The sequence below is a fragment of the Copadichromis virginalis genome, linkage group LG20, assembly GCF_057382275.1.
Source record: "Copadichromis virginalis isolate Kocher_CV1m ecotype Utaka linkage group LG20, C_Virginalis_male_GT1.1, whole genome shotgun sequence".
NCBI classification, from domain to species: domain Eukaryota; kingdom Metazoa; phylum Chordata; class Actinopteri; order Cichliformes; family Cichlidae; genus Copadichromis; species Copadichromis virginalis.
Genome location: NC_140637.1, coordinates 9,047,092 through 9,119,180, shown reverse-complemented (window position 1 = coordinate 9,119,180; position 72,089 = coordinate 9,047,092). Strand labels below are relative to the sequence as shown.

General features: G+C 41.4%; 2 protein-coding genes across 3 annotated transcripts; both read left to right on the top strand.

Annotated features, from left to right (window-relative positions):
• Positions 1-38,872: 38,872 nt before the first annotated feature.
• Positions 38,873-49,415, top strand: xpc (xeroderma pigmentosum, complementation group C). Of its 2 annotated transcripts, XM_085444024.1 has the most exons (14): positions 38,873-39,186; positions 40,333-40,632; positions 40,754-40,850; positions 41,389-41,473; positions 41,563-41,717; positions 41,902-42,022; positions 42,125-42,214; positions 43,442-44,308; positions 44,601-44,761; positions 44,980-45,061; positions 46,392-46,523; positions 46,648-46,817; positions 47,385-47,478; positions 47,648-49,415. In XM_085444024.1, exons 1-14 carry the CDS (start codon positions 39,075-39,077, stop codon positions 47,978-47,980), a joined length of 2,799 nt encoding a protein of 932 aa, XP_085300150.1. In that variant the 5' UTR covers positions 38,873-39,074; the 3' UTR covers positions 47,981-49,415. The 2 variants fall into 2 exon arrangements, with proteins under 2 accessions (XP_085300150.1, XP_085300151.1); XM_085444025.1 differs by lacking the exon at positions 43,442-44,308.
• A 1,780-nt stretch (positions 49,416-51,195) lies between these two features.
• On the top strand, positions 51,196-71,738 carry arih2 (ariadne homolog 2 (Drosophila)). Its single transcript, XM_085443323.1, has 15 exons — positions 51,196-51,343; positions 57,279-57,823; positions 60,008-60,075; positions 60,545-60,617; positions 60,985-61,126; positions 62,413-62,534; positions 66,387-66,496; positions 67,158-67,275; positions 67,477-67,527; positions 67,847-67,868; positions 68,291-68,442; positions 68,734-68,877; positions 69,388-69,456; positions 69,643-69,759; positions 70,176-71,738. Exons 2-15 carry the CDS (start codon positions 57,560-57,562, stop codon positions 70,245-70,247), a joined length of 1,524 nt encoding a protein of 507 aa, XP_085299449.1. The 5' UTR covers positions 51,196-51,343; positions 57,279-57,559; the 3' UTR covers positions 70,248-71,738.
• Positions 71,739-72,089: the final 351 nt, after the last annotated feature.

The following is a 72,089-nucleotide window of genomic DNA, read 5'->3' as shown; positions in this document are numbered from 1 at the left end:
CGGCGCCCCTGTCTCATTTTAGCACACACTGAAAACACACACCTCCTCTCCTACCCCCTGAAGTGTAGACATTCACACCCCTCTGTGACTCTGACAACAGGACTCATCTGTCATCACACACACACACACACACACACACATACACACACACACACACACACATACACACACACACACACACACGCACTAATGCACACACACATGAACACACGCAAACATATAAGTCACACAGAAGACATAAGGGGAGAAAATAATGGTGTGTGTGTGTGTGTGTGTGTGTGTGTGTGTGTGTGTGTGTGTGTGTGTGTGTGTGTGTGTGTGTGTGTGCAAACAGCATGCACATTCCTGGAGCCGCTGACCCGGGCTCTGTGGGTAACCATGGTGACCAGTACTTCACCATGGAGACGACCGTTACTCCCTTTACTCGCCCTCCTCTCTTGCTTCCCCCCCTCCACCCTCGGTCCCTACACCCCCACCCCACCGTGCTGTCCATCCTCATTTTTTTTCTGTTCCCACACACCAATGATACGAGTCGATCACCAAAACACAAGCCAGGTGTGCTCTTTAACACTGTGCAGCACTCACTTTCCCTCACTTCTCCTCCTTTCTTCTCCCCTTCCCCTGTCTCTCTTCCATTCTGCTTCCTATCTGTGTCCCTTCACTTTTTTTCTTTGAGTCTTGTGTGCTCAGTTCACTCTGAGACTATAATAGTTTGTTTTCAGGGATCCGACTTCCAGCTAAAATTAATTCATCCACCTAGCAAAAGGTAAATTGCTAAAAATGCACAGCGGAAATAGGTGCTGTGTTTTGTCATTACAGGGAACGATGATCTATCTTAGTCCCACCCACACCACCAGGTTTCTCACTGTTATCGAAAAAACTGGCAAACTTTAATGAGTGGAAGTGGTCTGCATAGTTTGTTCAAATTTAAAGTGGGTTCTGTGCATTGGCAGCGCCAAAGGGCAGCATTAGATAACAGCTGGAGGTGACATTTTTAAGCCACAACAACACCTTGATGTTAATCTGTGTGGCTGGTCTGCGGTTCTTTGCAATAAAGAAAACAAAGGGACTCCCTTTAAGGAAAGAGACTGACATGAGTGCAGCTTCCTTTTTCATTAAGAACACTGCTTTGTCACTTTATGTGAGTCAACACATTTCGCCGCTACCGATCATAGACGGCATTTAGATTACAGCTTCTTAATGACAATTAATGTGAGCAGGCTGTTCTGTTTTGCAGCTGCAGTTCTTGATACAAGCAGTGAAATGCGTGTACTGTTGCAATGTGGAGGAGGCACAAACTGATCAGGAGCATGCTCATCAGGTTTTTATTTTTTTGTGAGACATTTACTGGGCTTTACATGACAAGGTTTTTCTCCAGAATAAGTCGAATTCATGCTTATGTATTTTTTTCTGGTCCTGTTGCTCTTTGGCTATGCTGAAGGATTATAGGCATTCAAACAGTGTGGAAGTTACAGAGAATCCTTCACGTACAATAAGCTGATTGGCTTAAAAGTTGGCTTGAATGGGAAACTGAACCACTTTGGAGTTCATCGCAAAGTAGAAGAAGTGTAAAAAAAAAATACCAAAGAAAGATTTTTAAAAAAAAGTCATGGCTTGCAAGTAGCGGCACCGGCTGCAGTAGACTGCAGAAACAATTTTCTCTACAGAGTGGGCTAAACTGACTGAATAATAAGACGACAGCATTAAAGGCTGGGTTACATATTTTAATACCACCTCCCCCAAGTAACGCAATCTTCAGATATCTGAGGAAAGGTATCTTGCACAAATAACAACTATGGCACATGCTACTGTGCACACTATCAAAGCACACTGACAACATAGAAAGGGTTTCTGTTTTTTTGTCCACACTAACATAAACGTTGCTCATTGTCTCGTGACTTTGTTGTCGTCCATAAAAATGTAGCTCAAGTTGAAGGAAAGGATCGGAGATCCACTGGGAGTGATCCAAACATAGCAGGAGCCACAAAGCGTTATAGCACACAGGTGTAGAGATCAGCTGGTGACCACCTGGAAACCCTTGGTCACCAGGGAAAAATGTATACTACCCTGCGGGTTGCAGACAGTTGCTGACTGTCGCTAGGTAAGGAGGGTGTTGCCGGGTGCGGCGGTAGTTTGCATGGAAGATGCCAAGTTGCGTGCAAACACTCACTAGCTAACCACAGAGTCATCTGAATGTTGAAAACATGCAACACAAACAATGAAAACCATTTACCTTTGAAGTAAAAGCCTTTACCACTGAAAGCAGTGCGATTCAAACTATGGGGCTTTCACTTCAGAGGCAACCAGTCTCTATTTGCAGTTTAAACAGTTTCTCCACCACTTAGCAACTGTTTGTAGACTAGCTGGGTCTTACAACTATGAGCAACCAAAGCATGAGCATCATCTCATGGAAGATTTTGGTGCTGCTTTATCCTCATCTTTGCAACCACCTTCAGCAAGAGACAGCAAACAACCTACTGCAACTGCTGGCCAACCAGGTGGGAAAGACATTTTTCCCTAGTGACTGGTGGTTACTAGCAGCTCACAGACCCATCTCGAGGCCTGTGTGATTGGGGCTTTAATAACTGATTTAACAGCTGCCAACAACCACTAAAAACTGCTTGACATTGATTTGGGAAAGCTCATTTTTCTGCCATGACTGCTGGTTGCCAGGCACTCACCAATTGGTCTATAGGCCCCTGTGACCGAGATCTATGGATATAATCTCAATAGGGGGCACATTTAAATCAGTTTTTCATTTTAAAGGCACAATAACAGACCTGTTTTGTACTTCACCTTGTACGTGGGACTTGAAGCTAGACGAGGCAGTGAGGATGTTTGAGAAATAGTAGATAAACTGTTGCAGCGGATGAAGCGATTAGCAGTAGTTAAAAAATAGTTACTGGATGTTATAATAGATTTGAAAGCTAACCCGAACCACTTCCAAGAGTGCTTAATGAGCTTAATCTGCTACTTAAAGTAACACATGACTAATTTTACAATATTTAGGGCCCGAGCACTGAGAGTGCGAAGGCCCTATTGTATCGGCTCCGTTTCTTCTTCTTTTCCTTCTTCTTCCTCTTCTTCTTCTTCTTCCTCTTCATCATCATCATCATTCAGGCAAAACAAGGGCCTTTTTGAAGGCCTAAACATGCTCAAAAACTTATGAAATTATGCACACATGCCAGGTCTGGTGAAAAATTTTGTATTTTAATAGTTTTACATATGAGCACTGGGAAATGGCTCTAGAGCGCCACCTATGCGTTGTTAAATGCAGCCCTACGAACACATCGTGTGAGCTACATGTATGAAATCTGGCACAAATGTGTACCATGCCAAGACGAACAAAAAAGTCATTCAATTTAGAAGAGAAGGTTACATTTTGGCTCCAATTTTGCCATTTCATTGCCTCGAACTTTTGCGAACTCCTCCTTGGGTTTTGATTTCATAACCTTCATATTTGGTCAGTGTCAGCTAGTGTCAACTACACACTTGGGCCATGTTAAATTGCGGAACTTTTGAGTTTTTGGGATACGGTGAGGCTGTGGGGCCAAGACGAATTTCAAAAAAAAAATGTATTGCCTCTCATTCTGTCATACATTGTCCGACCTGAACCAAAGACCACACGTATGATCAGGCTTCAGCCCTGAACAAATTTCAACTGCCACAATTGACATCAGGGAGAGTGCCACCTAGTGGGAACAGGAAATGTCATGTTTTACACTTTGGGGTACAGTATTGTGATGGGTGACATCTGCAACCTCAAATTTCTCCAGGAAAGCCTTAAGGAGTTGGTCTTGTTTTACAGTGAAAATTGTGACTTTTCGCGAAAGGGTGTGACCCCAGCAACATGGCGAACATTGATGTCTCGCCATGAAGAAACAAATTAGTATAACTCAAAGAAATCCAGACTGATCAGTACGAAACTTTACAGGCATGATGACAGACCCGCCCTGAACAGATTGATATGCCCATTGTCAGGAATAAGCACAGCGCCACCTAGTGGGAACAGGAAATGCCATGTCTTTCACTTTGATATACTGATTTTCACAGGTTCATCATGGCCACCTCAAAAGCGATGAATATCACCATCAGTCCCTCATGATGCTTCCGTGCGAAAATTTGTGACTTTAAACTGAACGGCGCACCCTGGTGGCAACGCGGTTCACCATGAAAGATGAAGTAGCTTTTGAGGGGCCTGGAAAGTTTAAAATGTCTTGAAATTTGGCCCACACCTCCAATGTGATGAAGACTTTCTTGTTATGTGATTATTTTCATTGAATAGAGCAAAATGACTCCACAGCGCCCCCTAAAAAATTTCAAAACATCAGCCCCTGCTCTGTGTTTTATCTATGAGTCTGAAACCTGGTAAGCTTATAGAAGATATCAAGATGTACAAAAAAGTCTCTTGGAGCAATATCCCAAATCCAACAGGAAGTCAGCCATTTTAAAATTAATATGTAATTTTGACGACATTTTCCCCTCTTTTCAGGCACCGTACTTTGACGAACTCCTCCAAAGGATTTCATCAGATTGACACGATCTCCAGTGCAGGGAATCTAAAGACCTTTGTGATGTTAAATTGCGAAGCTTTTTACGTTCAGGGAAACAGGGTGATCATGGCGGCACGTGGAGTTTCAATCACTCGCCAAAAAGCAGTAATCTGCTGTCACTCAAAAACACAACGTTCAATCTCTCCCAAAGGTCGCAGGCGCGATGAGACTCGAGCTCGGAAATGTTATTTATGCCATTTGTCAGTAATGGTTAGAGCGCCACCTAGTGGGACGACTATAATCATGATTGAATGAGATGAAATGTTGGCTGGTGGTTAAATGCATGAATTCCATCAATGTGACATCAGATCGGACGTGCTGGTTTTAGGTGTTGGGCGTGGCTCGACGCGCCGGGGGTGCGAGGGCCCTCATAACGCTGCTTGCAGCTTTAATTATTTTTATTATTCAGGAACAGGCTCATTTTTGTGTAATCCAGCTGTTCGTGAGATAATGAGAAAACTCAACGAAATCCCTTCAACTATTCCTTCATCTTAGCAAACTGTTGTGCGGCACATTCCCAGAGTTCCCAGCAGTAATCTATAAACAAGTTTTTGAGATGTCCTTATAACTGACAGGCAAACAACACTGTAAACATTAACTCGATGTCAGCGGCAAATATCAGGCACGCTGCTAAAGGGCATTTGGGGGATTTATGTTACTATTTTGCCTGAGCTCGTACACAGCTCTTCCGCCCACACAGCTGTCAGCACTTCTTGAGTCACTACTTCCTGGCTTCAACACATTAACGTGACTGAGCCGAGTTTTGTGGGTTGTAATATGTGACCTTCACTCAGTACCTTCAGACAGGATGTCCTGGAGGTCTGTTACTGCGCAGACAGGCCAGACTGTCAGGAGTGGCTCATAATCATATAGTTATCAGCAGAAATCGTCCTCAGCAAATGTTAAATAAATGGGAAGTAAGAGAAGTCTTTCCTCAGCTGTCCTCTAAATTTAATCTGCAAGAAAAGTGATGAACCACTCCTTTGTGTGTCTGCAGAGGTGAACACCTTCTCTCTTCACCTGCTGTTCGCTGCACTTTCAAAAAGTCAATTTTTCTAAAATTTATAAAGGCAGGCTCATTTTAAGATTGATGACCATAGATCTTTGAAATCTTATTAAGGATACTGAATGGATTTTGCAGGCCTCCGGGTCAGAAAACTTGCCTCCTATAAAACACCACATAAAAAAGAAAAACCTCTGGATCGAAGAAAATCCGGAAAAATCTCAAATTGTACATTTTATAACAGGAAACCCTTTTTTCCTCTAAAGGCAGACAAACTAATCAGCACTAAACTTCCTGTTGGTTATTTATGTATAAAATGCTGCCATTAACAGAAGCCAGATATGAACCACAGAGGATTTATGCTCCCTAATAAATATGAATATCCATTTTGCCTGGGCTTTTCAGCTTTTGCAAACATGTGTTGATATCTGCTGGTATTGGCATATTCTTCACACCTTCACGATGGTGTGAAAGGAATGTGTCAAAGACACGGCCACTGCCATGTCAACGCAGCATATGTAATTCCAGCTGACTTACTTTGTTACATTTTTTTCTTCTCCTAAAAATCAAAATTATGCAAAGAGTACATGCATTCCTAAGTCAAGTTACTATATGTTAAAGAGTATGGGACGCTAAATAGTGTAAAACTAATTGTTATCCAGTATCTACAGGACCAAATAAACATTAGATTTCTGACAAAATAGGCAGTAATAGCAGATATTTGTCACATTTTGTAATCATTGTGCCAAAATGTTACTTCCAATTTTATTTATTTGTATCTATTCCATTTAAGCAAACATCCCTGCTGTAGATCCTCAGTCATCAGATCATGGTCTGGATCCGGACTCAGACCACAGGAAACACACATTGCGTTGTAATTCATCCCATGTGACTGTACTTTGCCAATCAAATCATTTTTTCAGAGCACGTGTGAAAACAGAAGACTCAGCAAGCAGTCGAGATGTAGGGCTTCAAAGAAGTCAGGGAAAAGGCAGAGAGAAAAGAGGCGTACACGTGATAGGTAGTTAAGAAGGTTGCTGCTGTGATGCAGTGTTTAGCACTGTCACCTCACAGTAAGGTTCTGGGTTTGAATCCTGAGGCTGCACCGCCCTCTCCGCGTGGGCCTTTCTGTGGAGTTTGCCCATGTCTGTGTGGGTTCTCCGGTTTCCTGCCACAGTCCATACACATGAATGAGGTTTACTTTAATTGGTGATTCTAAATGAAGCGTAATTGTGAATGCAAATGGTTTTCTGTCTCTGTGTTACTGCTTCGACAGACCTGTCCAGGGTGCACTATGTCTCTCTCACCCTATGACAGCTATGATGGGCTCCAGCCTGCACAAGGACATTCCAGACCTTTCTTTTAGGACATTTTCTCTAACTAGACCTCCTTAAATTTTAATTGAACAGCCGTGTTGTAGATTGAGTGAGGTGCCTCAGCCATACTCTCTGTGGTAGCTGCTTGATTCTTTCTCTTCAGTTTTGCCAAGTCTTACTCTGTAGTACCCAGAATGCAGATGCTCTGCCTCCAAACATTTGATATGGTAATCCAAACTTCACACAAAAAATGTCCTGTCGGTTGAAACGGATGTTCTCCCTGTGCCTGCATGGGCTCCCTCCAGGCACTCTGGCTTCCTCCCACGGCCCAAAGACACAAAACGTTAGTTTAATTTAATTGGCGACCCTGAACTGGCCGCAAGAGTGAGGATGTGAGCAAGGATGGTTGTCTGTCTCTGAGAAGATTTCGACTGAGTTGTTTAAAGTTTTATCACAGATTTATGGCCCATAAATTTGTTATATAAGGTGAAAAATTTTGCCTCCGCTCAGTCCTGAGTAGTGTAAGCTTTCTTGCGCATCTCACTTTGTGTCCTGCACGGCATAGCTGAGCTTTTAATGAAGCTGAAATGCTGTTAAAAACAAAACATCGTGCAGCTATATATAGTACAGGTGAAATCTGGGGATTTGAATCAGCCTGCTCTGTCTCCAATCATATTATTGCAGAGAGGTGGCGTCATGCACGAACAAAGGTGACACCACAGGTACTTAAGTCTTCCATCGCTGCCCCCCCATCCCGTCTTTCTTTTATCTCATCATCTTTACTTCTCGCCTGCAGTCATCTTCCCCGTCTGTTCATCTGCGCCGTTTCGCTCCTCATCACCTACTTTTTTGATCTCCCGTCAAATGATCTCTGAGACCGGTTTTATCCCCAGACCATCTTCCCTCCCGTCGATCTGTCAGTCTCGCCTTATTCCTGATTGTCTGCCTAGTATTTCACTCCCTCTCTCTCTCTATCTACCTCCTGTTCTTGTGCTCATCTGGCTGCCTTTTCTCACACCGTCTTTCTGTTTTGTCCTCTTGTCACCTTCCCACACGTTTCTCTTCTTTTTTTGACCCTCCTCGTGTTTTCCTCGCCTTTCACCATCCTCTCCCTTTTCTCCCTCATCGTTTCTCCATTAAGCGACCGGTTTTGCTTTCGTCCGCTCCATTTAGCTGTGGCTCATCCTCTTCATCTGATGCAATTATATCAGATTTGATCTCCATTATGCCGTTTTACATTTTACATTTCTATTCAGAGATGACAGAAACTTGACTTCTTAACATAACCAGTGTGAAAGAAAGGCTACAAAGGCCGTTTATGGTCAATCTATTTTTAGGATTTCTGCCCAAACAACCAGCACTGTTGGAGAACATCATTGCTAATTTAATAAGTTGTTTTGAGGTGTATTAATCATTCCGTCTATTTTTTTAGCGTCTAATTCTTTCTCCTAATTCTCCCTTCTCTTTAATGTCACTCTTTCTTTACTTCTTATCTATAATTTCCTTATTGTCTTCTGTGATTAGCTTAGCAGTCTCTCCCGACTTCCATCAGGATGTTTTTTTCCTTTCAGGCTCTTTACCTCTTCGTCCTCTTTTTTCCCCCCTCACCATGTTTTTTTTCTCCTCGCTCTCTTACTCACTGACATTTCTCTCTCAGCGTCTCCTCCTTTCACTCTCTGAGTCTCTCTACCACCACTGGCTCTGCTTGCCTCCCCGCTCCTCGCACACACTTACGTGCGCACACCTTTACACACAGTCGCTCATTCATATTCCACCTGTGTCAGTCTCCTTGGAGTTGTCTGAGGGAATCAAATCCACCTTCAAAATTCATCTTTTTATTCTTTCTTATTCTCTCTCTGACTCAAGGTCTTATTCTTTCCTCTATTCTTCTCCTATGCCGCGCCTGCCGTGTGAGTAAATGTAATGATCTGTGCATATATATACACTTGAGATTTTTGTTGATTGCACACACGCGCACACACACACAAAAGCGCAACATAAATAGTGTTTATAGAGCACCGTCATTTGCATTCACAATCACACTGAGCTGCTTATGTGACCATCTCACCAAACTAAAGGCAAGGACAGTGAAAAATCAAAGACAAAAGCAGGATGGAAAAAAATCTGTCTTGTCGCTGTCGAGGACAGTCAAGGATGCTTTGAGCTTTAAAAGATAACAGCAGTGTTTTTTGATTGTTTGTGTCCTATTAAAAGGCGCTGTCACATATTACTTCTAGAAGCAAGAAAACAAAACTTAAAGTGGAGATAATATATGACTTGGAAAATGTTTTTTAACCTCACGGTGATAGTGAAGCATAACAACTGTCTCGGTCCATGGGTGATGCTTTTTGGTGCCATTATTCTTTTATAGGCCTCTTTTTCCTTTTACCCCCTGCAGTTACAAAAACGCATTTCCACGTTCAAAGCAGTAGTTAAGAGAAGTGTAATGAAAATGTCTCATTTTGTTTCATATCAACAACTTTTTGGTTATTGGTTGATTGATTTGTCACAATAAACCAAAACAGCTAAAAAGAATGAGCTGAGAATTATGATGCTTGATAAAGCTGCGGGTTTCTTAAATATGCAGATGTCAATTCTCTGTATGAGCCTTTGATTGTACTCTACACGGAGGAGGAAAATGTAGTTACTGTAGCCGATAACTACGGTTTTCTGTAGAGAAAGTTTGCTATTTGACACTTTTTTAAAGTGTTTTCAAGCAAAACTATGGTGCCACATGTCTCGCTTTCATTTAACTTGTTTTGCATAAAATTAGTGGGTGTATCACTGCTTTCTCCTGCTTTGTTTTCTTTGGTGCTTACCAGTTACAGCGTGACACCCAGCAGATTGTCTCAGATTTTAAAATGGAGCTGGGAAAGTGCCACATATGAGTCACCCCTTAAATCAGTGAGGACCAGAGATGGGCAGTAACGCGTTACTTGTAACGCGTTACTGTAATCTGATTACTTTGTTCAAGTAACGAGTAAAGTAAGGGATTACTATTGCAAAATCGGTAATTAGATTACCGTTACTTTCCCGTAGGAACGCTGCGTTACTGCGTTACTAAAACCGTGATTTTTTTTGCGAGAATGTCTCATGACAGTGACCTAAGCAAGTGCGACGTTGGTGACAGCAGCTGTGTGCAGATCAACAATGGATAATATATCGAGTGCGGGAGAGAGTATGAGCGTGCAGCGTTTAAAGTGTGGAAGTACTGACCTTACTTTGAGTTTGATTCCATAAAAAGTGACAAAAACATTAGCGTCCATCGTGCGTGGGAAGAAAACTTCTTTTTACAGCGAAAAAAACCCCTAAACTTCCAAGCAAGCACCGAGTAGCTACGACGTGATGGGAAACTCACAGAGACACTCGCGCGGATTCTTCAACTGACCGCAGCACACCTGCACCAGGGTAACCCTCCGCCTACCCTGCTCCTGCTTTACAGGTGAAAATAGAGCAAAAGGACCGCTGAGTCTTTGACTTTATTTATTTTCTGCTGTGTTTTACTTGCATCTGTTTGAAAGAGTGAGTGAAAACACAAAAAATATTTTATTTTATGTGCTGGAATGTGTAGAAAATAGGTTTAAATGTTAAACTAATTTATTCAAGTCAGAGAATGTTGCATATAATTAAATGTTTTGCTTGATGCATAAAGTTAAAAGATTAAAACTGATAAAACAAGTTAAAAAAAGAGACTTTTCCATTTGATTACATTTTGTATGATGGATTATGTAGAAAAAGTAGAATTGGGCTGAAAGATCTATCACTTTATCACCTCTTCAGGTTGTAAATCGTGTTTTTAAAAAGTAACTAAGTAACTAAGTAACTAAGTAATTAATTACTTTTGAAAATAAGTAATCAGTAAAGTAATGGGATTACTTTTTGGGGGGAGTAATCAGTAATTAGTTACTGATTACTTTTTTCAAGTAACTTGACCAACACTGGTGAGGACTAACACGCATCAAAGTTTTTGCATGCGGTAAGTATGAAAATTGTTAAAAATGCTTTAACAGTGTTAAGCATGGGACATAATGAACCTTTGGTTTGAGTGGATTAGCCTGAATAGCAAAGGCGCAACATCGCAGCAAACATGGTTGACCCTGACATCACTTCCTGGTAATGGCAAAACAGCAAAAAGTGACTCGTAGATGGACAAACATTGGCTTTGGTCCCTTGCAGAATATCAACTACATTATTGCAACGAAGGAACCTAATGAGTCTGTCGTTGTTCTTTTAAAAAATAACTAATTGGGTTAGCAGGTGGTCGTTATGTATACATTTGTGGTCGGATCTTTAACTCTTCTTTTTTCAGGGTGCACACACCTTTAGTGACTTTACAAAACAAGGATTGGGTGCGTAAGTTTAATATGTATACATGCACTTTTATGCTATTTAATTTTATATGCATTTAAATTCTGTGTCATTTGCTGCTAGGTGAACACGGTGCCTCTCTTCTCTCTTAAACCCAACTCAATAGGGTTGAGGAATGCCCTCAAAAGCATCAAATCACAAGAATGTGAGTTTCAGTTACTTTTGAAGTGCAAGCTTGTTTTGCTTTTTATTTTCTCTATCAAGAAGGTTTTAGGTTCCTTTTATTGCAATCCTTCAGTGAATAGTAAAAAGCAATCCTTGAACACAAACTTTCTCTTGCTAGAAAGTCTAACAGAGATGTTCAGGCGATGCTCGAGATGCACATTGAATTGACGTCTAGGTATGTCGTGGTATTTTTGACTGTGGCTACACGTCAAGAAAAAAATGCCAGCTAACAGTCATCCAACGTCAGAACATTAGCTCGGATATGGAACCACAAAGTCAAGCTTAGCCACAATCCCAGCAGATCAGTCTGTCTCTACCAGCGCTGATAGCTCAGCTGATACCCTGCTTTGAATCCACTTGCCCATCCTCACATACTGCAGGGCACAATATTTGAGTTAGAGTTGCTTTACATCAAGCTGCTTTGCAAACCACCTCCAGCCCAGTTCCTCCTTTACATCATTTGTCAGACTTAATTAATGTCATGCCAGTTGTCACTGATGCCTGTTCTATGATGTTATTGGGAGTCTGGCTGGTTCTCTCCCTGCTTCTGCCTTTCCACGTATGCACATGAAAGGGATGAACTCATAGTGCCAAATATCCCCTTTATGCGTAGTGTATCATATTTGATGGATACTGTTTTTGTGAGCTTTTAAGACTTCTACATCATCAGTGTGATGTTGATGTTCTGCCTGAAATATGTTAATAAATTGCACAACATGTTTTTAAGCAATAAAAAAGCGAGATGTTGCAAATAGGATAGAAATTAAAAGTCATATATGGAAATTAAAATGAATTCATTTTTTAAACAAATTTGTCAGATGCGTAAGTAAACTCTCCATTTTCATAAAATTTGACTTTAAATTTGGCTTTAAAGGATATAAATCACATCAAAATTGAGCTCCTCTGTGTTGTATTTCTTTATCGTTGCTCAGATATATATTGGATGCAGAGAGTGACACATTTTTCTGAGCAACTATACAGTTATGAGAAGGGCAGTTAATAACAATTGTATGTAGGATGGCAACTCTATACCCGGGCATTTGTTTGGGATTTATTTTTGCATTCACTGCTAGATAGAAAGGCTTGATGCTCTGAGCTCTCGTTCTGTGACTAACACACCACACCAGTTAAATTTACCACTATAGCGAGTCATTTTTACACCCCAAAGCTGATGTTTTCTGGAAAATATATTTGAAACAACTGCTTCACACCTTTCATCCAAGCTGAATGATGTGACAAAAAAATTACACAGAAGAAGCAGATTCCCAGTTTGTCTCAAATGTCTAAACCATTCCCGTCTAAACCAGTTCACGTCCTATATGAAATGCCAGACTGCCACATAACTATGTATAAACCTTGTAAAAATCCCTACATGGATCGAAGAATGTAAATAAACTTAGAAAAATTTGAAAATGAACTGAAATAACCAAAAGTGACCTGCGGGCACTGAAACGTCAGCAGTCTATTTCCAACTCTGTTGTCCTTCCGTTTTTCAAAAACAACAACTCGATCCAGCGAGAGACCAGCCTAAGATAAAAACAACCATTACAGCCACAGCAGAGGAGGCTCAAGGAAAAAAAAAAGCATTTAATGCATGCAATGAAAAAAACGTTACAGCAAGATGAAAACATTGCATCTCCTCTCGCATCCTCTGTGATCAAGCAGGATGCTTGCTTGATTAACCTGCTTTTATGTTCATTTTATTTAACCAATCATCTTCATACAGGAGCCATTAGGTTGATGTGCAGCAGCACCTTGCGTTTCCTGTTTAATAAGTAATATCCATGACTCACCATGATCAAAACAAACGCAAAAGTGAGAACTACTTAATTGCGAATTCAGGCATATGTGAAAAAACGACAACAACAAACAAACCAGCATGCAGACCCGAGGTTTTTCTAGCGGAGGTGTGGTAGAGTGGTTTGGCTCTGATGCACACTTTTTGATGCTTTGCAATCGAATATATGAAAGAGGAGATCGGGCCATTTTCCCCATTGTTTAGCTGTTGCACGTCATTCGCTTCATTCGCTTATACATTCAGTCGTCTGAGCATGAATTGTGTTCCATCATTTCTGTCTCTCTCTGTCTGACAGGCTGGTCTCCCAGTGAGGTGGGAAATGAAGCGAGAGAAGGAGTGATGTGTAGAAATGAGTGAATAATCATTCACTGGGATCCAAAGATTATTGTGTATCGTAGGACAGAGTGTGTTGGGATGGCTGCTGAAGCGAACGGTGAATTTGTGTATGTGCCAAAGTCCTTTACGTGTTTATATGTGCTGTTACATGTTTCGCGTGTGACACTAGCAAAATGTGAGAGTGAGGAAGAAAGGAGGGGGGTTGTGCGTGTGGCTGCATACATCAACATTTGTCCACGCGTGTGTGTGTGTGTGTGTGTGTGTGTGTGTGTGTGTGTGTGTGTGTGTGTGTGTGTGTGTGTGTGTGTGTGTGTGTGTGTGCTGAACTGATGGTAAATAGAGATATTTACAGCATTTGTCTTCATGTGGTAACCATGACGACATCACAGTGGGAAAGGCTATCTGTCTCAATGCATTATGACATCAATGTTTAACCCTCAAAACAGCCACACATGTACACGCACATACACATTTGCTACAAACACGGCATTGAATACAGATGGTAAACACACACACCATGCATTTATATAAAAATGCACACATGATGCCAGTCTGCATGTGTAGTCCCCTTCAGCCTGAGTTAGAGACACACACACACACAGCCATGAAGCATGCACATTCAAGTGGAAGAAAACCTGTTAACACTCAGAGGAATGCTAGTGTCTGAAGTACACTGAAAGTGTATCATAGAGTGGTAATGCTGTATATGAGTGTGTGTGTGTTTTTGTGTGTTGTATTTATTTAAGTAGATGTGGTGTGGGGAATGTTTAATGTCAGCTCTCAGGTTTGGTTTGATTACAAAAAATGTTCAATTGATCTGCATCTGAATATATTCAGATTTCTGCTTATCATTTAACAGGCATGAAATGCAAACGTCTTTTTTTCATATTTGCTTTGTTAACCCCCCTCCCCCCGCATAAGTGTATCACATTTGATACATGAGCTCATCACCCATAAATAAATAATTTTTAATGGATTGTACGATACATTATTAAGCTATAAATTGCAAAAAAGAAGAAAAAGAAGCCAGATATAGCAAATACAATACAAATACAAAAAAATTAATTTAAAAAAAAAGAAAGAAAGAAGAGGCTCAAGAGCTTTAAGGGGTTAATTTCATACACTAATGCTGAGATAAAGGAATGGTGTATTTGTCTTAATCACAAAATAGATACCAGTGGAATTTTCAGGGCATCTAATCTTTTCTCAGATGCTAAAATACTGAAAATTAAGGCTGCCTGTGTTATAAAGTCTTGGGATCAACAAAGTCACTAAGATTCATCTTCTTCAGGCAATAGCTACCTGTAGGAAATGTTATGCTAATCTGTCTAGTAATAATGTGGTATTTTGTGTAAAGTGATGGTCCACTGCACTAAATCACAAAATTATAGTGCTGGTTTTTTAGGGCCTGATTTGATTAATTCTACTAATTCTTGGTCAAATATTGTTTACAGTCAGTGCATCTCAGTTTTTTCTTTTGCATTTGGAGTATAGTCTTTGTACCGACTGGTAGGAGAGGTGTGAGAAAGCTCTACAGAACACAGCATGGGAATTGCTTAGTCTAAGAGGTCAACAACCATTAAATACATTTACCTTGAATCAAGCACATTGTCCTAACCTTAACACCATAATGTTTAACAGTTAATACCCTCAACTTGAAGGATAACCACCCAACACTAGAAGTACCCACTGATGTTTTCTAGAGACCTTTGAAAGATAGACTCTCAGAAAAGATGTCTTACCCACTTTTTGTGTTCATGTATTTTAAAACACACACACACAAATAATTGAGCACATTATTCTCCAATCACGTTGCAATCTGTGTGCACCATTATTCTATTTTTAACTGTCATAAAATGATCATTGGTTTCTTTTGGTGTGAGAGCTGAGGCGAGGAAAGAAACAAAAGAAAAAGACAGGAAAGTCAGTCATTCGGTTAAAGACATTCAGCAAAATAATATTCAGGTCACAATTTCTAAAAATGTATTCAATAGAAAACAGTAACTAGCGCATCCTAATGTGAGACTTTCCCATCCCCTTATTGAAAGATAAAAATGATTTACTGATGTTTTCCCGCTTTATATAGATGTGTGTTAATCTTAGCAGAGTTGTGTTTTTTCTACTGATGATTTATTTACAGTTAGAACTGCAGTAAATTATTTTAATTTACTCAGTTTTCATGCAACCTTTGGAAGCTTTCCATGCCACATCACCCTGTTTGAGTCTTTCTGTTGGAGCTATTTTATTTTTTCAAGAGGTGCAGTAGTGAAGGGAGTGGAGTCGGATGCTGGGGGTCTGGGAGGATTTGTGGCTCCCAGAGTGGAGGAAGAGAGGAGGTAGGTCTGTGGGCAGGCTGGGTTCTGGAGCAGGGTAAAGAGCATGGTGGTTTGGGTCCAGAGCATATTGAGTCTCACAGAGGTGGGGAGCAATGTGGAAGGTGCAGGAAGCAGGGCCAGTTGAGAGTGGGAAAGTGAAAAAAGAGAAACAGGAGAGTTCTTCTGGTGGTTGAGCAGGTAGATAATAAATTCATGAAGGTAGGTATAACAGTTTGGCAGAAAATCACGGCCACAACCGGTCCTTAAATATGGAGGTCTCTAATGAATTATTACTTCCAGATGCAGGGAACAGAAAGCCCAGGAAGGTAGCTCCACCAGAAGGAACCTCCCAAAGCTTCCTGGAGAGAAAATGGTACAAACCCCCCAGCCTGCCCTCAATGCTGACATAATAGGTTATATTGTGGTTCTAAACTGATGTGGTGTGAATGTGAGCATGAATGGTTAAACCTGCAACTGCTAAGATTGTATGGTGCTTCTCACCCTGTGATAGCTGGGATAGACTCCAGCAACCATATGTGGGTTAAGTCCCAGTTGGACATGTCTACTATGGCTGATAAAGAAGAGAAATTATGATGACTGTTTAAAACGTATACATTGAGAAATAAAGGATGATCTGATATCCTCGTGTTGGTGTTGTTCCCAGACCATCATGAAAATGTTGTTCCAGGTTCAACATTGCAAGTGACCAATCACATTGTTGTGACGTTATTCTTTTGCGCGCCAAGCCATTCGTGCATTTATGAAATTCCAATGTTGCAAGGACAATATCAATTCTGCTTAGCGTTTATTAAAGGGTTAGGGTTAGGGTCAGGGTCCGTTGATCGGCGGACAGAGGCGGTTTCACGCAGCTTTAGTACAGTTTTTTGTTTTACGCCGGTTTTTCCCGAAGTCGCAAAAATATGACGTCACAACATTCTGATTGGTCACTTGCAATGTTGATCCTGGAACAACATTTAGTATGATGATCTGGGAACAACACCAACACGAGGATATCAGATCAACCGAGAAATAAAAGCATTTCTGATCGTTTGATCTCAGTGACTAATTGAGCACAACCTTATTCTTATAGATAGGAATACTGGACAGAGCTATTAGTGCTATCGTTAGCTTTTTTAGTCCAGCACCAACATTCATTACAAACACTTCTGCAAGCCATACTTGCTTTTGCTTTTCCTCTGTAATATCTCCGCAATTTCAACCTGTTGGCAACACAGTCGGGAGCATTGTCACTGCTTTTTGTGAAATGTAGAAAATTGCTAAGTGAATTACAGTTAGACAAATCAAGTTTAGGAGGGAGGGGGGGAAAATGAATCGCAACACCTGATGTGAAAATATCTTTTGGCATGCTGTAAATATTTCAGGCTGATGATATCTAACAGCGTAAAAGAATCTGAGGGAGGGCTTTTCCCCTGATAATACACAGGTGAAGTCATTTTTCCAAACACTATCCATCTTGCTGTGTGTAAGAGAGAGAAAGAGACAGATTGTGTGAGATAGTGCAGGTGTGTGGGTGACGGAGACAAGAATTGGACAGCGAGATAGGGAATGAGAAAGTGAACAAGAGAGAAGGAGAAAAGAAAAAGAGAGGGAGAGAGAGTGAATCATTCCCTGAACAGACCACCTCGACAGCGTGATATCAGATGCATTATTTGATGATTGGATCGCTGGCTACAAAAGCTGATAGATCTCCGCCTGAAATTGATTTCTGTCTGGATGTGACTCACACACACACACACACACATGCGCGTGCACACACACACAGAAGCTATGGGACTGAACGCCAGGAGAAACTAATTACCAGTTCACAGAGTGTCTAAGAAACCTGAACCTCAATGAAAACACCTGAAGGTCTGGCAGGCTGGCAACTAGAGACAAAATAAATTGGGAAATTAATGTTCTATTATTGGAGTGAAAGCATGTGTGGGCTGGGATTTTCACAGAGTCTGATGATTTGATCCTCTTTATCGTCACTTTTGATCCTTTTCAGAGGGCAGTTTTATTGAACTATGAAAATTAATACAGTTAACACTGTTACTGTACAGCAAGCTGTAAACAACACTGTGCAAATGATTATTCTGGCACTTCAGGCAGTGCGGGAACATTTTTTAACTCATTTAAGAGTTTCTTAACTTTAAACTCAATTGTGCCATCACTTTGATTTTCATTTTTACTTTAACAATATTTCTGAGTTATACAAGCTACAGCTTGTGCTACTTTTGCAGTAGTCGAAGCAAAACTTAGGCGTGGGAGGAGTTCCATGAGGCCGTGAAGCAAGGATTTCGGACAGCAGTGAAGTGAATCGGGAGAACCACCCTTGCTCATGCTGTATACAGTAGGGATGGAGTGCTACTGACCTCAGCTGAGGATAACGTCATGCAGTGGAAGGAATTCTTCGAGGGTCTCCTGAACCCCACTGACACATCCTCTGTGGAGGAAGCAGAGTCTGAAGACTAGTGGGAGGACTTATCCATAACTATGGCTGAGCTCACTGCAGGTAGTTAAAAAAACTTCAATAGCCAGGGCTCTGGTGTGGGGTGGACGGGGTGCCCCTGAGTCACTTAAGACTTTAATTGTTGTGAGGCTGTCCCGGATGATGTACCTCTGCAATATTGTGTTAACGTTGGGGTGACCACCTTTTTAGGACAGGAGGGTGTGTTCCACCTTCACAGGGAAAGTCAACACCGGAGTACTGGAGAGGAAATCCTCTCCATTAGTCAGACATCAGATCCAATAGAATAACGTCCTCATCTTGTTTTGGTTGTGGAACACAAGACCAGCTCTTTATCTTCTTGAGGGTATTTGAGGATGCATGAGAGTTTTCCAGACCAGACATCCCTTGTTGGAAGTTTTTTTTTAGAATATGGGGGATAGGGTCTGTTGTTGAGGACTATTCGATCCTTATCCAACTGAAGCGAGAACTTGGCAAGTACTGCTAACAATAACTCAGGTTATTACTGATTAAGTCATAATCAGTTACCTAGGTGCAGCCAAGATGCGGAGCTCGTTTAGGTCTCGAGTTCCTATCTCTGCCTTTCTTTACAGTACAATTAAAGAGTGCAGAGCTATGTGCATGTGTATATCTGCTTGTATATGTGTATGAGAAACTGTATATGCGGTGAGTAGGGTTTCTGAGCTGTTGAAAGAAAGGTCGGTTAAGCCAGAGTGGTGATAGGTGTGATTAGAGATGAAGATTTTGGTGGTGCCATCCGAATGTACATGTTACACATCAGTTGTGTTTTACTGGGTTCATCGAGCGATCACCTCCAGCATGCAATGGGGCGGTTTGCAGCTGAGTGTGAAACAACTGGGATGACAATTAGCACCTCCAAGTACGAGGCCAAGGCTCTCAGCAAAGGACGTGTCAATACGTGCGATGTCTGCAGAACTGCAGATGCTGTAGCTGAGTATGAAAGCAAGCCTTTCGATTTACTGATCAATTTATGTTCCTACCCAAATAAGATCTGAAATGAGCTTCCTTTTAAGTGTCTGGACTCTTCTTTAGAGACTGGTTAGAGAGCTCAGTCATCTCGGAAGGACTCAGAGTAGAGTTATTACTCTTCCACACTTAAAAAGAGGCTAGTAGAGCGAATTTGGTGCATCTGACTAGGTTGCCTCCTAGACACCTATGAGGTGTTTCAGGCATGTCCAACTGGGTGGAGTCCCTCAGGTAGAACCAGAAGAGCTGGAGGAGGTTGCTAGAAAGAGAGAAGTCTGGGCATTTTGTTTTTTACATAGCGTATTGTTATACAAGTGTGTGCAACATGGGTACGTTACTGTCCAGCCTCATGCATGTGTGTGTGTTTGTGAATTACATCTGACAAAGTATATTAACAGAGATAATAACTGTAATGATGTATAAGCATGAAATATGGATATCATGCTGAAATTATATAACAGAAAAAATAGAGTTATGCTCACAGACGCTCTCTCCACCTGCCTGTTTTTATACTGAGTGTGTTTTATATTCCAAAAAAAGAGAGAGAGCACACATGAATTTGATTAATAGTTTTTTTTTTTATTGGACAGAAGCCTCGCTCTGTAGCAGCTGGGATAGGCTGCAGTTTCACCCTATGACCCTGATCTGGACAAGTGGAAGAAGGCAATCCTGTGTTTATTAGTGACCCACTATTAGCAAAAGTCCCTTTAGGCCCTACGGCATTACATAGTGTGGCCATAGCACTACACCCCAGTGTTGCTGATGTTGCTTGGCCCCACACACAGGAGCTTTTCTGTTTAACAGGGATAATGGATACAAAATTAGTGCACTAGATAAAGCCGAAAACCAATTTAGTGGGCTGTTGGTAATTAGAGAAGAAGTGAAAATGACTCCATCATTACCTTTTAGGATGACTGCCCTCTCCTTTAAGCCAAAATTTGCTAAAGTTCACTGGGCAAACTTTATAATAAAATTAATTATGAGGGGCTGCAGTTTGGATAAACCAAAGTTGAAAGTCTAACAGGAAGAAAATGGGACTCACTGTCCAATCTAGAAACAGCAGCTGTGCTGGAAGTTTGCAGGATTGGCCAAGGAGACTGCCTTTAAAGGCTTATTTTCCCAATCAGGTAAGTTGTTTGACATTTTTGAGGTTAACTTTATGGTCACATCTCGTCGCTCATAGTTTGTAAGCAGTATGTGTTCAGATGTTTTCGTCTATAAAAGCAAAGCCATTGTTACACTTGACTGTGCAGACAGATCAAAGAAAATTAGTACATTTCTTTAATGATTTTAGTTCTAATGAAAAAGCTTGTACTTTATTAACTGAGCGCATTTTCAAAGAGCAGGATTAACAATCAGCGAAAAGGGTGATAAACTCAGTTTAGGTTCACTGCAGCATCTCTGCTCATGTATAGGAGTAACATTAGTGGTGGTCATGGTGATGCTGTTACTGGTAGTGCGTGCGTGTGTGTGTGTGTGTGATGGGTTGGGGGGTTACCTCTCTGTCAGAACACTTCTGTCACACTCGGTAATGATCAAAGCTCTCCCTGGGACCCCCTGCCGTACACACTCACACAACCAGTCAACTGGACAAAAATTGCTCAGCCATGCAGCCGACACTCCACACGGCTCATGCAGGATCTCACACACACACATGCACACATACATGCACGCATTCAGCTTCGCGTCTTTCATGCCTCCAATTTTTAACCTTTTTTTTCTTTACACTGCACTGCGTAGGCTCCTTCGGTTTCCAGTTAAAAGCTCCATGTGTAATGTATCACCACTTGTTGTCTCCCTCTCCTCAGCGGCATGCACATCTCTCTGCTACACTTGATTTTTTTTTTCTTCTGCGTCTCGTGCTGCTTCACAGTGTCTTTCTTTAAATTCATTCCTACCACACTCACTTTGAGATTCACTGTTTGAGACTTTTTTGTTCAGCCTGTTTGCTTTCCTGTTCATTGAATTTCATCGATTCTGTCTCTCTAACTTGTGGGCTTTTCACTCCTTATTTGTATTAACTTCACTATTTTCATGCTTTTGACATCTTATAGATAATTCATGTTGTTACTTTGCTGCTTTTCTCTGCTGCGTTATACTCACACTTTTATTTCCTACTTTGTTTTGCATGTCTGCTTTAAACAAGCTATGTTATCACCTGCTAACACCCACTCTCCCTATACTATAGATGGTCTTATTGTACATATTTGGTCATTAAAACTGGAGAACTGCTCTAATCCCACAGTCACATAAATTTGCTAAAGTGATTTCTAATCTCACTCTGCACCTTCTCTCCTTTTGTCCTTACCTCCCTCCTTCAGTCTTGCTGGGCTCACTTAAACTTAAACTGCCTCTATTTTGTCAGTTGATTGCAACATCACCTAAAGACTGCACTCATGGACCTTAATCTCCACAATTACTAATTGCCCCTCCCTCTCCTCATCATGGTGAACCACCGCTTCACTTTTACGTCTCTTTTACTTTTTTAGGCAGAATGGGCATCCATCGCACCTCCCTTCACGTCCGCATCCCCCCTCCTCTGGGCCGGTGAAAGGCCGCAGAGCAGCAAGGCAGGAAATGGAGCAGAGCGACGCGACAGCCCAGCACGAGACTGGAACCAAACCCGCACGCGCAAGCACACACATCTGCACCGATGTGACAAAACCACCGAGAAGCCCCATTTGTTTTCTAACTCGTTGCCCCCGGAGATGCTTTCCTCGATTACTAACAACTGATTATTCCCCACATGTCTGTCATGCAGAGCCAGAAATGCTTTGAGTCCCACATGAGTAAATATTTTGACCTCTGACTGCACAAACTCTATTATCTTTGCACAAGCTACAAGCTTTTAAGTGTTAAACTTAAACTCCACTTGAAGTGAACCTAAACGATAGACTTGTCATTTGCTTGTTTTCGACTTGAGCGCAAGTCTTTTTCTAATTTTAGCATAATTATTTACTCAATTGACTAAAGTGTATGTATGCTTATATAGATGTGCTTCTGATGCATTAGGCAGTTGCACAATTGGCTGTTGTCAATCCGTGAGAGTGATTTGATAAATCAGTGGGTACAATCTAGACTGATAAATAATGAAATTACTTTTGCTTTTCTTGAGTTATTTAAACACGAGTTATAGAAAGTGTGGAAAATCAGGTTGTATGACGTGTAGCACGCAGTGGTAGTCTCCGTCACCTGCTCCTGACTTCTTAAAGTACTCTGAATGGTGATGTGAGGGTGCTGCCTGCACCGAGCAGGCAGGAAGGGGGGAGCCCGCATGATGCCTACTCCAGGCGAATTAAAGACTGTTTCATGTCGGATCTGACCTGTTATTTATGGTCAGCTTTTTTTTTTTTTTTTTACAAAGAAAACAATTTATAGATGGATGTAGCCACAGACTGTATACAAAAGATGGATGTAGCCACCTTGCCATCATCTTCTGGTTTTTAACTCCTCATTTTCGATACTCCTACCCATTGTGGGCACTGCCAGGTATGTTTTTGGAACCAAGATGTGGATGATTTGAGAATGTGGAGTCCTAAAACACACCAAAACTAAAGCACTTCTTTGCCTCGGGAGCAAAACATATTGCTCCAAAGTTCCAGCAACACCACAAACACAGGCTGTGTAGACTGAAGCAAATCCAGATGGGTAAGTTATTTAAAAACTAGAAGGTAATTCTGGCTGCTCCTTTATTTCCCAAGTGGTCACTCCAGCAGATTGATCTGCATGTTTGGTTTGGCACAGATTTACACCAGATGCCCTCCCTGATGTAACCCTCCTATTTATACAGACGTGGGGCATTCATAAACATCCTCTAAGAAATATAAAGATAAGGGATTAATAAATAGATATTCTTGAATTTACAGTATAGATGGGGTAAGGGGGATGTGTGTGACATTATTGTACATGACAAATCTAACAGTTGTGGCAGCAGTCAGGTGTCAGGTGGAGGGCTTACACAGGCTCTGCTGGAGGTGGAGATTCTTAATGGCAGGAAAGCTCTTGGTAATGATGCTCTCTGCCGCCTCTACCACACTCTGTAGTGATTTTCTGCTGCTGGCAACTCCCATATCAGACTATCATGCAGACCATCAACTGGCTCATTAGGAGTGCAATAGCTTGTGACCCTCCCCGACATTTTAAAATAAAGATCAGAGCTTTCAAATATTGTTAAGGAGGTATAAAAATTGGAATTTAGAAATTAATTTACATATGTATAATATATATTCTTAGCGAAGGCCTCTATTCTTCTATATGATCACCCTGAAGAACTTTATTTATATTGTTTTGAGCTGCGACACGCCTTACATCTGACACTCACAGTGTTTTAGAGGCTTCTCCATGCTGAATTTTGGGGAGAAGAATGCTGTGCAGGTACTAAGAGGATGAGCCTGGATTTTTTTTACACAATAAAAATAGCCTGGTCTAAATGCACACAGGCTGTTTCTGTGTTGCTGGTTAAACAGGGGCAAATGTAAAAACATGGCACTATACTGCCTGGCATAAACTATCACCAAATAATGCACCAAAAACCTAAATTACGCTGAAAAACCCAGATCACTAACCTCAGTCACTCACAGATTATACTTTAGCTGGCTGGGGCTGACTATGCACTGTATCCAGAACAAAGCAGGCAGACAGTTAAAAAAAAGAAAGAAAGAAAAAGAAGGGCAGAGAGGATAAAAGAGCAAGTGAGAAACCCACAGAGGATGATTTAAAAAAAAAAAAAAAAAAAAAGCCTGCTAGTCATCGGCTCTGTGGAGCTGAAATCCCCGCTCTCAGCTTTCTGGCTGGTGAACAAGCAGAGAGCCACAATGGCTAGCAGATTTCCCCGGATTTGGAGCACAAAGGGTGGGCAGTCGTCCACCCAATAACCCTCCATAACCCTCCCCACCATCACTCAGTCACATGCATCCCTCCTTGCATTGCCCCCCTCACTCCATCCACATGGCCGTTCATCCAATCTACTATCACTGGTCGCATTTCAGCTTGCAGAATCAGTGGCCGTCCGGCTGACACGGGGAAAACATGCATTAATGTATGTGCACACTCTCATCTGTGACATCTGTCACTGTCCTGCCAAGCAACAATGTCACAGCTGTAGTAATTGGAGTTTTGCTCCAGGCACACATGGTCATATGTCTTTGTGTTACTGTGGCTGTGAGGAAAATTACAGCAGTTTTATAGTTTCATTAATCCTACTCCTAATTCTGATTTTAGCCAAGTTGAGCTCAAGTTTTAAATCTCAACTGGGTTTAAATGACCAGAACTTTGCACGAGTGTCATCTGTATCAAATTTGAGGACCGTAGCACACTCTCACTAACCTTCCATTAACTATGAATATGTGTTTGTAAAGTTTTAAACTGCGAATTCAACTTCAGCCTTGTCGCTGGCTCATTAAAAGTTACCTGCTCTCACCACACATGGACCAGGCAGAGGAGAGCCTGTGACCCATTTCTAGTCCCCTCCCTTAGATTAAGAAACTCTTGGCTTCAGGTTTATAGCAGCCAGGTGTTTAGTGCTCTTGAGCTTGGCATAATCATTAGGTTGGTTTCAGACAATTTAACAATGAGACGATTAAGCTCAATTAATGACTAATGTCTAATGTCTCCGGCACTGTTATCTTCCAGCCTGAAACGAAGGTACGGAGACGGCAGCAGGTGGCTGAGTGGAGCACATCGATGGAGCGTCCGCTAAGCCAAGTACTGCTACCAACTGTGTGTGTGTATCTGCATTTCCATGAGAGTGTGTGAAAACCTGACTCTAATCACCAGGATTGTGCCACTTGTGTTAGCCATGACAGCGATAGTAATTGCAGCAACATTTGGCTGCGGTGGTAATAGAAGTGTGATGAGCAGCGGGCAGACTGTGGGACTGATCGCCTCTTCAGAAGCCGACTTTAATAAGACATCTTTAATAAGGCTGAGCAGAGTGTTTTTTTAAAAAAAGTAGTTTTGATCTTTGATTTTTCTTGTTTGAGTGAAAGTTGTGCATGAAAGAAGCAGAGAAGTACAAGGAGACTACAAAGCTGAGTTGTGAAGTGTATACAGTACAGACTCATCCATAGACTTACTTATTTACTTACTTTGAGCTTTAACTGATCATAAGGATGAGATGATGAACTACAAGCGTAACTGAAAAGAAACATTTACTGTTTAATTATTGATCAGATCTGATGTGCGAACCTCTGAGAATCCTTTGAGGAAAAGATGGCGAAACTCTTTGGAGAGATGGATGTCTGCAGTAGTTTGCTCTGTTTCCTGATATTGTGGCCTAGTCTATGTTAATGACAGGAAATGGAGTAGGTGTAATGCAGGGTGATTCCTGTGGTTTTGCATCTTTTAGCTCATTAACTAGAAGTCAGGTATTAACCACATCGCTGACAACAATTTCTCAAAGCACAGGTGCTGATCTACTTTGGAGGTAGTCATTTGTTTTAATTAATTTCATTACACTCTCAGAATCACAATCTGATGCCAACACACAGACACGTAGACCTGCACTGATACTAAACAACCTGCAGGAAGCCCCATTGCTTTTCTAACTTGACGTCCTCGGGGATGATTGAAGTTTTGTATAAACTAAAAGTGCTCAGAATACCTCCTCAGTAAATGTTTTGACCTCTCTTTGCACGCTCTGTGGCTGCAGAGTTTTTCCCGATTATAAATCTTCGATATTTTCAGGACTGCCTCCAACTTCTACAGGCTTGTCAGAGTTAAATTTAAAATTACTCAGCTTGAAGTGAAGCTGGACACTCAAAGGCACTCAAACTGAAATGTGCTCAGACTTGGGCATCAATCAAAGAAAACAGTAGGCTGCTAAGAACCCAAATTTTGATGTAAAGCATTTCAATGAATCTCAAACTTTTATGTCTAGCAAATGTGTTAATGCACATTCTTCTGTGGAGAGATTTTGGCTCTTCTAACTCCAGGTTCAGGTCGGCTTTGTGCGTGAAAGTCTTGATAATAGCAGCTTGAACAGCATAACAAAGCATTGTGAAGTTGCACTGAGAGTAATTTAGTGCCTTGATCTCCGTTTCATGGTCAGCTCTTGGTTTGCTAAGGTGGAATGTCATCAAATGTGCTACAAAAGGTTCCTTTATGCTTTTATACCACAGTAAGACTACAGAAAAGAGTGCTCGGAGGCCACTACATAACCAAAGTTATTGCGACCGTGTGTAGTGAACTTGTGATCTTGTTCCATTTGATAGGTCTGCAACTACCCACAGTCAGATGTCACCTTCAGACCAACTTTAAAACTGGATCAACTTATAAACTGGATAGAGCAAAGTCTGTTACCAGTCTGAACAAGGTCAAGGTGGTAATTGTGTCCAATCTGTCTGTCATTATATGGCGATTAATCAGTGGAAACCAAAAATTTCTTCTGAATCTTGAATCTTTGGATGTGTCAGCAGTTTTCAGTAAACTGAAATTCACATTTAACAGAAATCCACATGAACTACTTACATTCAAAGTCCATGCAGATGCTCACGGATTTGAAAAAGAAATTTAATCTAGAAACTGCTGAAGCCTTATTACAGTTACACCCCAGCTGCAAGGCCCTTTGCAACCCACTTTCACCCCCACTCCTCTTATTTATTTGATGTAATTGTGTCATATCTGTTGTCACTGATGCCCTGTGTGTTCTCCAGGGAGGGTCTTTCTTCTGCTCGCTGTCTTTAGCTTTTCGTATATGCAAGGAAATAACAGTTTTGCACTGACTGTAGTGGCTTTACTGAGCTGCACATAAATTCCCATCACTCTTTGTTGTTACAACTAACCGTTATCTTATTGCAGATCTAGATCATTCAGGACATCCATCCAGCATTCATTAGCTATTTCAGTCAGAACCACATTGGTGGACTGACGGACAGATATTGTCACCCCCTAGAGCGATGCCGCTGGGTTACAGAAAACGAGACAGGCTACATGTTCAGAGTGATGTCTCAAGGACATTTGGAAGTCTGTGGAAGTTGATTTTCTTGCCGTACTGAGCATTTAACCCAATATCTTTCTTTAATCAAAAATGTGATGTTACGTGTCAGTGAGATTAATTTCATGAGTCTTTGGACCCCGGTTTCAAAAAATGATTATTTTTTTTCCTGGGAATGACACAGCACAAGTTCGGGAAATGGTTCCACTGTGCAGTATTTCCTCACAGATTTTATATACATAATTTTCATGCAGTTCCAAACATTCTATCAATCCTAAACCCACAGGTTAACTTAGAAATGTCACACAATTTGTTATTACTGCAGTATTATCAATCAAAACGCCGAAGGGTAGAAGCTGTTTATGGACATTTTTTACAGTCAATCCCAACTTTCTTTTTTTACGGCTGTTCTTTTCAAGGCTGTGTAAGCAGAGATGAGACTTCCTGGCATCTGATTCTCTGCTGTTGAGACAGCGACGAGAGGATCACCGGCTCAGCTGACCCACAAAAGGTTAAAAATCTGATTTTCTGCTCTCTTGTAAATGTAACCAATGACTCATACCCCACTGCCTTCAAAGCCGGCTCCCACTTCCAAACAGTTTCTGGGCAAATGACCAATGCTATCAAAGAAAAAAGCTTTGATTCCCATGGCATGTTTATTGATCATAACACTGCCTTTTGATATGTGCTGCTAGAAGGGGAGCTCTCCCCTGAATATCAATGAAGTCCCACTGACAGGCAGATAGAGTGGGAATATCATCAAGGGCCTATTCATATTTCATGTTTTTCTATTGCAGTTTATTCTCTTCTGTTGTGTTCAATTCTGCCTTGCACTATTCATTTTCTGTCCTGTTTCCCCCCCTCTATTACCTATTTCAGTCTTTTCTCACTTCTCCTCCTCTCCGCCTTACCTTCTTTTACCCCACTGTTTTGTGTATAATTACAGAGCACGCAGTCACGCAGAAGCACCCAGAGTTTGTGAGGAAAGTTAAAACCTAATTCTCCAAGTTCTTTTTTTTCTCTCTCCAAAGGATCAAAAGCCTAAAGCTGTGATCAAAGGATGCATCCTTTTATTTTTTCTTCACTGTGTTTTTTTCTTTGCATTATTCTGCTCTTCCACTAATGATCTTTTGCAACAGTAGATGTGAAAGTAATATATGAAAGCACGCAGCCTCACCACCTAAAGGTGTTTATTCTCAGTTCATAACCTCACCTGTTAGATAAGGGCATTGAGGGGAAGGTTAAAATAACACCATCTTAGTTAGCGTCTTCAAAATACACCCTTCTAATGAGGTGAGCAGACTCTCGCTAGGAAGACTTTTGCAGGACTACTTACCGAGAAAAATCTATACTCCATAAAATATTATTGTTCAACTCTGGTAAGACAAGAGGGTGTTTTCCTTTGCAGACGCTGAGAAACTGAAACTCTGAAATTCCCCAGTTGATGGCTTTGTGTTTGATCACAGCTGTAGAGCCCAGCTATGTTTTGTTGCTGCTTGTCGCATCATCTGCAAATGCATATTAACAATGAAACACAGCCCTCAGGCTAGTATAGTTGTTTTTTATGTTTTATGTTTCCTTCATGGATGTGTGTGTCCAACTTTTGTTTAGAGACATATACATGCAATATACATTATATTAGCAAAAATATTCACTCATCTATCCAAATCTTTGAATTCTGGAGTTCCAATTACTTCCGTGGCCTCAGGTGTATCAAATCGAGCAACTAGGCATGCAAAAAGAATGAGTCACTCTCAGGAGCTCAGTGAACTCCAGAGTGGTGCCATGATAGGATGCCACCAATTTCGTCACTTCTAAATATGCCAAAGTCAACTGTTAGTGGTATTATAACAAAGTGGAAGCGATTGGAAATGACAGCAAATCAGCCATGAAGTGGTTGAGTTGCTGACCATCACATACGTGAGTGGTTTTTAGTTTTGAGTGGAATGTCTCGGTAAATTTTAAGCAGATGTAAAATCATCTTTTGATTCAGTAATATAATTGATCAGCATTATGATTTGTTGGTAGTACTTTGGTTTGTGACCAAGTCCTGCATCATCCTCAGTTTCACTTGAGCATCCTCATGTTAGCACTGCTGCTAAACCCCAGAATTTTCACGTGTCTCCTTTAGATTTAGGCAGCTTGTGTTGTGATGTGTATCTGTGACCTACTTCCTGGGATTTTCCTTGTTTCTGTTTTTTTTTTCCGTCCCCCAGTCAGACTTATGTGCTGGTGTTGCTAACAACCCAGTCTGTTAGTGGAAAGGCTGCTCCGTCTTGGTTTCTATGACAAAATAATGCCCAGAAACTCACACAACACACACACACACACACACACACACACACACACACACACACACACACACACACACACACACACAAAGGACACTAGATGCCTCGACTACAAAGGAAAAATTTGAGGCTGTTTAAATACTTTGACTTTTCTTTACCGTCTAAAAATGAGAGATGGAGGAGACTCTTTTTCTTTGTCAACTGCTAAAAGTTTCTGTTGATACCATAAGATGATGCTTACCTAATGGTTAAAATTGTGCTTTTAGAGTTCCTTGCAAAAATCGTGAGTGACCCCTCTTTTCTTCTTCAGCGACAGTTCGCCAGACTTTATGAAGGTCTTTCAAATAATTTTTTATAAAATTAACTAAAGGCACAAACTAATGTTATGTGTACACATAAGAGGCAGCTCAATCAGTTTTAAATTGTGTCTTCAGGCACTTTGTTACTAACAGCCTATTACAAAATGTCGAATTTTTTCCTCATTTCTTTTGTTGAATCTATTTTAAAAAAAAGCCAAACATAACGCAGTTTAACAAGCATAGAATTATATTTTTGCACCAAAAAAGTGATTCATAAAGAGCAATATCTCAGTGTGGTGTGCAGTGTGTCTTCAAAAAATTTGAGGACAAAGAAGAAGTGGCAGGTCCTGAGAGAAGCATCTAGCCCTTCAGTTGACCAATTATAGACTGTAAAACTTGTTAGAATTGAACAAACTCTGTTTTTGTCTTTGCACATGAGGGAGGGGTCAGGATCTTTGCACAGTACTGTATACTTGTTCTCTACCTGCTAACACTACCATGCATGCAGCAAGATGGATGAAATTAAAACCACGTCAGAAAAACTGTGACATCAGAACACATCCAAGCACAGGAATTTAATGGAAACACAGCTGTAATTATATTCACATGTACTTGTATCTTAGTGACGGAGCAGTTTTTGACAGCTTTACTTCCTGACGTTTTTCCTACCTTTTTTTCTTTGCTTTGGGCCTGGATTATGCATTTCATTTGTGACATATGCTGCTCTAAAGCTAGACGTGCACGTTTGTGATTGGTCACATGCAGCAAACATAGCCCTTTTTCACATCTTAGTTATTTCAGAAAACCTCAGTTGACTCATTGAGTTGATATCTACTGCCAAGAGCCATTGCAGTTATTAGGCTTAGTGAAGCCAGACAACAAAAAGATACCTGGGGTATCCTGAACTACAGGCCTTAGGACTTCAGCTGTGAAAGCTTAAATTAGTGATGCTGTGAATAGCCCGTAGCAAAACGGTAAATGTTATCACTACAAACTGCCTGTTTGACGCTACAAATGATCATAATGGACTCCCCTGAATATCAGTGGACTGTTATAGTCCCTCATCTCTTATCTCTGACGGTTTCTTCAATTTGCACTTGATCTATGAAGGGGCGACTGAGCTATTTGTTGTGATGAATCCAAGCAGAGGCCACTTTAAGGTGTCCATTACTGCTCTGAAAAGATGGTCAAAATGTGAGAGAAGTCTGTCTGTGGCCTTTCAGTGATACAGAATACACTCTTGGTGAAGCATGCATGAATATTTCTGAGCAGCTGTGAAGTTTAAAAAGCGTGCTCACCAATTCAGGTCTGCATACGTCTGAAGTTATCATTTTATTTGAGATAACGTTGGTATTTACACGGCTCCTTAAGATGCACGAACCAATGCAAGTGTTTGAGGTTTAAAATGAGAACTGGATAGTGACATCATTTGACATTTGGAGCTGACTGGTTGTCGTCAACAGGAGGAATCTGATTCTCCTGTCACACCTGCTTCCCCGGGTTTTTTTTTTTTTTTTACTCTGCTCCTTTTTCTCTGAGGATTTACTCTTTTGTAATTTCTCTGCTCTTTTTTTTTAAAGCTTTTAAGCTGAGAAAAGAAACGATTTCTAGCAAATGCCTGAATACCCGTCACTGTTTGTGGCGTAATCACGATAAAGATAAATGAGTGAAAAGCCAGATGAGTTGCCCTTTAACCTTAGTCCACCCCTTGTATAATCCACCCCCCCCCCCCCCCCCCCCCACACACACACACACACACGCCCGTGGATCAATAATACCATTTGCAATAATCCTGTTTGCTATAACCCTTCCTGGCGTGTTGGATAGGTGGTTTACTATTTTAGGATCCTCGGAAGAAGCACGCAGCAGCCATTACTGCTGAATAGTCTGCCCATTGTGGCCATTGTGCAGCCCAAAATTGGTCTCATTATGGTTCACATCTACTTATGTGCAGAGTGTTTCACTGCAGATGGACACTTTCACACAATCTCGTATTTACTTCCACCAAAAACAACTGGTCTACCTGAATGCATGAGATTAGTTGCTTTTGATTCCTGCTTAACGTGTAATCAGGGCACATCTTTGGGGACATTTTCATGTTGTCATGTCTTTGTGCCAGATTATTAACCATTAAAGCAGACTTACTTCCATGTAATGCTATTTTTAAGAGACCTATATGTTTTCGTGTTTGGGGCACAGCAGGTCAAACGTACCGCCAATCTTCACATTTTCATCTGCGGGTGATTTTCCTGCTTGCTTCTTCTGCCCTGCTTAAAGGATTGTTGGCAGCCTTTGGACAGAAAAAAAGACTAACTCTCTGTGACGCGTGGCGAGCCAGCCCATAGACTCCTACGAGCAAGCCCTTGCTGCTTAGACTGCCATGTGGAAATTGGTATTTCTATGAAGTCTGTTTTTAAAGCCGCTGCAGTCTGTATTGTTATTTTAAAGATGCCGCCTTAAAAGAAACAACAGGTGTCTTTACTCCCACCAAAACACATCCTTGGTGTGTATCCTTGAGCTCTAGCAAAAGTGTGCATTTCTGGTCCTTTCCTCCTAAAGGCTTTGACACTTGCTTTGTTTACCTCAGAGCTTTCTAGCTCACAGTTGTCTTTCCCACCCTTCTCAGAGAACTGTTGCATGTCTTGATGTGTTACTGCTACGTTCAGGTCACTGTAATAGCATGGCGTCTTGCTGGTCTGCTTCACAGGTTACGGCTCCACAGCTATGAGAGGGTCAGAGCCTCCATGGGTTGACATTAATAATCACTCGACTGCTTGTGTCCAACTGGGCTAAATACTGCCCCTTTAGCTCTGTGGAACTTTTAGTGTCTTTCAGCTAGTTGTTTTGTTTTGGTTTAGGTCATGTTTTTGTGGATTTAGTTTTCAGGGTTGCCAAACTGCACTGCAGCGTTCCCATTTTTTAGACCAGCCTTCCTGGTAAATGAGATGGATGAAAGACGATGTTCCTCCCCATTTGCCGGATGTGCAACCAGCAACTGTTTGCAACGAGTCCACATTTTTAAAAAGTGATTAACTGTCAGTGTTGCACGCACAGCTTATTTCCACTGCCGTCCAGTGGCCACAAACCCTATTCTAGAGCTCGTTTATTAAATGATACTGTATATATTAGCACGCTTTTAGCTGTCGGGCAGCTGTGCTGTGATCTATGTGCTTCAAAACATTTTCAAAGTGGTTTAAAAAGCGATTAAGTCATCTTTTCGTCTTGGGTATTCAACCAAAGCACAATATTCTGCCAGACAGTGTCCAAAAAAGTTTAAAAAATAAAAGGATTAGAGCTGCCTTGAACCGTGTGAACTTTACGTGTGATTTTGATGGGGCAGGATCCCACCTGTCTGCTGGTGCAAGCATTTTAAAACTAACGCCACAACTTTCCAGATGTTACGTCAGCCATGTGCGCTCGTGTCACCGCTCCGTCTTCTTTATTACTCTACCCTTGTCTCCACTTTTCGCTTCTCCTTAACACGAGTTTATTGAACCTTAATAAAGCAGGCAGCCCAGAGCAAACCCATCTGACTTTAATGGCCTCAAGAGGAGCAAATGAGCCTTAACAGTGATTGTCCTTTTTAATTTCAGAATTAGGAAGGAATGCCATGGGGAGGGTGGTAATGTTTCTTTTTTACTTGCTCCTATTTTTTCTCACCTGTCCGACTGACTCCTCTCACCAGCTCCCATTTCGCTTTAATTTTTGATCTTATCTCTACTTCTTTTTTTCTTCTGTCCTCTTCTCATATCCTCTGCCACCTCTTTTGCTTCCTCACACCTTTTCCTTCATCTGTGACTATCCCTAACACCCCCAGCCCCTTCATTTGTTTCCTTCTTCTCCTTCTTTTCTTCCTTTACCTTCTCCTCTCTTTGCTTTTCTCTTGTGTCTTTCTTCATCTTCCTCCTTTTCTTCCTCCCATTGCGTACACTCATTTTCTCATCCATCCTGTCTTACCCTCCCTCTCTGAGGCACCCACCTTCACGTCCTACTCCCTCTTCCTCCTCCTCCTCCTCCTCCTCTGCCCGGCATGACGTGGGACCAGATCAAGGAACTGTGTTGCCGGGAGTAACAGGGATTGAGAGCGACGCGTTGGAATGCGACTCCAGCCGAGTCCCTGAGAACAGGAGGAGGAGGAGGAGGGAAGAGGTCGAGAGCAAGTATTTCTACTTTATCCCCGCACAGTGTTCCCCCAGTTCTTTTTTCTTTCTTTTTCGTTTCTTCTTGACCTTTATTGCCCTGTTTTTTTGTTTTTTATTCTCTAAATGTGTCTCGTCTGTAGACATACTAATTTTCTTCCCTTTCGCTTCCCACTTAATTTAAGGAAAGCAGGTGCCAAGGACTCCTTCTTTGCTGATCGGTCTCTCCCTGTCTGCTCAGTAATGTGTCTCTTCCCTCATCTTTTGCCTTACAGATAGATAGATATAGATATATAGATATAGATATATATAGATATAGATATATATAGATAGATAGAGATATATCTTCCATGTGAAGTCTGACTTTGGGGGGCTTGTGTTTATCAGGCGTCAGTTGGGCTGTACACTCATCTGTCTGTTTGTCTGGCTGTTCGCAGTGTAAATGGCAGTGAAAGAGGTAGAGGGAGAGAGAGAGGGCAAACACACGGAGATGCAAACCCACATATTCACACATTCTCTTGCTCCAGCACACACGCACGCACACACACACACTCTACTTTATCAGCAGAATGAAAGTGCTTTCTGGCAGTATTTGAATGAGACAGAAAAGAGCCCTATTCAGCCCCTCTGCCTGGCTTTTATTAACACTGCGCGTCACTGAGGCGACATAAGCCTCCCCTCCCTCGCACCCTCTCTGTTGCAGACAGACACACTCACACACACAGACATGCGCACACACACACACATAAACAGAGGGAGGTCTCCTGTTCAGGTATGATGATGCCTCCTCCTCGCTTTCCCCCCACAATCCCTCTTTTTTTTGTTAGCTCCTCCTCACTTGTGGGCTTTTGTTACCTCACCCCCTCCTCCTACTACTGTCCTTTTCCACCACACCTCCCTCCCTCCCCTCTCACTCTCTCTCTCCCTGCTCTCTCTCCGTCTGTTTGCCTCTGCCGCTGAATGAAAATACGCACAGATGCGTAAAGGGGCGGTCAAACTCCACATATCCACCGGTGGCAGTGGCAGCATCACTGACCCTATCTCTTTGAGGACGAGAGGACGGGAGCAGGGAACAACTATTCTTTTGGACAATTCTTCAGGCCCTCGAAGAGAAGCCCAAGCGCGACCCCGGAGCCCACCTGTTTGAAGCCGGACACTGTTTGCTCGAATCACAGCTCAGAAGACGCCACAGCAGCAGCAGCAGCCCGAGAGGACACAGGGAACGCGGGTACTGAGTCAGAAGAAGAACCTGCAGGGTCCCGGCTCGGATGCACGGATGCTCGCTTCTTCATCTTCTTCTACCCCCCCACCTTCCCCTTTCTCCTCCTCCTCCTCCTCCCTCAAGCTGCTGTTGCTCGTCTGTGGCGATCCAGAAATAGCAGCAGCTTGTCTGGAGGTTGTATGAGAAAGCGTCTGAGATGTGGGGTTTATTTGCGGTAGTTATGTTTTCAGCTAAGAATTGCTTGTTTTGTGAATTTGTGTTTGTGTGTGTGTCTCTCCCTCTTGTCGCCTCTATTTTGAGTTTCCAGCTTTGATACCACTTAGTGTGCTGGAGTCGTACTAATTAGCGGCCTGATTGACAGCTCGGTAATTGGATTTATTTCATATCCGCTCCTTGAAGTTGCGAAGCCTCTTAAGGCACGAGAGGAATGGTTTCTGGGGCTTTATTTCTTTAGAAATCAATAATAACATACCTACTCCAGACTTGTAGGGATTTTTTTAAGAGGGAGAAGGAGGGATTCTAATTTTATTACAGTTTCTTGCCAAATTCTCAATCCTTTTGCTAAATCCTTCCTGGGGCTTAGGAGGATATATCAGACAGCAGATATTTCAGCATTAAAACATAAACTCCACTGTAAAAATATGTCTGTTACTGAGACAGATCTCAGTCTTACATGTGCTAGCAGACATTTGTTTATGGGGATAATCCAGAAATGACCATATGTGGTAGAAAAAGTGGGGGATTCAAAAACTATCAAGTAATACATTGTGTTAAGTGGACTTAAAAAGTACCAAGCTGCTTCAAAACCAAAAGTGTCCAAGCGGACAACAGGTGCTCAATGGAAGAAAATCTGCCCCCTTTATAACTTACTCAAAAAAAAAATCCACATGTAAGAAGCAGCACAGATTAGAGCGTGTGAAGAGAGATCATATGGAGAACGTATGCTCCAATTACATAACACCAAACGACCAAAATCTATTAGCAGGTGATGTCGATTTTTATGTTTTTAAACCTATATAAGTTAACAAGAAGGTAACTGCCTCATTTAATCAAAGAAAAAATTTCAAATGTACATGCATTGTAAGAATTTTCAAACACTTTCCTGTACTTGTGTTGCAAATTCACATGAATTGCCTTTGGGAAAGCTTTAAGGGGTGAAACGGATGTCCTTGTAATATATACATATATATGGATACATACAGGGTAAGGTAAAGCAAAGACCCCGTGTGGTTACTCAGAATCCAAAAAGAAGGTCTTTGCTTTCGAACATGGCGTTTACTACTACTACTACTGTTGTTATAAAAATCTTGTACACCATACACCGGGACAGCTCGCTCTGATCATCATCAATACAGATCCAGCTGCCGTGGAGACAACACCGTGGGCATAAAATAGCCCGTGTCCTTGCATTGTGGATGTCAGACCTGTTGCCACACCTCACCACCACTTGCCTTTGACGAGGCTTCATGTACTCCCCATCTGACTTGCAGGCTGTTTTCTGATTAGTCTCGGTGTGATCTTCAGCATACCTGGAGTGCCGTGCAGAGTCATCTCCTATAAGCTCGTTTTTCTCTCTTGGTTTCTGTGTCCTTCACCTGCTCTTATCCTTTTTCGAGTTTTTCTCGCTCAAGGGGGTTTCAATTGAATCTCTTTCCATCTATCATCCGACTCCATGCGTGTTTGTCAGTGTGTGTGTGTGTGTCCTTGTTCATAGAACTCAGTCTTCTCAATGCCCCGTGCATTGTATGGCTTTTTATTCCTATCTGACTGTACTTATGGTTCATATAGGGATGGAAGCCATGCACTGCGCTGGGAGCAAAGCGCGCACGACCATGGACTCCTGCCATGTCACCTCACCCATCCACATGCTAAAGACTATATGTATAAGCACACTCTTAGCCTAGCCTGCATGCTCACATATGCATGCACACATCCACATGATGGTCAAGGCAAAGCCTCTAACAGAAGTATGGACGCACACGCGCTCCACACATAAACACGCATTCATTTATGCGTATGCATGCAGTATGTATGCATATGTATGGTGTATGCAGTACCTATGGAAAGGGCCCCCTGGTTTCAGGAGGCTCATACTGCAGTGAGTCAGTCTGAAGCTGTCTGACTGTATCAGCTGACAGATGGCTCTCTGAAGTGAAACACACACACATCTGCCACAGAACCTCAATGGGATCGATACAGATCACAACGGGGCTAAATGAAAATTAAATTGAACTGAAATGAGCCAAATTGATTCAGAATCAAGAGGCAGAACTTGTTTCAGGGAAGTCACGCAGACCCTGGCGCAAAATAACAAGATGAAGAATGCGCTCAGGCATCGTCGTTGACCCACTTAAGTCTTTTCAGGGCTCCAGTGGGATAAAAAATCCCCCCAAAAAACAGCATCTTGCTCGGTGGAAGGCAGTGACACAGTTGACACAACCTCCCAAAAAACCACTGATATCTGCTTGTGTAAAGTTTTAGAAAATAACTGTGAGGAAATCCCTGTTCACAATACCTAGAATAACACAGTTTACTTCTGCTTCACATGACATGACACCAGCTTTTCTGCTTCTTATTTCTCTACCTTTCTGCCAAGGATTGTTTTTTTCTTTGCAAACAAGGTGATTTTGACAGACAGCTGAACGGGCCTGTTAATGGTCTCCTGTCCCTGGTGATCATGCAGAATCTGTTCAGCAATGTATTAAAGTCCAATCCAAATTCGTGACTGACTTTTTTCTGTTTTCTTTCCGGTTGTTGCTTCGTCTCAACACATGCTTCCGGGCACACTGGGGTCTGTGGGGGGAAAAAAATCCATTTATCAAGGGAAGACCATTTAAAAAGTTTTCATGAATCATATTTGGCTGCTTTTATTGAGTGGAGCTCAGAGTGGTTTGCATTACACAGTGGATAACAGTGTTTTTCATTTTTCAACCTCTCACTCTCATTCTCAGCACAACCACTGACTTCCACTGCTGACACCGCATGCTCAGTTACAGCCTCTTTGATAACACTGAACATCAGCCCTTTCAAACATGCTTAGCTACCACTAAATTACATCAAACATGTACAGTAGCTAGAGGTTCTTCTGATACTGTGTCTCTACTGTAGTTTTTCTACTGTTGAACACACTGAACATGCTTCTGGCTAAATGCTTCCTTATATAACCTAAAAGAGATCACTGGCTGTTAAAAACGAGTATTAATATGAAACCTAACTACCAGGAGCATGTGGAGCTGACCTTTGTCGAAGTTGAAAACCTTATGGAAAGCACAACACCACCCCTTAGTGCCCAAAAGTGGTATTACACCTCCCTGAAACACCACATTTTATATATATATATATATATATATATATATATATATATATATATATATATATACATATATATATATGTATATATATATATGTATATATATATATATACATATATATATATATATATATATATATATATATATATATATACATATATATATATATATATATATATATATATATATATATATATATATATATATATATGTATGTATGTATGTATGTATATATATGTATAAGACCATAAAGCCATTTATAAACAAATGTTGGTGTCAGCCTACTTATAAATATCCAGGTGTTAACTTGTAATTATAGGGAGCTGAATTGGATCTATTTAGTGAAGAAGAAGAAGAAGAAGACAGGAGAGCGGATATGACGTCAAGGTCCGGCCTCCACAACAACCGGGTGCAGTTTCTTGTATTATGAAAACTCCTGAATGGCAGTGTTGGGTAACTGCTGTTTCCTCGCCCTTATACAACAGCATGTGGAGCTCTGAAGGACTACTGCTCGTCTAGCTCTGGATATTATTATTCAAAGAAAGTTCTTCCACTGACGGCAGCTAGCATGGCGAGGAGGAGAGAGTGCGCAAACACGGGGGGCGACACAAAGAAACTGAAGCAGGTGCTGAAAGCGAAGAGCTGCGGGGCAAAAACAAGAGCGAAGAAAAAAAATGCTGGTATGAAAAGTCGGAGTTGCCTAAAATGTGTGTCTGTCATTAAATAAATGGAACCTCTAGCCCCCAATAGTTAGGAAATTAAGTGAAGTACAGGGGAGGTTAGCTAAGCGGTCTGTGCACAGTGAGCCTGGGTTCATGAATAAACTTACACACGTTCATCTGAGGAAGAGTTTCACACAGATGACTAACATCAGCATTAGTTGTAGTAAATGAAAAATACTACTTCACAATATTATAAAATAATTGAAATGTAAAACACATCCTCTGTCATCCATTCCCTCTGACTGCTCTGAGAAGCAGTTTTTGTGCAGTTATAACGTGACAAAAATATAATTTATGTCACACATCAATGCAAAGCTTCGGTTTATTGGAGGCAATGCATAATATCGAGCTATTATGGCCATAACCATAAAGGCACTGTATGAGCATCCAGGTGCACTGCTTAAGGATGTGCATGGTTGCTGAAGTGGATCTGCTGGCCCGGATGCACATCTGTGCTCCACATACCAAAACACCAACCATATTTTGTGCATAGATGGTGTAAGTGTGTGTGTTAACTTCTTAATCCTGCTGGTTTATCTGCAGCTTCTCAGACGTGATCTCTGACGTGTATTTGAATAAGAGCATTATCTCTGTGGTGTATATAGTAGTGATAAACCAATTTTCAGATTTTAGGCTAATACAAGCATCTGGTTTAAAATAACCAATATTTTTTCTGGAATTTTTTTTTTTCATTTTTATTGTTGATTTTTCCTCCGTTGGATTAAAGAATCAAAAATTCATATAGATTTCTTTATTCTTCAGTGTTAGAGGCATTTAGGTCATCCATCTTATGTACTCATAGGCCAGTATCAGCACTTCCCTTCATGCTTTGCGGTAAATCATTCATAAACTGTAGTTTTCATTCAGATAAACAATGCTGTTGCACTTCCTACAGTGGCACAAAAATGATTCTCCAGACAATTAAGGCACTTTTGTCAATTTTCTGTAGCAAAAAAAGAAAGAAAAAACATCTTCATTCAGAAAATTGGCTCGCAATATAATACATTTTTAGGGTGGTTGTACTTCTGTTTTGTATTGACGTGTTTTCCTTTATTCTCAGTCAAGCACAGAGGCTTCAAAACATCTTTCAATCTGTTTTACCAGGTGAGGACATCAAAGATAAAGAGGAAAAGATAGAGAGGAAGGTCATCCCTAAGCCCCGCGCGCCCTCAAAGCGAGCAGCAGGAAATAAATTGTCTTCCCAATCTGACACCAGCTCTGCTGTCAATACCAGCAAATACTTTGAGTCACCCATTATGGAGGAGAATGATAGCGAAGATGACTTTGATATGGTGACCTCTCCACCACGGCTTAAGGTGAACACCAAGAAACCAGAGAAAGAAGAAGAAGAAGAAGGGGAGGACAGTGAGGAGGAAGATGAGGATGATTGGGAAGAAGTGGAAGGTAAGTGTAAAATCCGTAACATTTGTAATAACACTTTGTTTTGTTTTGTTTTTTATTCCTATGCTAAGCAGGGAGTAATGGAAAACAAAGGAAATGAATAGTGTGTGTGTGTGTTAATCAGAGCTAGCTGAGCCGCTGGGTCCACTTGAGCCTCTAGAACCCGTCCTGCCCTCTGAGCCTGTGGAGATTGAGATCGAGACCCCAGAAGTCAGAAAGAGGTAAGTGAATATAGAATATGCACATGCTCAACATAAAATTCTAAACTTTTGAAAATAAAATAGCTCTTTAAAAAAAGAGTTGCAAAACAGACTTTTTTGTGATATTATTTCTTAAACAGTTGAGGTGTTAATCTGTAAAATGAAATGAACACAGGAAGACATCCAAAAGTCAATCAAAACAAATCAACCTCATTATTAAAACTCAGGAATCACTAGCATAATTTAAATAAAGTTTCATTGTGTTCATGCTCTGAGTTTAATTAGATTTTGTTTATATCAAAACAATCTGAATGTAGCTCCAGACATTGTTAGCTGATGTCTCCAAACTCCCGATCCTCTCATTATATTCAGGAAAACATTTTTGGGTCATGGAGTTTCATTCAAATGTACATTAGTATGAATTTTCTCCACAGGTGTCAGGAGAGGGACCTGTAATTGTGTGTTTATGTGATTAGTTTGTGGAAAATGCGTTATCTATGGGTGTGCAGTTAATGGTATATTTGTTTTAACCCAATAATCATGATTTGTGATTGGCCAGGCAAAAAAAGCAGGCGGAACTTGAGACGTATCTGAGGCGAATGGTGAACCGATATAAGAAGGACCTGCTGATAGACACCCACAAGGTGAAAACACGCTGTTTAGTTCTACCTTTCCTTTCATGGTGCTTCTCTAGCTCATCCCTGACGTTCCGAACCTTTGATTGGTCTCTTAGGTCCACCTCATGTGCCTGATTGCCAGCGCCATGTTCCGCAACAGGTTGTGCAGTGAACCAGACCTGCTGGCCATCACTCTGTCGCTGCTGCCTGCCCACTTCACCATGGCAGCTAAGCGCATCGACCAAAACTACCTCTCTGGGCTGCTTAAATGGTATGTACTTATAAATGTGAAGTTCCTGAAACTATTTTAATGCTAGAATGTGTAAAACTAAGAAATTTGTACAATAGGGACAATAGAGCTACTATTCAGAAGCCATCAGTCACTGGTAGCCTTCTATAATTATCGCCATATCTTATGATTCCATTTCCATCCATCCGGCTCTCTTCTTTCCCAGGTTTAGAGCAACATTTACCCTCAACTCCAGTCTTCCCTGTGAAGAGGTTCCGGACCCCCAGAGGCTCCTCGAGAGGCGACTGGCAAGCCTCTCAGCCAGAAACCACGAGGAGATGACTCACGTTAGTAGTTTGGCATGAAACCGGTCCATTTTCTATAAAACAGTGCCCCTAGTTCGACGTACAAATGAAAAATAAATAATTATGCACCTGTGTTTCCTGCAGCTGTTTCTCTTGGTCCTACGCTCTCTGCAGCTTTTCTGCCGATTGGTCCTTTCTTTGCAGCCGATTCCTTTCAAAGCCCCATCAGCCAAGGTACTGACAGTTTGTTGTTTTTCCTTTAAGAAGACACTGCGGTATAATTACAACAGTCACGTTTGGATAACTGCTGCAGTTTAATGTATAGAACACATTTTTTAAAGCCTTCTATTAAAAAATAAACCATTTTGCCAAAAGTATTCACTCACACATCCAAATCATTGAATTCAGGTGTTCCAGTCTCTCCCATGGCCACAGGTGTATAAAATCAAGCACCTAGGCATGCAGACTGCTTGTATAAACATTTGTGGAAGAATGGGTCGCTCTCAGGAGCTCAGTGAATTCCAGTGTGGTGCTGTGATATGATGCCAACTGTGCAACAAGTCCAGTCATGAAATGTACTTTCTACTAAATATTCCACAGGCGATTGTTAATCCCAGCTATGAACTCGCCTGTGAAGTGGTAAGCCACATAAAATCACAGAGCTGGGTCGGTGGTTGCAGTTACTACACATCTCCAAACTTCATGTGGCCTTCAGATTAGCTCAAGAACACTGTGTAGAGAGCTTCAGTGAAGGAGTTTCCACAGCCAAGCGGTTTCATACAAGCCTTAATATCACCAAGTACAATGCAAAGTGTCGGGTGCAGTGGTGTAAAGCACGCCACCACTGGACTCTAGAACAATGGAAATGCATAAGTGCAAAGCAAGGTCAGCAAAGACATGGATGAGCAAGTTTGGTGTGGAGGAACTGGCCTGCACCGAGTCCTGACCTCAACCCAAAAGAAAACCTTTGAGATGAGTAAGGGCGGAGATTATGAGCCAGGCGTTCTCGTCCAACATCAGTGTCTGACCTCACAGATGTACTTCTGAAAAAATGGTCAAAAATATCCATAAACACTCCTAAACCTTGTGGAAAACCTTCCCAGAAGAGTTGAAGCTGTTGTAGCTGGAAAGAGTGGAAAAAACATCATATGGGATTTTACTCAAGTTCATATGCATGTGAAGGCAGACGAGCAAATACTTTTGAAACACTTTACCTAATACTTTAGCCTGTAAAAAATGAATAAACTGTAATATAAGTGAAAATACAAAAGGTACAGCCTAAGCTGTGGTGTCAGGTTCTTATTAAAAGGATACAGCCACCAATTTTATCACACTTACATATGCCTCTATATACAGTATTTCAACTCATTGCAGTATTGCATATGCAGTGGTGTCTGCCATTTGATTTTAAGGTTGTTCTGTTCTTACAAACATGCTGTTGGAAATATCTCATTTCTGCAGGCCAAAGGGGCTAGAACATCTGCTGGTGCCCCAGAAAAGAGCAACACAAGCAAGGAATCATCCAAGACAAACTCCCCTGAGCCAAAGATTTCTCCTGGCACCAAGAGACCAGCAGGAGGGAGAACGATCAAAGGAGATGTAGGAGGAAAGAAAGCAAAGAAGAAAGAAAAGGATGAGGAGGAAGAGAAAAAAGTTGTAGTATCAGGGGGGCAGAGACCAAAGAATTCAAAACGCCGCAGTGTTGCCTCAAAGGTCAGCTACAAGGAAGAGAGCAACAGCGAAGGGGAGGAGGATGGAGGGCTTAGTGACGAAGATGAGTTTCAAGCCACCAGTGAGGATGACAGTGAGGATTCAGAGAGTGGGGTTAAATCTAAAAAGGGGAATAAAGGGAAAGGGAAGGCCAAGGGCACACACAGCAGAAATACTGCAGCTCCAAAGAGAAGAAGCAGTGGAGGTAAAAAACAGGTAAAAGATGAGGAGGATGGAGACTTGGAAGAAGAAGAGGAAGAAGAAGGAGGAGAAGGAACAACGAGCAATGGAACAAAAAGGAGGAGTGGGGCAAAGAGAGAAGGCCCAGGTGCAGACGAGTGGTTAGAGGTGTATCTGGAGAAAACCGCTTCCTGGGTTTGCGTAGATGTGGATCACGGTGTTGGAGTTCCTCAACTCTGCTACCGGAATGCAACCACACCGGTGACATATGTGGTGTCTGTGGACGGGGACGGGTTTGTGAAAGACCTGGGAAAGAAGTATGACCCGACTTGGATGACATCATCCAGGAAGAGGCGGGTGGATGATGACTGGTGGGAGGAAACGCTTGAGCCATTCTTGGGACCTGAGGACGAGAAAGACACAAAGGAAGACAAGGAGGTGACTTCGATTTTTTTTTTCGATTTTTTTTTTTTTTTTTTTTACTTTTCTGCACAATTCTTCTTACCAAAACCAGTGGCCACATCACATGTCCTGTATGCATCATATGGATTAGCAGGAAATGTTCAATGTACACGGGATTTTACTCTATTTTTAACATTGAATTCTTTCCTCCTAGTCAAGAAATTGCTGTGGCCCATCAGCTACTCCCATCGTTAACAATGCAAGAATGGCATGAAAGGAAACAATGTCTTGACCTACTTCAATTTCTTTCTTTGCTCTGCTCTCCCAGCTCCAGAAAACTCTTCTGAACAAACCCCTGCCAGTGTCTGTAGCGGAGTATAAGAACCACCCGCTGTATGCCTTAAAGAGACACCTGCTGAAATATGAGGCCATCTATCCTCCTACAGCCACTGTGCTGGGATACTGCAGAGGGGAGCCAGTATACTCTCGGTAACTAGTTAAACTTTCATCACAGATGCATTTTAGTTCAAGTATACCTCGAAATCCATCGCACATAATGCTTTTTATACTGTGCAGTCTGTGTTAACCTAGTTAGTTATGTCTTATCGCTAAACCAAAAAGCAAGGGAAAACTGGGATTTCAGTGTGAGAGGGGAAAAAAAGGACTGTCGTCATTCATGTCCTGTTTAAATCTTTATCCATCTCTAGGGACTGTGTGCACACCCTGCACTCCAGAGACACGTGGCTGAAAGAAGCAAGGACTGTCCGGTTAGGGGAGGAGCCATACAAGGCAAGCTCTTTTTTGTTTGCTTCTCTTCCCTTCCTCAAAAGGAGACATTTTGTGGTTAGTTTCTCTGTTACATCAGTTTGTTTTTAACTCAGTCACACTCTGACCTGAAGGCAGTTGTAGCTGAGCGGTGTTCATTAGCATGTTTCATGACTGAGGAGGAGAGTTTATCCTGGTAATGAAAACACAGTTTTTCTAAATGAACCAGCCCTGTGATCAAGCCTGCACTGAGTACTGCTACCACTTGAACCACTTTGGACTTTACCTTCCACATCTGCTCCAGCTGTTCTTTCAGCTCCTGGTACTTCTGTGTTTTCCCATGCCCCTTCTTCTTGATGTTCCTGCTTGCTGGGATTGCCACATCTGTCACAACTGTGGTCTTCTGCTTCTTGTCAATCACCACTATGTCAGGTTGGTTTACCACTAACTGCTTGTCAATCTGGAACTCAAACCCCCACTGGACTTTATCCCTGTTATTCTCACACACCTTTGGTTGTGTATGTGGTACAGATGTTCCAGTACACTGTCCCAATCACTTGGATGTGCCTCCCATCTGTCAATGGGCCGTGCTTGTTACTCTTCCTTTTCCTCATCACCGTCTGTCTTCATCTGCCGGAGGTGTTCTTGTAGCAGCTCATCTCAGGGGCCATCTTCGTGATCTATTAGCCGATGCTCCATGGTTTATCCCAGATTGTGGGTCTGACAATAAGCCAGGGGTTCAAATCTCGATAAGGGCATGCATGCAGTAAGGGCCCCTAGCTAGGCCCGCCCAAGCCTACTTCAGAACATGAGCGAGAGATATAGAGCCAAAGCCATACCGGCTCAGACATTGCCCAGCTTAACAAGGTCCACATCAGGCATTTAGGAACCAGGACATACTGATGAGAAGTGGGCAACAGGAATAAAGCATACATGGACAAGGACTAATAATATGGAATTGATGGAATGCTACCAATATTGCCCCCAGATCTTAAACCTGACCCCATGAATAAACTGTTATTGCTAGAGATATATTTGTCTTGAAGAATGACTGATGTAATTATGAAATGATATAAGGTGTAAAATCTTGCAAACCTTTCCTTTCCTGTCATTGATGTTCTGCTGAGTGCAGATGTATTGAATTCTTCTTGTAGCACTGATGCTATTAAATCCTAGTTTGGCTTAATTGGATTAATTGGATCAATTGGATCAATGGCATCGTCAAGGTGACAGGAAGGGGGAATCATAACAGACTGAGGCTGCTGCATACTGAATAGACACACAGATAATGGAAACATGAAATGCTTTGGTGACTTTATGAACTCACAATATAAACACGTCTTTTCCTTTTTAGATGGTGAAGGGCTTCTCTAATCGTTCCCGTAAGGCCAGGATGACGTCTGAGCTGAAGGATGAGAATGACCTGGCTCTGTTTGGAGAATGGCAAACTGAAGAGTACCAGCCGCCGATAGCCGTGGATGGGAAGGTATGTATATGTGTGGGATTGAGCATCACATTCAGAAGATTAAGCGAAACAAAGTTTTATGAGCAACATAAGAACCAACAGGATAAAGCGTCAGTGTCATTGTGGTTTTGTATGTTTTCCTCAGGTCCCACGTAATGACTACGGTAATGTCTACCTGTTTAAACCCTGTATGTTGCCGGTGGGCTGTGTTCATATCAGGTTGCCCAACCTGCACCGCGTGGCCAGGAAACTGAACATTGACGCAGCGCCTGCAGTCACAGGTTTCGACTTCCATGGAGGATACTCGCACGCTGTGTAAGATGACTCTGAGGAGCCTTCGGTGGGGTGTAAACACAATTAAGCAGATGGATACGGTCATACAGGAGAATCTCAGGATGAACAACTGCACCGAGAGTTAGAATTTCACAATATTGAGGGACTTTCAAACAAAATCATGCATTTTTTGACCCGTGCACATCATTATTGATTCCTAGACAGACTCATTAAATCGTGATATTTTCTTAAAAAACAGTTTGTGTTTGTTTTCAAGTTTTAGTTGTGAAGGCAGATACTGATAACAGTATCTTCAAATTTCAATCACAACTGCGGGTTTTGTTTTGTTTTTTTTGTTTTTTTTTTGAAAGCTTAATTAGTTGCTTTCCAAATTTATCTGTATTGTTTCCAGCGAGCTTATTTTCATCTCATTAGTTGGCTTTGGGTAAAATCCCTCTCTGTGAGCATTTGCATTGAATCATTTCAGTGTTTAAAATAAAAAGATCAAAATCAGGATGTTTTTACTCCTAAAGAAAGAAATGAAATAAATGCACTTGTTACAAACATGTCAAAGCTAAGGGGATATTTGCTCACCTGTGTGTGTTTCAGCACTGATGGCTACATTGCGTGTGAGGAGCACGAGGAGGTCCTCAGAGCTGCGTGGGTGGAAGAACAAGAGCTTCAGAAACAGAAGGAGAAAGAGGTGTGTTTTCTTTTATATCACGAATTTGACAATTATTGATTACAACCCTGTAAGATTACAAGATTATGTAGTTTAGGTGGGAACTTTAACACAAAGTATCAGCTGTTACTTTCAAGTAGAAACCTGTATGTGACAGGCTTAATTTTTTTTCTTTTCTTGCAACATCTAGAAAAAAGAGAAGAGGGCCATCTCCAACTGGACTCTGCTGGTCAAAGGACTCCTGATCAGAGAAAAGCTTAAAAAGCGTTACAACAAGAAGAACCAGGGATTGGGGAGCCTTGCTCATGGAGGTGACGCCGAAGGGTTTTCCTCAGATGAGGAGGCTGCTGAGGGTGAAAGTCCGGGAGCTAAGACGGCATCCGAGACTCTAGCAATGTCCTGGCCTCAGAACAGACAAGCAGAGGAGGATGGTGGAAATGCCAGCGGACTGAAGAAGAAGAAAGTAACAAAACGAGAGAAGAAGGGTCAAGAGCAACATTTATTCCCCTTTGAGAAAGTGTGATGTTGGAGACCACCTTCAGGTTTTTGTAAAGCAAAGATTGATTCCATTATGCTGTTAAAGAAGCACTTTCACTGACTTCTTGCAACATTTAGTTTGGAAGATGTTCACATCACTTCAAAGCAGGATGCTGCATGGGTCACTGAAATACCCTGGAGCCTTTGGAAGTAACGCTGGAAGGAAAGGAAAGGAAATACGGGAAGCGAGGAGAAGGTGACGACATAAAGCCTCACTGTTCATAGCTCCATTTTGGTGTACACTGTATTGTAAGATTTTTATGTGAGAACTTCATGGACATGGGGAAAAAAAACATACATATGTACAGCAACAGTATAGGTTGTCATGGAGACTGTGGAAGTGTCCTTACATCTTCATGTGTATTAGGTGAGTATTGGGCACTGATATCAGGTTTAAATATTCAGTGCTTCAAACTTTGACCAGTACAGACAGGTTTGAACCTGCTGGGCACATTAATGTTGGCATTTAGAGCTTATGCTGACATGAATGGATAACTTGCGTGGCAATTAAACACAATACCTCCTGTGCTAACACTACAAATTATAATGAATGGTAAAAATAAGCACACAGCATCTGTGCTCCTGTCAGCTGCTGCTGTTTTATCACATTCATGTTAGCAGTTTTTTCCCCAACCTGCAGGTCTGACCAAATAAGAGCATAGCTTCTGTTACTGGCTCAATCTAAATGTTTTGGGTTTTTTTTTACAAAGAAAGTCATTCCGCTTATTTACTTTTGTCAGCTGATTTTTTTTTAATACTCATGTTGGGTAAAGATCTGACAGAGCCATTGTAAGGAACCAACCACTGTGCACATTTAAGTTGATCTATGGATATAGACTCCTCATCTAACAAAGTATATGCAGACTATATGACAGTTTTTAATAAGTGTATAACTTGAAAATCACTAAAACTGTTCTTTCATTCTTGATTTATCTTTAGTGCTTCGTGTCCTCTTTGCCTGTTTAGCAGGAGGTTTGCTTATATCTCCTCTTCTCTTTGTCATTGTTTGCATTCAGTATTTCTTTTACACTCATTTCTTTTACATATTAGGCACCATTTTATAACTTTTGGCTGTATATTATTGTTTCCGACACTGAAAAAAAGACAGAAAGAAAATACCATCCATAAGTCAAAATTTCAAGTTCAAATTTTAGGATCATATTTTCTTCTAAATTTGAGTTGGTAAATAGAAATTTTGAGATGCCTGACTGTAAATTGTGAGACAATAACATAACAATGACAAATTGATGAAAAAACATTGATTACAGGGTTGTAATCAATGTTTTGTAATTGTTGGAAGATTTTCCGTACTACATGTCTTCAAACCATTTAAAAGTTGCCAATTGTTCTTGTATGAAATTTATTTTTGTAATAAATGTTTAAATATATTGAAATAAAAACAATGCTGTAGATTTCTTATAGATTATGCTATCTATACTTATTAATTGGACACTTTTAAAGATCATCAAGATTGCCCCATTAACCACCTTGAAATGGTGAGTAAACAAAGGTGTTACTAATGCCATATTAATTATGTTCTTGAAGGTTCAATTGTATTTAGGCACAGAGTCTTGATCACTGTGAACTGCCTGTGTTTACCTACAAAAGGACTGCCAGAAGAGGGCCTGACTTTGGCTTGCTTTTCTCTCAAATTTGGATTTTTCTAATTTTCTTATGAAAAGGTAATGATTGTTTTTAGGTAGACTGTAAGGCATTCCTTAAAAGTAAAGACAACATCAGTGTAAACTGCAGAGGTAAAATGTGTCATGTTGCAGCAGTAACAGCTCACTGAACATCAGCTCCATTAGAAGATCCATCTTCTAATTCCACCCTATTACCATACCATTTCCCTCTGGGGCTTAGCCCTCGACTTCTCTCAGGCACTGCTGAGAAGCACAGCAGAGGATAATGCATAGTTTATCAAGCCATCACTCCTATACTTTCATAGCAGAAGAACTGTAAGTCTAATGTTTCAGTCTAGCTGAAGAGCTGCATTAGACTGCCTGCAGTTACAGCTTTAGGAGGAATGGAAACAAAAGCAGGAGCAATTTAGAAATGCAGCTTTATGATGCCAGGATGCATTTGATACCAAAGACTATCAGTTACTGGCATGAAACGATCAAATTTCATAAAGTGACATTCGAGGATCAGGATAAATAGCATGCATATGCACATATATATATATATATATATATATATATATATATATATATATATATATACATATATATATATATATATATATATATATATATATACACACACACACACACACACACACACACTGCCGCTGCACGGCCAGTAGGGGTTGTAGAAGGGCGTAAAACTAGAAACACGTTTAACACAACGATACTCAATTGAAAACCCATTTGCTAACAGCAGTGGAGGAAGTATTCGAATCCTAAACTACTCGGGTGCAAGTAAAAGCCTTCTTACAGTTACATAGATAAAAGCAACCCGTATATCATCGCCAGAGTACCACTAATAATAAAAAAAAAAGTTCTCCGTGTGGGAAAATATTTAATTAGGTTATTATTGATCGTGCATTAATGTAAAACAGGATTGTGCTGTATAGCTAACAGAGGCAATTTCTAGCTGCAACAAATGATAACTTGCATTATACATGAATCAGATTTTTAATAAATACTGAGAAATATCACAAGTACTCTGGTTGATAACAAGAGCAGTTGCCAGTTTTCTGTCAACCTGGCTCAATTACGAAGGTTGTATGTTGCACTGTGTGAGAGCTTTAATCTTGTAAGCGTTTGTTAAACATGAAGTTTCCAAAAGTAACTATTTTTTAGATTACTGAACGGGCATAAGGAAACACAGTCCCAGACTATACAGTTACTTATGGAATCTTTATAACGTGGATGGGATTTAGGTGTCACGTTATAAGAGCAATATGCCGGGAGAGAATTTTCTATGTGTGTAAACCATCGACTGTATACAGTGGACATAGGCTACAGTATCCTGAGAAATTTTAATTTAGAATTAATCCTCTTTTCAGCATGAAATCAATAAATCAATCTCTCTGCATAGTGAAGGTCAAATTATATTGATCAAAACATGCATTTAACCAGATGCATGTTTGGAACAAAACAAGGCAGATCTTTGGTGCTTGGATACTGCCGGACAAAACAAGAAGTGCTGCATCTTTCTTTACAGAGAGAGAGAGAGCGCAAGGCTGCGAGAGAAACGCGGACGTGACGTCACTGTTAAGTACCCCTGTAACGGTCTATCTTCCGTCTACCAGCCAAGCAAAAGCGTGTAAATCGCTCTTGGGATTTCCTTACTCCAAACTCGCCTCTGGTTGTCACCGCGGGCTGACTTGACTCTGCACTAAGAGGTAAACCCCACCGACTTTAAACAGTGGAAATTCACGCAGCGGTTGTGTAAATGTGCCTCTTTGCTCCCGAGCTTCTCCAGAGGCCCTTGTTTACATCTCGATCCCCGGACTAGAGTGGATGAGAGGCGGAGGCACAGCGGGAGGGGAATGAGGAGGAGGGGTGGCTACCTGGCTAGCTCTTATGTTGTCAATTCTTGTTGGGGAATACATTAAAAGTGTTGCTTGAAAACTTTTGCAAGTGTGTTATGAAGGTGTTCAACAGTCGTAACTCGTCCGAGTCGTGGCTTTGCAATTGCGTGACTTCCTCTGCTCAACAGAAATACCAGTACGCTAGCCAGGGAGCTAATCCGGCTAACGGTAAGTTAGCCAGCTGTTGTGTGGATTTAACTTCAGAGGCGCTTTGAGCCGAAACGCTGAAGTCCAGGAACGACCGGGTGCTTATTTGCGTAATTTAATCTCGACTCTCCGCTACCCTCATCCTCCCACAAGACCTGTTATCAAACCTGTGCTGAGTCGCTGTAATACATTAGCCTAGCAAGATGTGTGTCACCCAGTTTGCTGCCTATTTTTATCCTGGATCGGGTGGAATGCGAGCGTTCGTCTGTCTGCCGGGGCCGACTGGCAGGCTTTCCCGGCTAACCTTGTTTTCTGTCCAGTGGCTATTTACAAAGTCACATTTTGAACACCGGTGCCAGCAGTCGTCTTTGATCCCGTGTCTGTTGATCAAATCACATGTCGAAATAAGCCTACTAGAGGGGCCTTTGTGCTGTCACTGTTTTAGTTATCCTCAATGTATTTTCCGTTCAGAAGTGGGGGATTACTTTGTATTACACGGCGAAGACACACGTTTTCTCCATAAGTAAAAAAAAAACCGCAAGCTTCTCGCCCATATTTTTAAAAAACGTAAAGTTCTGTGCAGCGTTGGTTTTAGAAAGTAAATGCAGTTTATATAAAGCATCTGTCTGTGTTAGACCCCAGCCGATATACTGGGGGTCCAATATTAGTGGCTAGAATTAGGTAGGAGTTATCTATGCGTATTGGTGTTTATAATATGGAAGCTTGTTTCCAGCACTGATAATGAAACTTTGGGGCATTGCTCCAAAATTTGTAGTTGTTCATATCAGTTCATACCAGAACTCGAAATTCTGATATGACCTGAAATGATGGCTTAGCTGTGCCTGGCCCAGTGGTGCAAACAAGCTTGCATATTTATGACTCATAAATGAAAATGTAAAAAGTAAAGAAGAGACTGATGAAACACCTTTCACCTCTGTTATGAGTGTTATCGTTGCATATTTTGACCACCCGAAGGGACTTGTTAACTTCACTGTTGGCAACACACATTTTTGGAAACACTAACATAAACAGCTGATGATGTTCAGCAGAGCTAAACGGAGAGTAAACGCATAGCTATACTGAACAGATGCTAATGAAACATCAGGAAACATCAGGAAAGTTCATCCTTGGGAAAGATGTGAGAAGCTGAGTCATGTAAGTGTAACTGAACTATGAACCCTTGAAGTTAGGGACCATGGATTTAATCCAGTCACAGCCATTCATCTTAACATCATTTTCCTTTTTTTTGTTTTCTAGCTTGTCAGCTATAGCAAGATTTAATTTTCTCATTAGACCACATTTTCTTGTAAATGAACCAAATTTGGAAACTAGCAATTGGTCTTCCTGACTTGTTGTGAGGTATGAATCCATTTAAGTGTGTTATTGAGAAATTTTCACAAAAAGTCATTGCAGGCTCTCCTCAGTGTGTGAACCACCAGGTCCTCTGTTCAGAATGACTTTAATCACGAAGTCAACATTTCATCCACACATAACGAAGACAAATTAATACTAAAATCCACCATCTACCTTCCAGTTAAAGTGTATTTAATCACATCTCACAAAGACTGTTGCCAGCTTGATGCAGTTCACAACACTCTAGGAAAGTCAGTATTGTTAACGGTCAAAAGTAATGGTGGTCAAATTCATTTGACCCAGTATCGCTATCTCATCCATCTGTGTTCCCCAAGGAAGAAGACATGTGATTAGGTTATGTGGTTCATTAGTTCATTCCAGTTTACTTCAGTTTGTCATTAAACTTTGGCACAGGCATTTTTTCATTGTTTTTTTTTTTTGTCTTTTATTTATTTAGTAACAATCATTTTAAATCAATTGGTTTGTTGGGGAAACATTTTAATCTGTGTTTTATTTATTTCCTTTTTATCAGAACACAATTTTCTAGAGATTATGGGACATTTGCTTTCTACCACATTGAGGATGATAACTGATCATTGTATTGTATTTTGACCTTGTGAGCCAATGTTCCAAGGTATTACTCAGAGATTCCTAGAAAAGATATCATGGTAGTAGATGTTTGACAGCGGTGAAAGCCCTGTTCAACCTTATCTGCAGCTTATAAGCTTTTATGTTTTCAAATATGATTTCTATTATTTTATGGTTCCTCCCTTTTTCTTTTTTCCCCCAACTAGAGTTTATTACTCAGGCTTTTTTTAATTTTATTTTTATCATTGTTTATCTGTCAATACATGTTTGTTTTGTTTGTTTGTTTTGTTTAATTTAGCTTTGCAGTATGTAATTTGTTTACAGAATTATGTAGTAATAAAAAAATAGAAGGGATTTATTTACAGTAGTCTGCAGAAATCAAGTTTATTTGTCAACACAGTCTGAACTCTCTTAGCCATGCTTTGTTGTAATTTCTTAAAGTAGTCTTCAGAAATAGTTCTCCAGGCTCCTTGAAGACATTCAAAGCTCTTCTTTGGATCTTGGATGCCTTTCATTTTGTTCTCTTGTGTCAAGATGATCCCACTGTTTCAGTAATGTTGAGGTTCGGGCTCTGGGGAGGCTGGTCCATGACTGACAGTGTTCCGCTGTGTATCAGATACTTTTCATCTGCCATTAATCGTTTTTTCGGCCTGCCACTTGTTCGTTGGTCCTCAAATTGTTTAATTTCCTCATGTTTTTGCCAATCTATGCCAGGTTTTTGAGTTATAGCATTTTGGGAATCACCTAGTTGGGGTAAAATATTATTTTTATGCCTGACAAACTGTGTTATCTTTAGCATTTTTTTTTTATAAGGAAACAAATTATGTGTTTTTGTGACAGGATGCTAGTATCAAAGTGCATGCAGGTACAATTAGTTTTTGCCAAGTTGTCTGTTATGTATAGACACAACACTGGTTCATATCCTGAGTTAGGCGCCTTCTTTAATGCTTGAATGATTTGTAGGTCAGTGTTAAGAAACTTAACAAACAAACAGAAAAATCTTCTGGAAATAGTCAAGCACAAGGACTGGGTTGAAAATAAGTGAAAAAGCAGCCAAAAAACCCCCACAAAACATTCTTTGAAAGATCTTCAGAAAACCTGGAGAACTATTGCTCGAGAGCACTTTAAACAATTACAAGAAAGTCCGGCTCCTTCAAATGAAAAAATAAAGAAATGATGGGTGGCTGAATGCTTTTGCACAGTACTATAGATTATTTACGTGCTCACTAGGGCAGGGCAATATGGGTAAAAATATTTATCACAATATATATTTGAAAATTTTCCATAGTGATATAATTGATGCGAGACAAATACTTTACAACTCCACAAATTTATTAGTGCAAAGAAAAAACCCCATCAATGTATTTTCACATAAACAAGCAGCTGTTTTTTTTATGTGCATTAAAGCTATATAAACATTTAACAGTGCAAATGCAAATTCCTCACTGACAGTTTAACCAAAAGGCATTTCCAGTGGAAATTGGCCGACATATCCTGAGCATAACCATAATAGGGCTGGGTATCGTCACTGATTTCTACAATCGATTCGATTCCAATTCACAAGGTCCCGAATCGATTTGAATCGGGGAAATTGTGACTCAGACAGTCAGAAATATTATAATTCTGATCACACATCAGTACATTTCCATATTTTTTGTCTATAAAAAGAAAGCTGACACTTGCGAGACTTTATCAAAGGTGTGAGCATCGCAGCAGATGCCTTTGTCAAAGTAACTGAGGATAAAACACAGAAATCCTGGCCTGGGATTTTATAGCAGATGACCTTAAAAATATTCTGCAGTAGATCAAAAATGAAAGAAAACCATTAATCAACATATGAACATTACCTGATGCTGCTGAAGTGAAGCAGAGCAAAGTTAGAGGTTTTATTAGAGACGCAGCTAAGCGTTTTGCAATTTTGCATAATTTTAAAATTTTTTAATTTGTTCAGCAGGCCTATTGAACAGCAGAAATGAGACTTTCTTGTCGGAAGTAAGTAAAAGGAAAAAAACAGCGTCCGACAGCGCTATAAACAATGGTAGACTTGTGCGTAATAAGCAAGCGAATAATGCAGAAAACAGATTTTTAGATGTGAAACTGTTCGTGAAGTACACTGAGAGAGAGACAACGAGCTCTGCATGAAGTGTGATTTTTTTTTTTTTTAATTTTTTTTTTTTAATTAATTTATTTTTTTATCGTGGTGGAAGCAAAACAGGAAAAGTAAGAGGGAATTCATGACGATGTTTATGTGAAGCGTAGTTTGGATCTTCTTTTGCTGCTGGTTCAGTCAATATTGTTTGGAGAGAGATCAAACCTGTAGCTTCAGAATCTAGCGCAAAAAGGACCTAAACACAAAGCGCGGACCCGCCGAAACATCAGAATCATTGAGCTGTTGGCTTTCAGCCCCGACCGTGTCCGTGCCGTCGGGTGAGAAAGGCGACATCTCACTGATTCTGATCCGTCGGCGGGTCCGCGTTGTGCAGAGTCCGTGTACCTGCTCTCATTTACTGTTTTAGCTGTTTGGTGGTTGTTGAAATTTTGTGAGGTTTAACCTGAGGGCAAAAAAAATATTTAAAAATCGATTCAGGATTTTAATGAATCAATATCACGTTATCCAAATGGTAAAATGGCCTGTATTTGTATAGCGCTTTTACTAGTCGCTAAGGACCCCAAAGCTATTTCCACAACCAGTCATCCACCCATTCACACACACACATTCACACACTGCAAGTGTCAGTGCCAGAATCGATTTTAATCGATAATCAAAACCCACCCCTAATGTATAATATCCACAAAACTTAGAGTCTATACACACACACACACAATGCGGTAATATTATGTTGAAGCAAAGTACATAGTACTCCGTGAGCCTCCTGACTACGGTAGCCGTAACGCTCCGACGACGCATCAAGCGGTGCGGCTTCGTAGTTTAGCAAAGTCGTACTAAAACATTTTTTGACAAATTTTTGAGTGCCGGGTACCACATAAAATAGGTTCGGTAATAACGACGGCCCGCTTGCATGCTCTACCAAAAAATGTGCTTTGTTGTGTATCTGACGGACGAAATCCAAACCAGTTCCACACCACTGAAGTTGCAGCATTTTTACAACCAATTCTGGTTCATCCGTTTCATTCAATGATCCGCTTTCGCTCTTCTCATTCTCCGTCGGCGCCATGCTTTTTCCACCATGTGCATATGAAAACAAAGGCACTGCGCATGCACGTTTTACCCATATTCTATCGCGATATTTCATTTTCTTATCGTTGCCTAACATTATACCGGCATTACCGTAAAATGTATGATATTGCCCAGCCCTAGTGCTCACTTCATTGTACGTGTTTACTTTGTTGAAATGGAGAAAATGGCATTAGAGACTCTCACCAAAGTAAGAAAGTCAACATTGAGTGGCTTAGTGCACATGTTGTGTCACTGTATTTTACCATGTGATAATGCAGGCATCGTCTCTAGATTTACTTATGTATTTATTGTCTTTCATGTACACAAATGGTGTTTGTAAATGAAACTTGAAGGGAGAGGGCAGGCGTGGACAAACGGCTTGTTTTGGATTAAGAAGCTAGAATTGCTCATTCTAACTCTCTCTCTTTTTTTTTTTTTTCCATTTTCCTTATTCAACTCTCTTTTTCCCCTTTTCTCCAGTCTTTTTCTCCTCAGATTATCCAAACAAACCTTCCAAATGAGTGACGGGGAGTGTGACTTCTTTTGCTTCTTCCGCTGCTGCTGAACGCGCTGTGTATGCGCTTCAGGCAGACAGGAAGGCACGGTGTCTCGTAGAGTGAAGTGGCACGAGAAAGTGGAAACAGGGCAGCGAGAAACGAGGAGGTGGCGCATCAGTCAAGCCATTTCAGCTCATTGGACGAGTAGGATCCGACAGGTAGGCGGGTAGTCTACCTGTCCGGGTTATCAAATCAGTCGACTGGATGTCTGTGGACATGAATAGCCAGGCGTCGGATAGCAACGAGGAAGACTTCGGGGTGAACTCAGAAGAGGAGGATGAGGATGATGGAGGAGAAGAGGAGGATCCGGGTGATATTGCAGGATACTACGACGGAGTGGCCAGTGACGTGGAGCAACAAGGCGCCGACTCCTTCGATCCAGAGGAGTACCAATTCACCTGTCTGACCTACAAAGAGAGCCAGCGGGTGCTGATGGAGGAGGTTAACACTGTGGCTGCCGCACTGAAGGTGAGTGGAGCTGCACTCTTCTCAAAAACATTGGTTTAGTGTGTGAAATCAAAATCTGAAAGGCAAAAGCAGGGTGCAAGTGTGTTTTGGTTGTTTTTTTTTTTTTGTTCCCCCCCCCCCCCAAGTTAGATAATTCAGTATGGGTCACCCTCATTTATCATGCCTCATATGTCATGTTATTGAAAATATTACAAATCTAATTCTTTCTTGTTTACAAAGTTTCATAAGAAACAGTAAATCGCAGGTACAAAGCTATCATGGATCACCAACAAAATTGCAGTTGGGTAAATTTATCTAATGAACCAAATTATTATTTATTTTTCAATTGGAGCAGAAACTATTGGAAAGGTGGATAAGAGAGAAACAGGAAATGTTGCAGAAGAGTCAAGGAAGGCATGCGGTGGCATGCAGTCTTGCATCCTTCCTCATGCATGCTTTACTCATGCAGCCCCCTTGGCTTTAAAAACAAAAGGAAAAAAAAAGAAAAAGGCAGTGTTTCCAGTAGTTAGAATTCAGCTGATGCAGACTAGCTTGTGGTATGTGTTACCCGTGGGAAAACACACCTTAGAACAATGTTTCACATGTTCATGTGTGAAAATAGATGGCACAGCGTTTTTCAGGGGCCATTTACTCTGCTCCTAATGTCATTAAGATGTAGTTTTCAGCCAAAATCTTTCATGGCATGCATTTTTAATTTCTTTTTGCTATTTGGGCTGATTGGGGCCCGATGAATGTAAAAACAAAGACTTATAAGATTTTTTTTTTTTTTTTTTTTTACATGATTTTTGTTCTTGAGAAAAATTAGATCCACATATGAGGACATTCACTTTAAATTTCGATAGAACAGTGGCAGTATAATGTTCTCGTAAGTGGATGTCAGGCTCTTGTAGAGCAAAATTTAGTATTTTGGTCTAAATAACCCAAAATGTGATGTTCACATATGTGGACACCAGGTCCTAGGAGGTTAACTGCAAAAGACCTTTTTGAAAGTCTAGATCACAAAACTTGCTGTCAGAAGGTTCCAGGCAAACATAAAAAAAAAAAAAATCACCAATACCAGTCTTTTGAACTGATGGAATGTAAAGTAAAACATTTTGACAATGAGTGAAGGTTTGATTGTAGGAAAAAGGGCGACTAATTGAAAACATCTCCTCTGCTGTTAAGTGCAGGGATGGATTTGGGCGTGTGTTGCAACTAGAGGCAGTGGATTTACTTCAGTCGTATTTCAATAAATTCTTGAAGCAATTATTAGTATGTGTTTAAAAAAAAAAAAAAGACAATGGCTTCAACTGCTCTTGTTGTAAAAATACTTCGAAGTCTAAAAGGGGCAGAGTTGCAGATCAAAAATCAGTGGAGAGACCTGAAAAGTGCAAGAATCATTCAGAAGGTGTTTGCAGTCAAAAACAGGCAGAAATTCCCTAAACAAGAAGTGAAAACATTTACAAACTGTGATACTTGTCAGTGGGATGCTATAAAGAACGGAGAACTTTGTAGCACTTTTGGTCTGGGCTGTAAATCTTTTTAAATCTGTAAAAGATTTTTTTTAAAAATCTTTATCCCTTCAGGTCACCTGTTTTGGGTAACATTGCTAAGTCGACAGGTTGTTTTCCATCAACATGTTACTTTGCTCACAGTTCCACACAGTCAAATTTGACAGCTGCACAGCACAACTGCAGTCCCCTGTTAGCAGAGCTGAGGCATGTGTTTTTCTTGATGGCACTAGGTGAAATAAACAAGTATGTCTCAGTGCCTTTGCTGGAATAAGTCCTAAGGGGTACTTTAAGAGTTTAAAACACAAAGACAGTGTTACATTTAAGAAGACTTGGAGTGTCTTTTCTTTATTATAAAATTGTAATGGCATTTCTTTTATCGTAAGCTCAGCTCATCAAATCTCGACATTCACTACTTTGAACGAACTGTCTACTTTTGCCACTAAGTCGCTTGTTATGTAGCAGAGGTCTTACTAAGGAGGAAACCTTTGTAGGTCAGGACCTATAATGCAGTGTTTTGAACATCAGCCAAACTTGGATCTGAGTCATTTGTAGAATTACACACAGAACTCGAGTAGCAGTCTTTCAACAAAGGGAGTCACGCACCAATCGTTTAAGCAATCTTTTATTTCTTAGAATTGGACATCATCGAAGCAACATCTCAACATCTCTGCGTCCCTTCTTTTTCCCACAGGTTGTACCGTCAGTAGCAAAACTGATCCTAGTGCATTTCCACTGGCAGGTTTCACAGATATTGGACAGGTATGTCTCCACTGCTTCTCATCTTTGCAGAATTTCTTTTACACTGTCTGTTCTTCACATCCATTTCTCAAATTTATTTTCTGCCCTTGCACTTTCTTTTCTTCACTGTTTTTATCTCATCATCTTCCTGTGTAATATCACTCTGCAACTGCCCCCCCCCCACACACATTTTTAGTTCGCTCTGACACTCTTTTCTTTTTCATTTTGTGTTGTTTAAACTGCACAGACTAGATGTTTGTTTTGTTTGTTTGTTTGTAGTTGTTGTTTTTTAAGCCCATCATTTTTTTTAACAACTTATGGCAGACGGTATCAAAAAAGTTAATAAACTTAAATTACAGTTACTTTTAGTACTCATTGATACTTAGTAACACATTCGACTTGATATCTCTTCAGGCATTTAACATCCACTTCTTTGTTGATCAACTTTAATGTGCTGTTGAGTTCCTCATTTGACCTCTGCTTTCCACAGATATAAGTCCAACTCGTCTCTGCTCTTGTCAGACGCTCTGGTCCAGCCCAGCAGCACGTGCAAATCAGTCACTGTGAGTGGGGTATAATCATTTGTTGTCACTGATTCAACTCTGTACTCATATCTGCATCAAAGTAACTGTGATTGTAATGCACCAGATAATCCACTTGTACTAACACAGCTGATCAGAGTACTCTGGCTTTATATTAATACGTGAAATTTTGTCTTTATTAAATCTTTATTTAAAAAAATAACTTCTACTTACAATAAACTTCTTAGCTCAATGTATTTTTATTTTCTTTATTGTCTTTTAATGTGTATTTGTTGTTTTAAACGCACTATATTAATAAAAATGACCTTTGACTGCTCTTGTCAGAAACTTTGAGCTTACTAACAAGCTCTCTGGTTCATCAGGCTGATAATCTCGATTTCTGTTTCAGGCCCCTCAGTCCCTCCAGTGTGGTGTGTGTCTACAGGTCGTACGGAGAGACTCTCTGCTGGCACTGCCCTGCCAGCACTCCTTCTGTAAAGCATGCTGGGAGCAGCACTGCACCGTACTGGTCAAAGATGGCACGGGAGTGGGTGAGTACACAGCAAGCGTGTTTGTAAGCATCTCTCTAGTCATCAGAGCGGTTATTAGAGTGGGAGTGAGTCACAGTTTGTTTGATCAGAGCTCCCAAACGTCTGTTCAAGAATCTGTATGTCTGCACTTTGTATATTTATGCGCTGGTATGTGTATTTGTCCACTAAGGGTTTCATCACAGTTTCAGCCTCTGATCTGCCTTGCTTTACTGCCAAACCAGCGTAGTTTGCAGAGTGGTGTTTAATTTGCGCTACATCAGCCACCCAGCAATACCATGTTTACTAACAGAAAACACTGCAAATCCCGGATGTCCATATTTATTTGTGCTTCTGCACGTGTGGAAAATTAAAGAATGTCTTTGGACTTGGAAGATAAAGGTGGTGTAATGTGACCTTTTGATGATTTCCATCTGGTGTGGAGTTAAACAGGCAGACATGCTCCTGCAGAAGCCTCATTTATCAGTGTGTGTCTGTGAAAGAGTGTGCTTGTGTCAGCAGGATGGCAGATGGGTGTGTGGGTGTGTACATTGATCGTTTCTAAGTTTTTTTTGAGCATTATACTGTAGACCTGTGCCAGATACCTTTCTTTTCCATGAGCGGTTACTGCTGCTCCTCACTGTTACTCACTCAGCAGACGAAAAAGAGAAACCAGTGTAGCCGCAGGACGAGAGGAAGACCTTACACTCTGACAAAAAGTTGGTAAATCTAGTTACAAACCTATGTTAGCAACAACTAGATGAAGTGAAGCCTGACGATCGCTCCTGTGACTGAGAGAGGTCAGACACCTAAGCTGAGATCCAAATGATCAGAATAGTCCAATATTTGGGTTCAGCTCTTGTACATTTTATGTGTGATAAAGTGCATAGTTTACCAGGCTCCCTGTAGCTGCATGTGTGTGGGAGTGCAAATGCTTTAGCAGTGAAATGTGTGAGGATGTTTGTGTGCACGTCCCTGTACTGCCTTTAACAGTCTCTCTGATAAAGTCAGTCCATGTAACCAAGTCCTTCTCAGTCTGATAAGTGTCTCTATGTCAGCTGCACTAAGGAAGGGTCTGTGGTGACAGATGACCCCAGTCTAGTTGTAGGTCAGTGTAACACAAGAAACCAGCTTACTTAGGCCAAACATGGCTGCAGTGGAACTTTTGGATGGCTGTAATTAAATTTAAAGAGTGGGTTTATTTGTACTATTAAGCACACAGAGGTGTTAGAAGTCACTGTCTACATCTTATTTGTCTCGCTGTCTGTGATTTAGGACTGTAATAAATGTGCATGTGTCTGTGTGTTCAGGTATCTCGTGTATGGCTCAGGACTGTTCCCTGCAGATGCCAGAAGACTTTGTCCTGCCACTGCTGCCAGGAGAGGAGCTCAAGGACAAATACAGACGCTACCTCTTCAGAGACTATGTCGAGGTCTGTGACAGTCTCTGTGTTTGCTCAGATACTGTGTCAAAGTCTGCATGTATAGTGAATGAGAAGCATCTGGAGAGGCAGTGAGAACTGAGTTGGCCTATTTGTGTTTGCTTTGAATCAGTGAATGTTGAATCAGTGAATGTTTGAATCAGTGAATCAGTGAATGGATTTAAAGATGGCGCCGGTGAGGTCGGCTGCCGTCACGACTGCTCCGACCACTTTTTCTTTGTCTTTGTTTTTTAAGTTAGTTTTCAGCGTTTCTAAATCTGCAAAATCACCACCATTGGGTACATTAGGTATGACAGTGACACTCTTGTTTCTATTGGTTTACAATGTACTCACAATTCGAAGTTTTTAACTCCGGATCCGAGCTGGCCGAGTGAGATCTTGAGGGAGAACAAAGGGAAGCGGCGGCGGCCTAGAGGGAAGCGAGCCGGCGTCAGGAACAGGCTGAGAGCTCGTGCACACCGCACACCTCTGCCTAGCATCCTGCTCGCCAACGTCCAGTCACTGGAGAACAAGCTTGACGACCTCAGGGCCAGGGTAAAGTTCCAGAGAGACATTCGGGACTGCAATCTCCTCTGCTTCACCGAGACATGGCTGAACCCAGCGGTGCCGGACCACGCCATCCAGCCGGCCGAGTTCTTCTCGGTTCACCGCATGGACAGGACACGGGACTCGGGGAAGTCAAGGGGAGGCGGCGTGTGTTTAATGGTGAACAACAACTGGTGCAACAGTGCGAACGTTGTTCCTCTCACACGCTCCTGCACACCAAATCTGGAACTACTGTCCATCATGTGTCGTCCTTTTTATCTACCTCGGGAATTTACATCGGTCATTATAAGTGCCGTTTATATTCCACCACAAGCGGACACGGTCACCGCCTTATGCGAGCTGCATGAGGCACTCACACAGCACCAGACACAACACCGGGACGCTGCGCTTATTGTGACGGGGGACTTTAATAGCGCCAACCTCAAACGCGCAGCGCCGAACTTTTATCAACACATCTCCTGCCCCACCAGAGGTGAAAGGACACTGGACCACTGCTACACTACGGTCAAGGACGGCTACAAGGCACAATCCCGCCCTCCGTTTGGCAAATCTGATCACGCCGCCATCTTCCTCATGCCAAAATACAAACAAAGGCTGAAACAGGAAGTTCCGGTTCAGAGGAAGGTCGCGCGCTGGACGGATCAATCGGTGGCCGCGTTACAGGACGCACTCGATGACGCAGACTGGGGCATGTTCAGAAACAGCTCCGACAATGACGTCAACGTGTTTACGGAAGCGGTTGTGGGATTCATCGGGAAACTAGCGGATGATACCGTGGAGACAAAGACTATCACAACGTTTCCCAACCAGAAGCCGTGGGTGGATAAAACCATCCGCGACGCTCTGAGATCCCGCACCGCTGCCTACAACACGGGACTCACGACGGGGGACATGGACCCGTACAAAGCCGCGTCATATAACGTGCGGAGGGCGGTGAAAGAGGCGAAGCAGCGCTACGGGAGGAAACTAGAGTCACAACTCCAACAGAGTGACTCTAGGAGCCTGTGGCGGGTACTAAGGACAATAACGGACTATAAAGCACCAACAACCGGTATGACGAACGCGGCCAGGACTCTGGCAGACGAGCTGAACACTTTCTATGCTCGCTTCGAGGCTGCAGCTAAGGACTCCAACGATGCTAGTGTTAGCGGCGCTAACGGCTGCAGACAGGAAGATACTGCCAGCACCGGAAACGTGCTCGTCATCTCCGAGCATGAAGTAAGGAGAGCCTTCAAGAGAGTGAACACCAGGAAAGCAGCAGGACCAGACGGCATCCCAGGTCGTATCCTCAGAGACTGCGCATACCAGCTAGCTCCTGTGTTCACTGAGATATTCAACATCTCTCTATCTCAGTCGGTGATCCCCACATGCTTCAAAGAGTCCATCATTGTTCCTGTCCCGAAGAAACCCCACCCTGCTTCTCTCAATGACTATCGCCCTGTAGCCCTCACCTCAGTAGTGATGAAGTACTTTGAACGCCTGGTCAGAGACTTCATCATTTCTTCACTACCAGACACACTGGACCCACTACAGTTTGCTTACCGTCCAAATCGTTCCACAGACGATGCCATCTCTCATCTCCTCCACACATCACTCACTCACTTGGACACTAGAAGGGGGAATTATGTTAAAATGCTCTTCATAGACTACAGCTCTGCATTTAACACCATAATTCCCTCCACACTCACCACCAAGCTGGAGCATCTGGGACTCAGCTCATCTATGTGTCTGTGGATCTCCAACTTCCTAACTGGCAGACCACAGGCAGTAAGGATGGGCGGACATGTCTCAGCCTCCACCACTCTCAGCACTGGAGCCCCCCAGGGGTGTGTTCTGAGCCCCCTGCTGTACTCTTTGTACACATATGACTGTGTGGCCACTACCAGCTCCACCACCATCATCAAGTTTGCTGACGACACCGTCGTGGTGGGCCTGATCTCTGATAACAACGAGACGGCCTACCTGAAGGAGATTAGGAATCTGGAGAACTGGTGCCAGAGGAACAACCTCCTTCTAAACGTCAGTAAGACAAAGGAGCTGATAGTGGACTTCAGCACTAAGCAGGAGAGGAACTACCAGACCCCTGTCATCAACGAGTGCCCAGTGGAGAGAGTGGACAGCTTCAAATACCTCGGAGTTCACATCACACAGGACCTGTCATGGTCCTGTCACATCAACACCGTGGTGAAAAAGGCCCGTCAGCGTCTCTACCACCTCAGACGCTTGAGAGACTTCCAACTGCCCTCCAAGTTGCTCAGGAACTTTTACTCCTGCACCATAGAGAGCATCCTGACGGGAAACATCTTAACCTGGTTCGGGAACAGCACCATGCAGGACAGACGAGCTCTACAGAGGGTTGTGCGGTCAGCTGAGCGCACCATCCGCTCCGAGCTCCCTGACCTGCACTCAATCTACAGCAGGCGGTGCTGGACCAAGGCCAGGAAGATCGTGAAGGACCTCAGCCATCCCAACAACAGACTGTTCTCTCTGTTGAGGTCAGGAAAGCGATTCCGCTCCCTGAAGACCAACACAGAGAGACTGAGGAGGAGCTTCTTCCCGCAGGCGATACGGTCTCTCAATCACACCACCACACAGTACTGACCCACACATACAGTTCTTACACACACTGGACATTCTGGACATTGTTTCACTTCATTACTTAAATCACGCTGCTGTTATTGTGTATATGCTGCTGTTATTGTGTATATATTTATTTATATTTCTTCATACATTCTTATATAGTTCTATATTGTGTATTTTGTTGTACAGTTATTTTATTTTCAACTTTAATTTATATATTTTATCTTATTCTCCCAGTTAAATTTACCCTTCATTCTAATTTGTGCTGTACAGTTATTTCATTTTTAACCTTAATTTATATTTTATTCCTTCCTAGTTAAATTTACCCTTTTTAATTTTTCATATTTATTTCCTATCTTATTCATAGCCTTTTCCTTTTTTGTTTTCTTTAGGTCACGAGCAGTTGTCCAAGCATTTCACTACATATCGTACTGTGTATGACTGTGTACGTGACAAATAAAATTTGAATTTGAATTTGTTCCACACACAGCGTGAAATCTGACTTCTTTCCTGTATATATGTCTGTCTCACCAACTAGGTATCTTTGTTAATGCCAATTCTTATATCTCAATCAGACAGTCATTTCCAGCAATCATTCCCTCAGATGATAAAGAAATACATCATCAGTTGAAATTAATTACCAAGGTTGTCTTATGTCAGATACTTGTGCCTACATTGGAGGTGAATTCATTAATTGTCTCTTTGTGCTTTCTGCAGAGTCACTTCCAATTGCAGCTGTGTCCAGGTGCAGACTGTCCCATGGTCATCAAAGTGCAGGAGCCACGGGCACGTAGAGTGCAGTGTAGCCGCTGCAGTGAAGTCTTCTGGTAAGTGACACATTGAAGTTACAGTAAGAATTTCACACAAAGTAGATTATTCATTTCTTTTGCTGTCTAATTAAAAGTCTCATTACTATACTGTTGTTTGTTTGTTTGGGAGGGGGGTGTTGTTGTTTTGGATTTTTTATTTATTTATTTATTTTTTGTGCTGGCTATAAATCCTGCTAAGTTAGTAGAATAACATGCTGCTAAAAATAAAAACAAGACAGATTACTATTATTTTCTCACAGATTTCACTGAAACTCTGAAACTTGATTTTAAATATGTTTTTATCGAGGCTCAAAACATTAAAAACTTGCACATTTACAGATATGCACAGAGCTAACAGTCTTTCATGAATTAGTAAATTGGATCATTGTTTCACATACAGAGGTTTAACTAAAAATTATCCTCCGAAGTTTTTCCCCTTATGTGACTTTTTTTTAAATTATTATTAAAATCTTTATTTTATGAATCCAAAAGCTATGGGGTGAATTATTTGCAGAATTTGTTACTTGTTCAGACTTTATGTGGTGGAATTATGTCGCTACTGTAATTGGTTCATATTGTTTTTCCTGAGAACTTTACTCAGTTTTAACTTCGGTCTGTTTTTTATGTCACTGTAATCAGTGAAGCTTATCACTGTCTTTGTTTGTTATCTTTTCCTCAGTTTCAAATGCCGTCAGATGTATCATGCACCCACAGACTGTGCAACAATTAGGAAATGGCTGACCAAATGTGCAGACGACTCAGAGACTGCAAACTACATCAGCGCCCACACTAAAGATGTAAGAACATCTGCATGTAAACACACTGATATGCGCATGTACTGTAACTGTTGCTTGCACACACTTGTGCGCCTGCACACCTACTTTCGTTTTGAACTCTCCGTTGGTCACAAATCTTGCACAGTTTGAAAATGTAATTTGTATAAACACTGCAGATTTTCAGCTCGGAGTAGGAAGTTAAGAGCTCTGTTTGTCTTCTAGTGTCCTAAGTGCAATATCTGCATTGAGAAGAATGGAGGGTGCAATCACATGGTGAGTCAGAGCTGAAATTCACACTTTCCCAGAACACAGGAAACACTAAAAATACATTCACATTCTGAGAGCTGCTGTCCTCAGCTCTAATCATTTGCCACTTGCGTGAATCATTCCAGAAAGATGTTACTTATTTGTGTTTGCTTTTCATTTATTAAAGTCTCTAAGCTGTATGTGTGACAGCATTGTGTTCATTAGTCTTGTGTGATCTGCCGAATGGCTTTGATTCACGGTCCTAGTGAATCTTAAATTGTGTTTTCAGGTTTCTGGTTCACTAATTTGACTTCCTCCTCTTTTTTTCTTTCTTTCTTTGTTTCAGCAATGCTCCAAGTGCAAACACGGTAAGTTGGCTGTCTCAAAATGTCACACCTCTTCTATGATTCAGAGGAGGATTCTGTGGAGCAATTTGCATCCATCTGGGATAATGATTGCATTTCCAAGAAATTTCCAGTCACGGCTTGCTACTATGTTCTTGAAAACAAAACGTTAGAAGCTGCGGTTTGGCGGACTAGCAGACACGGCTTCTTCTGAGCTACTCCAATTATCAGTTACACAAAAATGTGGTTAAATCAATCTGTCATTCATTGACATAACAATATATTATCACATCATCCTCTTTAGACTACTAGAAATAAGAACTGAAGTTATAATTATGGCTTTTTTTTCCTCTCTCTTTTTTTTTTTGGTTTACTTGTGTGTACTGTGAAGTCAACATGTGCTGTGGAGAGTCCATAAATCTGTTTTGTTTTTCCTCTTGTGAAAGACTTCTGCTGGATGTGTCTTGGAGACTGGAAGACCCATGGCAGTGAATACTACGAGTGCAGTCGCTACAAAGAAAATCCTGATATAGTCAACCAGAGCCAGCAGGCTCAGGCCAGAGAGGCCCTCAAGAAATATCTCTTCTACTTTGAGAGGGTAAGCTGTTTTTCCGTAGAAAGGCTCCAGGTTAAACAAACCTGACTTTTTATGTCCTGTTTCCAAACACTCTGATACAAACCTTTTTTTTTTTTTTTTAAATTTCATTTTCTCTGAAGTTTTATTGGGTTGACAGCTTCTTACACTGTCAACAAACCTACAGTTTTAGACAAGAGGGAGCTTAACATTGTATAAAAGCTTTGTGGGACATTGGAAATTAAAAGATTCTGCACCCCATCTAAAGTGTCGTACTGCTAGAAACAAACTAATATTTAATTTTTTCCCCACCAGTGGGAGAATCACAACAAATCTCTGCAGTTGGAAGCTCAGACATACCAGAGGATTCAGGAGAAGATCCAGGAGAGAGTAATGAACAATCTGGGAACCTGGATCGACTGGCAGTACCTGCATAACGCTGCAAAGCTACTGGCAAAGGTACTGTGGCTGCATGCATGGATGGGTAGTGAGTTACAGAGGTGGAAATGCAGAAATGGGGAAGCAGATGCACATAGGGGAAAAAAAATATCAACCGTGATCTATTTATTCATTTCCTTTGGGCTGAATCACAGTTACAATTAAGTTTGAGCTGCAAATAACTCAACATCTTTGATTAACTAGAATTCACAAACACACTGAGCATGTGGTCTCCCGGCATATCAGTGTAAATGTGCAAATACACTTTTAACACTGCACTGATCAACTGGTTCCTTTCTGCTTTTAAAGGATTTCAAAGTGAAAATCTGCTTTGTAACATGTCTATGAAAATGCCTCACATGCAACATATGTGCTGCTTGGGTTGAGTATATACAGATGGTGATAAAGTTTAACTTTGTGATGCTTAAAGTTTTTAAATCAAGGTTTTACAAATTTGAGTTTTTGTGTGCAAAGTAAAATAACTCAAGTAAGCCTGTGCAGTGTTGTGATTGCATGTTGTCTTGTTCCTAGTGTCGCTACACACTGCAGTATACCTACCCTTACGCCTATTACATGGAGTCGGGCCCGCGCAAGAAACTGGTGAGAAACAAGCTTCAATAAATGATCTAATATCAGCTGTGATTTCAGTGCCTTCCTTTTACTGTCCTACCACTGACTTTGTATCTGTTCAACAAATGTAATTGTGACTTCAGTCAGATTTCTCTTTGGGTGAGGGAAGTGATTCTTTTGACCTGACGTTTGTGTTCCTCCATGTGTCCTCTGTAGTTTGAGTACCAGCAGGCCCAACTGGAAGCAGAGATAGAAAACTTGTCGTGGAAGGTCGAGCGAGCCGACAGCTACGAGAGAGGAGGCGAGGGGGAGCTCAGCGCCAGTGACAGAGGGGTGAGAGAGTATACTAAACAATGGGAGGGAGGGGAAATGCATTAGGTGTGTAAGACAGGGAAAACTACAGGATGAGCCATGGGAATCTGTTGCTGGTTTCATTACATCCAAGTAATGACAGCACATGAAGCATGGTGGAGTATTTATTTGTTGTTGAGTTGATTCCCAAGTAAAATAGGTGACTTTTTGTTTTAGGCAAGTCCATGGCTCATTAATTTGATAAACAGTGGATCTCAGACACAAGGGAATAACTGATCCTACTGAGATCCATTAGATGGTTCAGTTCATTGATGAGTTTTGGATTTCAGTGTTTCATATGATTTTTATTGACAGAAAAGTATTGTTTTTTTAAATAATAGTGAGTGATTTCTTTTTCTTTTTTTTTCTTTCTTTTTTTTTTTTCTTTCTTTTTGCAGGATCTGGAAAATCAGATGCACATTGCTGAGCAGAGGCGACGCACGCTGCTGAAGGATTTCCACGACACCTGAAGCTCCATCGCGACTGCAAAGCACCAGCATCTTCCTCTTTACTTTCTTCCTTCCCTGCCTCCTAACCTTTACTTCCTTCCATGACCACGCCTCGGTGCAGTCATACTTTACCCCCTCCCTCCTTTTGCTTCACTGCACTCACTTGTTTGCTTCCATCTTTCCCTCCCCCTCACTTCCATAAGGCTGCAGGGCCACAGAGTGGCACGATTGTATCAGCCGTACCTCTTCATCATCCCCACCCCGTTTACAGGTTTTTGCCTCAAAGCATCACATTTACCGCGGTTACACTGGTTTCAGCATTTCAGATCTGATCATGTAGGTCAAAGCTCAGAGGTCTTCTGCCAGCTGCTTTGCTTTTTATTTGTCAGTAAACATAGAGACACTGGCACCAGCACCTGAAAGCAGAGTGAAGCCTTATGAAAAGAGAGCAGAGCTGCTTTTTGCAAAAACTTGCTGGTGACCTTTTGTGGCATAATCTCTAGTCAAACTGCCATGAATGGAGAAGCTTGTGTTCTGATAGAGATGAGGAAAAGCTGGGAAGAGGATTTTGTTTCTTTTATTTATTTTTTTCTTTAAGCAGAAGGTGCAGATGGGTGGTGTTACAGCGACCATAATGGCTAGATTCCACTTGATGGTAGTTGCACATGCGAAGCTGAAATTTAGTTTCCTCTCCAGATATTTTTTGGGGGAAGAAAACACTGAGTGTAGAAGTTCTGTTGTTGGGGTTTGTAGTGCATCATCTTCTCACTGTTGGAGAGTGATATCTTCAATGATGGGTGCCACAGCCCTCTCATATGATGCAAGAACCTGCATCATGCTGGAGGGAAGGTTTCATTTCTTTAACAAACACTTGTTTGAACATTCACTTCTTTAGATTCAGTCACTAGTTTTTTTTAAAGTAAACACACCTTCCCTCCACTGTTTTGTCTTTTGCTCCAGCAACCGCTGCCAGCAAAGAGTCGTTATGGCCGAAGTAAAACTACCGAATCGGTCCCGTTCTGGTCTCCGCATTCTGATGCTGTCGCTCAGTTGTGCTCAGCTAATCTAGATCCAAGCCGGCGTGATCCCTTTCTATTGCAAATCTAGCATTAGCACCTCCGCTGATCAGATCATGAAGTTGTTATGAAGCTGTGAGTGTAATCTCTGCCATTTACACACACTACAGCACCTCCCACTGACATGGCATGCACACGCCCACACACTCACGCTCAAACACTCCGCTGCAGAAAACAAACTGTTAATTTTTCTCCTCGTCCCATCTCATGCTCTCCTCTTTCTTTTCCATCATCCCCCTATACTTTATTTTGCCCTCGTTTTCTCTTTTTCCTTTCCCTGCTGACATTGTTCACTTTTCTTCTGGAAAATGGCTCTTCATAGATAGATTGTTTTAAAAAAAATTGAAAAAAAAGAAAATACCAAAAAAAAGCTGTAATTTTCAACGGTTGTACATTAATACAGAAATAGAGTTACTGAGAGAGTTTTTAAACCGGATCCTGTCTCTTGTGTGTTAATTACAAACACCACTTCACACAGAATTTCACTTAAAGGTTTAAAGGACAAAAAATCAAGTTGTTTTGTTTTGTTGTTGTTTTTTTATTTTAAGGAATTTTAATTATTTTAGTTTTTTACTAAATGAAAGGAGAGTGATGCGGCGCTGATGCGGACGCTGCACCGGTCCGTCGTGGTGAAGAGGGAGCTGAGTGTAAAAGCGCAGCTCTCAATTTACCGGTCGATCTACGTCCCTACCCTCACCTATGGCCACGAGCTGTGGGTAGTGACCGAAAGAACGAGATCGCGGATACAAGCGGCGGAAATGAGCTTCCTCCGAAGGGTGGCTGGCCT

Bases quoted from the DNA above. Each gene is read 5' to 3' on its own strand.
- arih2 (XM_085443323.1), top strand. From the start codon at position 57,560: ATGTCTGTGGACATGAATAGCCAGGCGTCGGATAGCAACGAGGAAGAC. The intron at 67,528-67,846 runs GTGAGTCAGAGC...TCTTTGTTTCAG, and splicing joins ATGGAGGGTGCAATCACATG to CAATGCTCCAAGTGCAAACA. The intron at 68,443-68,733 runs GTAAGCTGTTTT...TTTCCCCACCAG, and splicing joins ATCTCTTCTACTTTGAGAGG to TGGGAGAATCACAACAAATC.
- xpc (XM_085444024.1), top strand. From the start codon at position 39,075: ATGGCGAGGAGGAGAGAGTGCGCAAACACGGGGGGCGACACAAAGAAA. The intron at 40,851-41,388 runs GTAAGTGAATAT...GTGATTGGCCAG, and splicing joins ACCCCAGAAGTCAGAAAGAG to GCAAAAAAAGCAGGCGGAAC. The intron at 42,023-42,124 runs GTTAGTAGTTTG...TGTTTCCTGCAG, and splicing joins ACCACGAGGAGATGACTCAC to CTGTTTCTCTTGGTCCTACG.